At 46.0% G+C, this 71,625-nt stretch overlaps 2 protein-coding genes across 2 annotated transcripts in view; one reads left to right on the top strand and one right to left on the bottom strand.

Moving 5' to 3' along the window:
* Positions 1 to 10,754, top strand: part of LOC142007200 (aldo-keto reductase family 1 member B1-like) — an 18,038-nt gene extending 7,284 nt beyond the window's left edge. Inside the window, exons 2-10 of the mRNA XM_074983760.1 lie at positions 1,437 to 1,604; positions 2,088 to 2,204; positions 3,032 to 3,109; positions 4,396 to 4,518; positions 5,557 to 5,663; positions 6,477 to 6,558; positions 7,397 to 7,480; positions 8,941 to 9,023; positions 10,556 to 10,754. Of these exons, the coding sequence (XP_074839861.1) occupies positions 1,437 to 1,604; positions 2,088 to 2,204; positions 3,032 to 3,109; positions 4,396 to 4,518; positions 5,557 to 5,663; positions 6,477 to 6,558; positions 7,397 to 7,480; positions 8,941 to 9,023; positions 10,556 to 10,595 (882 nt within the window). The 3' untranslated portion in view covers positions 10,596 to 10,754. The remainder of the gene's footprint in view (positions 1 to 1,436; positions 1,605 to 2,087; positions 2,205 to 3,031; positions 3,110 to 4,395; positions 4,519 to 5,556; positions 5,664 to 6,476; positions 6,559 to 7,396; positions 7,481 to 8,940; positions 9,024 to 10,555) is intronic.
* A 23,275-nt stretch (positions 10,755 to 34,029) lies between these two features.
* Positions 34,030 to 58,389, bottom strand: LOC142019008 (aldo-keto reductase family 1 member B1-like). Its single transcript, XM_075005330.1, has 10 exons — positions 58,233 to 58,389; positions 53,469 to 53,636; positions 50,620 to 50,736; positions 49,279 to 49,356; positions 48,467 to 48,589; positions 41,629 to 41,735; positions 41,185 to 41,266; positions 40,694 to 40,777; positions 37,079 to 37,161; positions 34,030 to 34,580 (listed from the first exon to the last, which is right to left on the bottom strand). Exons 1-10 carry the CDS (start codon positions 58,296 to 58,298, stop codon positions 34,538 to 34,540), a joined length of 951 nt encoding a protein of 316 aa, XP_074861431.1. The 5' UTR covers positions 58,299 to 58,389; the 3' UTR covers positions 34,030 to 34,537.
* Positions 58,390 to 71,625: the final 13,236 nt, after the last annotated feature.

The following is a 71,625-nucleotide window of genomic DNA, read 5'->3' as shown; positions in this document are numbered from 1 at the left end:
CTCCAGTCCCCAGTCCTGTGGTGCCACAGCTCTAGCCCTTGACTCTGTGCCTCTGTGGGGCAGGCAGCAGGCTCCAGCTCTGGTCCCATGCTGCTGGCTGCTGCTCCAACTTCCGCCCCAAGTCCATGGATGATGGCTCAGGCAGAGCTGCTGGACTCTGGCCCCACAGATGCCAGTCCAGCTCCAGCCCCGGGACTCTCTCGTGCTGGAACATCCGTAGTTCTGCCTAGCCACGGACATTGCTAGGTGAGAGAATCCAGATTTGAGAGATGCGACATGTGATATCTTAATTCCAGGTGTGTTGTTTCCAAGTTGCTGAACATTGGTATTTGTGGTCAGTTTAGCAGAGCTCTTCACATGTTATCCTGCCATTTTCTCTCTCTCTGAATGTCCGTAGTGGTGGCGAAGGATATGTTAAGCTGTTAAGAAGTTTTCCAATAGGGATACGGAGAACACTCTTCTAAAGAGACTTTCATAGCCAGTAACTTTCATCCAGTGAGGACTGGAAAGTTCTTGTATCATAGTTTACTTCCTCCATGCTCTCAATCCGTTGTCTCTGTGAATATATACTCGTGAAGAATCCATGTATAGATCTTGGAATCTATTACTGTATTTTCAAAGCAAATGTTTTGAAACATTCCAAGAGCTATACATCGATTATTCACAAGCACATGTTCAAACATACCTTACTTTGATTCCCATTCCTTGAGATCTCCCCCTTACTTGCCCATCCTTTCAAATGGTACAGTCTTGTATCTGTCTTCTCTTATCTGTCTATGGCTGTCTATATGGCGTGATGCTGCTGGAAGGGCCATGCAAATGAGGGCACTTGACAATGCAAAATGATGCTCATTTGCACACTCATGTGCCTCATTTGCATAGTTGCATGAGATTGCTGACCCAGCAGAGGCTTCAGTTGTCACAAAACAAGCTGTGTAGATGGAGTTCTGTTGGTGAACACCCGGTTCATCAACAGCCCTTTATCCTTGAAAAAAAAAAAGAGGGATAAAGGGCTGTCAACAAGGGGGGTTTTGATCAACAGAACCCTGTCTACATGGCTTGTTTTGTGATGACAAAACCCTCTGCCAGGACAATGGTGTCACATTACTATGCAAATGAGTGGCTATTTGCATTGTCGAATGCCCTCATTTGCATGACCCTGTGGCAGCAGTGCACCATATAGACATATCCTATGGTGTTTTTTGGGTGCCTTTTATGATAGTCTGTGAGTGCCAGCTGTAGGTGGCTGAAGACACATGAGCATCCCTGCTTGTCTTGTTCCATAAACCACAGTAAAAATGGGAATCAAACTGGGATCATTCAAATACTCCTGGAATAAGACCACCCAATTTTGGGGGAAGATGAACCACTATCACCTGGAAAACAGGAAATATTTTTCAGATATTTAATTTTCTGGTTCTCCATCTTCATTTCAGTCCCCCACTGGGAAAGTCAGAGACGCAGTGAAGTTTGCCATAGATGTTGGATACCGCCACTTCGACTGTGCCTATGTGTACGAAAATGAGAATGAAATAGGGGATGCCATCCAAGAGAAAATTGAGGAGGGAGCTGTGACACGGGAGGACCTCTTTGTTGTCAGTAAGGTACGGCCATGGCTGTGGGTCTAAGTACAGGGTCAGACTGATGGCTGGCAGGAAGAGAGGCCAAGATCACACAATGCAAAGGGCAGGCTCCAAAGAATAGATCTAGTCAGGCAATTAACCCCTTAAGACTGTATCCAGTATTACTTTTGTTTTTTGGAGGGAAGGAGTTCTTAAAATCTATAACGGATTAGAATGAACTTTTCTGTCTACTCATCTTCTGCCAGCAATGGAGGAAAAAACTCAGCTTCCGTTTTCAGTGACTGTGAGGAAGAGCATGTCCACAGTACTATAGTTAAGTGTAGTGCCACTGACAAAATTCAACGGCAAGAAAATACTCGTCAGCTTCCCCTTCCCTGTAGAAAAATGGCGTAATATTCCCAGACCCACCCCTAGCAGGTGTCACATGTCTCTGTCCTGTTGGGGATATTTCACACTGGCGTTTGCCTGTGAGGTCAACTGTCATACTTAGCTTTCTCCCTGCAGTTGTGGTGTACATGTCATGAGAAATCTCTGGTGAAGGGAGCATGCCAGAATACACTAGCTGCACTGAAACTGGATTATTTGGATCTCTACCTAATGCACTGGCCAATGGGCTTCAAGGTACTGTGACCGCAACTCCTCTATAAGCCTCTCTCTCCGAGTTCTAATTTGGCAATCACCTCCTCTTAGTCGTTATGCCATAGTTACCTTATTACTAGGCAAGGAAGATAAGGCTTCCTTCAGAGCATATTGGTGCCATTCCCAGTATCCTCTGGAAAGTGGACATATATGATACATGCGACAGGTCCAATTACTTCATTTATCATTGGGTTTTGTGAATGAGAAGAGCAAGTTAACAACAGTGAAATAATTCAGGCCATACATGTCCACATGAGGAAACTGACTTGACTGGGAGGGCAGTAACTAACTTGCAAGGTCATCTACGTTGCAGCTATGTAGTCTTTTTGTCCTTATTTTCTCTCCTTTTGCTTCTACAGCATTTCCAGTCTATCTGGATTAGAGAGTAATTGATCCAGATCAAATCCAGGTCTCCTGGCTCACAATATCTAGGCCTTTGGCTGTCTCCAATGCTCCTGCGTGATGGTATCTATGTGCTGAATTCAAATCTATCTCCATTTTTACTGGAAAGATAGCCAAGTCCTCAGCTCCCTGCTGAAGGATTGTTCTGTCAGTCTCCATAGAGCTTTGACAAGGTGACAGATGTCTGTCCTTCCTCTGCTGGGAGTCATGAGTTGTACTAATTAGCTTGGTGCCAGTCTGCTCATAAACTACTTTGATAAGGGTTACTCTTTTTCCCTTCTTTTTGCCCTCAAATGTTGAAGTCAGGATACCCTGTTTAAATCCACCCTTGCTTGTAGTGTTTTTTCTTAAAAAATAGATAATTCAGGACAGAGGATATCTTTAAACTAGCTGTCTTATGACAACAGGTGGGAGAAGAACTGTTTCCCACAGATGAAAATGGCAGGATCATTCCAAGTAACACGGATTTTCTGGACACATGGGAGGTAGGTTTGGTGATAAATTGAGATTCCTTTTGTTTGCTTATTTGACAGTTTGAGATTGTGGCCGTGTCTACACTAGCCCAAAACTTCAAAATGGCCATGCAAATGGCCATTTCAAAGTTTACTAATGAAGCGCTGAAATACGTATTCAGTGCTTCATTAGCATGTGGGCGGCCGCGGCACTTCGAAATTGACGCGGCTTGCCACCGCACAGCTCATCCAGACAGGGCTCCTTTTCGAAAGGACCCCGCCTACTTCAAAGTCCCCTTATTCGTATGAGCAGATGGGAATAAGGGGACTTCGAAGTAGGCGGGGTCCTTTCGAAAAGGAGCCCCATCTGGACGAGCCATGCAGCGGCGAGCCAAGTCAATTTCGAAGTGCCGCGGCCACCCGCATGCTAATTAAGTGCTGAATATGTATTTCAGTGCTTCATTAGTAAACTTCGAAATGACCATTTGCATGGCCATTTCGAAGTTTTGGGCTGGTGTAGACATAGTCTATGAGTAGGAAATTGTATGCTTTTAATGGTGGCCACTGCTCCCAGGGGCTCTCTCAAATCACCAAATCAGGACTGTTAATTGTTTTATATGCTTAAATCCTTGCCCTCCTATTTTGTTGAGTTGAAATGTTTTCATGTCTGCTAGAGACAGAAACATTATTGGATGTGAGTAACAACAGGAACTGTGTGTGTGTTCCACATTGCTAGACCAAGCCTCCAGCAGATATTGCAGCCACCAGATTTACAATAAAACACTTAAGAATCTTATCCTCTTCTCCATTATGTCAGAGGAGGAATGCTGACATACAGAAGTAAAAAGAAAACTGCAGGCCAATATGAATGATAACAAATGCCAAGCACACAACAAAAATTGTTCTTCAAAGAGAACCAGATGTATCTCTCTCCTAAGAGGAGGATGTAGTCGGCTATATTTTGTGCATCCCCTTTGTCAGCTAGACTCTGATATATGTGGCAGGTTCAATTACCTCATTTTTCATTGGGTTTTGTGAATGAAAAGGACAAGTTAACAACAATGAAATAATTCAGGCCATATATGTCCACACGAGGAAACTGACTTACATAACTCTTCTTGAATAACCCTGAAACAAAAGCGACATTTCAGAATTATTACTCTACTTGGAGAATAGAATAATTATTCTGAAATAAAATTACATTTATTTTGGACTAGTGTGTCCACTGGGGGAGTTATTCCAGAATAGCTATGCCACTCAATTTCCCCATATAGGTAAGCCTTACTCATATGGAATGTCTAATTCTCTTGTATCCTTAGGCTATGGAAGAAATAGTGGATGCAGGATTGGCAAAATCAGTTGGAATCTCTAACTTTAATTGTGAACAGATAGAGAGGCTCTTGAACAAACCTGATTTAAAATACAGACCAATGAATAACCAGGTAAGCTGTGTACAGACTCATTAGTTTTGGCAGAACACCTGTCTGAAGGAGCCTGCAGCTAGAAGATGTGTTGTATGTGTATATTTGAGAAGGGTGTATTCAGCTAATGGACAAACTGGAGCATTTAATTTTTCTATACTGCATATAACTAGTGTAAGTCAAAACTTGGAATTTCTATCCAGTGGGAAATCCAGACATTTAACATTTATTTTTGTTCTAAGATGAAATTTCAACATTGCTCACACGATGAAATTTCTGAAAAAAATACTTTCAGATAACTTGAGACGTTGTTACTATTTTGATCTTTACGTATTTTAGCTTTGTTTGTATTTTATACTAGAGATTGGTAATAATTTTAAAATTGATATCATAATTGGTTATTCACTTGGCAATTGGTTTCATAAATGGATCTTTGTCTTCTGTTATTTTAAGTGTTATTCTAACTGGTAACTCATGCAGTATTTAATATATACAAATTAAAAAATAAACATATTCATATAAATTAGAACTCCAAAGTAAAATAAAGGTTGAAGCAAGAATTGGTTCTGAAACAAAATATTGAAATGTTTTATGCTGATAAAAAGAAATGGAAGTTGAATATTTAAGTTGTATCAGAAATAACAAACATGATAAACGAGCACTTGTGAAAAGCTACCTGGGATGTCTTAAATCACAAAGGCACTCTGTGGCATGTAACTGAGGGAAAACACAATTAGCACAAAGTGGTGCTGAAATAAAATATGAGATGGAGGTTATGTACAATAAGAAATTTTAGATGAGAAGAAACTGAAAGTACAAATCAGTCAATTTCTTTCAATTCAGTTCTTTAGTGACTCCTTGCAGGATTATCTCAATAATTTTAAGTATATTAACTAGTCCCAAACAAAGCTGTCTTCTGGAGTGTAGTGGGATGTAGCATGTTCACATGAGAGAAGCGCATGCTTATATAGCTCTTCCAATAAATCACCATAATATGTGTACTCTGAAGAACAGTAGTACAGTCTGCCTCGGGGTACTCTAAAGTATTCATGCTTCTAGATTGAGAGCCACCCATACCTACCTCAGGAAGAGCTGGTTAACTATTGCCTGTCTCATGGGATCTCAGTCACTGCATACTGTCCCCTTGGAGCTCCCAACTGGCCTTGGTAAGAATGTTTTCTATATGTTGTTGTCTTAGGAGTGATTTCAGTAACTGATAATCATGTAATACAGTAGGTGGATTAAAGAAAAAATGAAAAATAAATTGCTATAGATTACAAAACCTTAAAATTCCTCATAAATCTGCACAAATGCATAGAAACCATCAGTCACTTATTGAATTAGTGGATTAATGTATTTGACTCAGTCATATTAGCATTATGTAAAGTAATAGAAAAATGAGCAATCTATTTGTGAACTGGTGAGGAAAATTCTTAGTTGAATTCTGATCAATTTTTTTAAACATTCTTTAGTAATTTAAAGAAAGATTACAAAACCGTAATAAAAAACAATGTCATGTCATGAAAACATCAGCTTCATGCATCCATTGTAACAACATATTGTGAGCTTGAGCTGGATTGTCTCCAGGGCTAATCTTCAAAATCCTTTTTGGTCTGGAAAAAGACTACGTCAGAGACTACCACACTCCGTCCATTCCTTCCCAGGAAACAGTGCTCATGAAGGATGAAACTCTTGAGAACCAGAGGGAAAGTATGATGCTAAATTCTCGACTGTGGGACATTATATTGGAATGAACTACATTTAACTTCAATACAAAACTCAGCTATTCACCGATGCCCACTCATGACAGAATAATGTGAAGAATGATGTTTAGGGGGGAAAGGAGCAGCATAGTGTGGTGCATACAATACATGGTTTTGTCCCTAAATTACCCGTTCTCTTATGAGCCCTATGATGTTTGGTGGCAGAAGAAACACTATCATGTTTTCCAGTAAAGTGGCTGCTTTTTATTTTTGTAGGCCCAAGACTGAGGACATTTCCCTCTTGGATGACCCCAAGATTAAGGAAATTGCAGCCAAGTACAGCAAAACCTCAGCTCAGGTACAAACACGTTGTGCAGGCTGAACCTCTCTGGTCCAGCACCCTTGGGACCTGACTGGTGCTAAATGGGAGAACTTGCTGGCCCATGAGAAATCGGTATTGTCTAGCAGCATTACAATACTACAATACAATACAATACACTACTTACTTGGCTCTTAGAACACATTTAGCGGTAAATGGAGCTAAATAACAGCACAGAACACTGAGCGCCAGGACTGGAGACTGTAAACAAACTTTATGGTACCACAGGAAACTTGGCTACACCCAAGATAAGTGGTTGTCAGGTTAACTAAAATCATGCCAGATTATGAATGTTATCAGATGAGAAAGTGCTGGACTAGAAAGGCTCAACCTGTACAACACTTTTTTTTTTCCTTTCGAAAACCTCCTCCTCTTGTGTTTACTAACATCTTTCAAAAAGGAATTGCGCCCAATTCTGCCCTATTATGTTTCCTTGTAGTGTGATGCTTTTAATATATATATATATATATATATCATATATTTTATACACACACGTACACACATATTAAGATACAGGAAGATATTGGAAGAGACTGCCACTAAACTGGGTGAAATTGAGGGTCTTGGCTGGAAAGGGGTAACTGCAGCTTTCACATGCATCGCCATGAGTCAACCTGAAATTTTCAGTCAGTGGCATCCACTAGCTGTCATCTTGGTCCCATGAATACTAGTGATTAAATGAGCAAGTTCAAAAATTAAGGTGGCTCTGCGACACTGCTTTCTCCTGTTTGGTCAAGGAGATTTATTTACTATGGAATTTGAAGGTAGCTATGGCATTATCTTCTGAAATTGCAACTTTCCTAATTTGCGGCTGTAGGTTTTGATCCGGTTCCAAATCCAAAGGAATATGTGTGTAATTCCCAAGTCTGTCACTCCACATCGTATTAAGGAGAATTTTAAGGTAATGTTGCAAATGAGATACTTATTGGTCCTGGTACAAGTTTATACAGGAAACCTGCAACATCCAATATTACTGTCTTCCCTTATACTCCGAACAGGAAACAATTGAAGTTTCTGAGGTACTATATGGTAACTCATGGTAAACACTGAACGGGTTTTTTTATTTGGAATTGGTGACCACTGAGCTTACTTCATCAGACCAGCAATAAATACATACATGTGAAACCAAATTCTCCCTCTGGGAGGGGTGACTTAATAGCTTCTGATTTAAAATTCTATTTGTGAGTTGCTTAATTACACATCCTACTGACATTCAAAATAAGCTTTCTCACTCATTTTTTCTCTCTCCATCATTATGTCAGTTCAATGCTAGACAGTTCCAAAATACCCAAATCTCTTTGTTTTAATGTATGTGATTTCCCCATATTTAGTCGATTCTGCTAAGCACCAATAACTATATAACAACAAAGAGGAAGCCGTGCTAGTCTATACACTATCAAAACAAAATGCTTTTTGTTTTTATATAACAACAAAGGATTTAGAGACAATTTAAACAGAATTCTTAACAACACTGTTACCTCTGTGAGGTAACAGCCACTCACCTGAAACTACACTATGGGGTGTGGTCAATCTACTTCACCTACACTATTTGCATAGTTGATGCTGACATAATTACTGCTGCATCTGTGTACAGTAAGGGTGGCTGGAGCTGCTCTCTTCTTAACACTGGCAATTCTCATTTTGGAGGAGTACCGGTGTTGATGGGAGCAAGCTCAGAGATTGAGTTATCACATCTACATCAGATGCAATAAGTTGATGGCCAGTGGCTAGACCATGGCAGTGTCAAATCTCAATTTAGAGTAGTCATACCCTAAGTCAGGCACTCAAACCCAATTCTTAAGTACTTACACAATAGTGGGTACCACTAACGAAGGCCCAACACTGCAGTACTTGTATTAAAGTTTTCCACTGAATATATATAAGATGGCCCGAGTAACAGTTTGGAGGATCAAGCCATGCAAGCATATGGTTTTCTTCTTCTAACTTTTTCCTCATTTGTGAACATTTAAAAGTTTAACTGAAGCACCTTTTTCAGCAAAATAAAATGAAAATTGATCTTGTCAGTCAATTGAGTAGTTTGTGACATTCTAAATTATAAGAACCCAGTGGGTAGAGTCATGCTGCAGAGCTGCAGTTGTGAAAATCAGGCCACTTAATTTATACACATGGCTTTAGATACCCCACATTTGAAATGCTGGTCCATCTATTTTATTAATTATTACTTATTCCTTGCTCAACATTTGCTCATGGAGTTGTGTTCCTTCTGTTGCCTAAACAACCCTATGCATTCCCCCGATCCCTGCAATATCCTTGACCAAAAGCTATTTAAATCTACTTCTTGTACATCTAATTGAAACATCTTTGTGTGTTTGTGCCTCTCCCACTCTTTCAACTTTTCAGGTATTTGACTTTGAATTAACTAAAGAGGATATGGAAACCATCCTCTGCTGTGAGCAGAGATGTAGAATCTGTTCCCTAAGCATGTGAGTGTCTCCATTCATCTATCAGAATGCATGGCAAGTCTGAATTTATTGTATAGCATTTACGTTTTTTGATGTGAAAATGTGAAGCTGAACCATGGATCTCTAATAAAATGTCATATTTAAAGCCACTGAAATTCCATGCTAGCATTCACTGGAAAAGTAATCGGGTTACATCCTTTTGTGGAGTTGTCATGTATCATGCTAAATTAGTAACAGAGAGATAGCTGTGTTAGTCTATATTCTACCAAAACAAACAAGCAGTCCAGTAGCACTTTAAAGACTAACAAAATAATTTATTAGGTGGTGAGCTTTACGTGGGACAGACCCACTTCTTCAGACCATAGCCACACCAGAACTGACTAAATATCTGAGGCCACAGAGAACAAAAAATTGTTATCAAGTTTGACAAATCAGAAAAATAGTAATCAAGGTGGACAAATCAGAAGAGCAGAGGGGCAATCGCCTACAGAGAGAAAGTGTGGAACTCTCTTTTATATTTAAATTCGACACAGTAACATGCAGTTTGAACGGGGACGGCAATTACCCGGCCCATCATAAGGACTCTTTTACATACTTTGCTTTATCTGACTCTTCACATCCCCACCTCCTCCCACCCCTCTGCTTTTCTGTTTTGCCCACCTTGATTACTATTTTTCTGATTTGTCAACCTTGATAACAGTTTTTGGTTCTCTGTGCCATAAATATTGAGTCTGTTCTGGTATGGCTATGGTCTGAAGAAGTGGGTCTGTCCCACGGAAGCTCATCATCTAATAAATTATGTTGTTAGTCTTTAAAGTGCTACTGGACTGCCTTTTTGTTATGCTAAGTTAGGTTTTAACATGTTGGTACCAAGCTATTATGAACTAAACATCAATTTAAAATAGACTTGTAACACCCAAAGAGATAGGCATCAGCTTTCTCAGTTTTTTTGCTACTCATCTGACTAAAAGATGCTCAGTGTAAAATTACAGTTTAGACGTTAATGTTCCACTAAATTAGCTTATCCTTGTAAGTTAGCAAGTGTCATGTGTTTCCTAAATAGAGCTTATTAATTTAGTGTCTGTAGAGTGGTTGCCCCCTGATATTTGAGATATTGCCAGCTCTACTATTTATTCTCTTTCCTCAATTTAATGAAGTGATGACTATAGCTCTACTGTACCTCACAAATACACAGCTTAATATTGCAAAGAAGTTTGGGAGCCTCAGATGAGGTATGCTAAATAAATGAAAAGTTTGTTACCTCTGACATGGAGATCAGAATGTAAACTCTGAAAGAGATCTGCATCTACAGGTGAAAACTACCTTTTGAATGACCATTCACTCTTGCCTATTTAAATTGCAGAATACCTAAATCTTAATTACAAAATTGCAGGGTTTTAACATCAGCTATCCTGCCAAAGTTAGGACAGTGAGGAAGGCTGGATGTACACTTTAAATGAACACTATAATTTAACTTTGAGATTGCACCATTGCTGACCTTTGCTGTGTTGGTTGTAAGGACTTGAGAATAACTCTCTGTCTCTCTCTTCTAGGTGCAGAAATCACAAAGACTATCCTTTCACAGAAGATTAAATCTGGATTTGTCTTGATATTCTCCAGGGCATAGAATGATTGTATGCTGCTGGTTCTTTAAGTCTAGTTACATGGGCTGATGAGCATATTCGCATGCATGATACAATTATAGTATCAATCGATCACCAGTATAAATATACTATGTACTGCTGCCTGAAAGGGGAGGAAGTTCTACAGGAAGCTTGAAGAACAAGCCCTGAAGACAGTCTAATGTTATGCCTTTACATATACTATTACTATTGTAGTACTTAGCTGTTTGATATTTTGTTTTTACCATATAAATGCATGTTTTCACGTTTAGTAAAATTTATTCTGCAGCCTGTCAGTAACAAAATAGGTAAACCAGTTTTAAAAATCATTGACCTACAGGCCTTGCCAACAAACCTCTAGCAAATTGAACAGTAATTTTTGTAGAAGTATTAGCAGAATGCTTGTGGTATTTACATTCATTTCTTACTAAAATGGCAGAATCTAGTGGGCAGCATTAAAACTTAATTTAAACCAAGAAGATATGTCAACATCTATATACATAGGCATGAAACAGCTTATTCAGTTTCAAGAAGCTTTCGTGATGTAAGTGGATGTAAGGTTATTTTGCTGCTATAACTCCATGTAATTAATGGTAGGGGACCATTTAGACTTTAAACTGTTTGGGTCAGATCGTGTGTTTATACTGAATCTCCCCCCAGTCTCAAGTATGGCCTCTAGGTTGGTGCTGCACTACTACTACTGAGCCCACAGAAGCAGTAGCTGAAGACCGAAAGAGCAGTATTTTAAGAACATAAGAACATAAGAACACAAGAATGGCCGTACTGGGTCAGACCAAAGGTCCATCCAGCCCAGTATCCCGTCTGCCGACAGCGGCCAATGCCAGGTGCCCCAGAGAAGGAGAACAGAAGACAATGATCAAGTGATTTATCTCCTGCCATCCATCTCCTGCCCTTGTACTGAAGACCAGGGCACCATACTTTACCCCTGGCTAATAGCCATTTATGGACCTAACCTGCAAAAATTTATCAAGCTCTTTTTTAAACCCTAATAGAGTCCTGGCCTTCACAGCCTCCTCCGGCAAGGAGTTCCACAGGTTGACTGTGTGCTGTGTGAAGAAAAATTTCCTTTTATTAGTTTTGAACCTACTACCCATCAATTTCATTTGGTGTCCCCTAGTTCTTGTATTCTGGGAAAAGGTAAATAATTTTTCTATATTCACTTTCTCCACACCATTCATGATTTTATATACCTCTATCATATCGCCCCTCAATTGCCTCTTTTCCAGACTGAAAAGATAATACGCCTTCATGTGGCATAAGTACATGTACGGTTAGGGGATATTGGGCTGCTGAAGCTTTAAAGCAATAGCCACTTTTGAGCTCGTTTATTGCATTTGTGGCTGCACTAGCTCTGTTTGTGCTAATCTCATATTGCAACCCTCCCCCCATCAGTCCACAGACTGCTGGAGGTGAATACATGTGTTGAATAGGGAGCTGTATCAGATGCACCAAGCAAGAGTAGCTAAAAAGAGGTGGGCGGAGAGGGCAGAAGCGTGCTGTGAAAGCTAAACAGGAAATTTCCCCTGTAATATATTCCTGCCTCTATGTGCTGTTACTTAGTACAGCTTATATTTTCATGCAAGTCTACAGTGGCCTCCACAATTGGTGAAATGTTATCATTAATTTGGGTTAGTCAGGATTCCTTGCTACAGAACTCTGTTCTGTGACTCACCCCCTTGCAGTAGAGTCAGATGACATAGCTGAGCGTGTGATTAGAGTACATGATGAGGAGGTGGGTTGCTTGACTAACACATTTTGTGACAGTCACCAAGTAACTTTTAGCGGTACACTTTCTGTATCTATTAAAGGAGAAAAGAGGTATCTGTGTGGACCGACCGAGTTTTGTAAGATACTTGTGGAGGTGGTATTCTGGGAGGCTACATCTACACAAGAAGCCTCTGCCAAGAGAAGTAACTGGCGGAAGGTATGTCCCAGCAAAACTTCTGTTGACAAATTGCATCTACACATAAAAGCAGATCGAAAGAGCAATCCACTCTGTTGACAGACAACAGCCAGACTGCCCAACCCTCTCTTGACAGAATGGCTGACTGGAAGGTCTCCAAACAGGGCTGCTCAATGAACTGGAAGCCCTGTCTGTCAACAAAAGGGCCCCTCAGCATTACATCACTTGACTTTATAGTACTCTGTGTATAGACAGCCTCTACTCCAAAGCCTCCAGTGTTGAGTACTGTGTGGGAGTCACCTACAGTGGAGCATCCAGAGGGACGCTATTTGAAGAAGAGGAGAAAGTTACTCACCATGTGCAATAGCAATGGTTCTTTGAGATGTGTGTCCCTGTGGGTGCTCCACAACCCACCATCCTCCCCTCTACTTTGGAGTTCTCTGCAGGGCTCTGCGGTAGAGGAGGAAGTGAGGGGCTTTCATCTGTGCAGCGCTAGATAGCCTTGAGGAAGACCATGGGGGAGGGAGAGCGCATGTGTGGGCTCAATGGACACAGCTACCAAAAATCTCCGATTAGAGGTGTCCAGTGGCCTGCAATGGATCACCCATAGGGACACACATCTCAAAGAACCATTGTTACTACCCAAGGGCTACGTCTACACTACGGGGAAACTTCGAAATGTCCATGCAAATGGCCAAATCAGAGAATACTAATGAGGCACTGAAATGAATATTCAGCACCTCATTAGCATGCTGCTGGCCATGGCGCTTCAGAAGTGCTGCGTTTCGCTCGCATACAGCTCGTCTATATGGGGGTCCTTTTCAAAAGGACCTTGCAAACGTCGAAACAGGAAGAAGGGTGCTTTCAAAGATGGGGTTTATTTTTGAAAGAGCCCCGTCTACACTGCTTTTTTTCTTTCGAAAGAGTCTCTTCTGAAAACAGATTATGCAAATGAAGCATGAGATATGTAAATCAGTGCTTCATTTGCATTTTTGATTTTTCTCATTTGCATTCCTCTTCTACACTTATTGTAGCTCACTTGTTACTAAGGAAAATTGTCCTTGTCATGTCTAGTGATAAACTTCCAGACCCTAATTAGTACCTTTATGCATCCATTGCCTGACACTGGACTGAATTTTTTCCTTGTAGGAAATCGAAGTTGCTTGAAGCTTCTGGCTCAGACTTTCTTCACCGAAATCCTGGAGTGGCATTTCCTCCCCCGGTAGCATCAGGTATAACTCAGTTTCAGACCCTGCAATGATTTGAGAACCTTCTCAATAGCAATGCTGTCTCCAGATGTATCTCTTTAAGAATGAGGAGGGTGAAATATGAACGTAAAACACTTCACAAACTGAATGAATGCACTCCAGGAACTCAACAGCCTATGTCTGCAGTATTGCCAAAATCTTAGTCATGACTAAGTTACTACTTCTGAGAACAGGTCTTGCCACAGTGAAGTAGACCTCTCCAGCTCTGAAGAAGCTTGCAACAGAACTTTCTCCATAAAGCACTGAGAAATCATACTAAAGACAGCTACAGCTCTAGGTGTCTCATTTATGGATTCCTGACCAATGCATTGACATGGCCTTGTGCGTATAAACACATATGGACCATGTCTACACTAGCACCCCCCTTTTGAAAGGGGGATGCTAATAAGACACATTGGGATATGCTTGCAATGCTTTATTAGCATAATGGCAGCTGCGGCACTTCGAAAGTGCCGCTTCTGATAGCATGTGGCTCGTCTACATGGGGTCCTTTTCGGAAAGACCCCACAGATGTCAAAATCCCCTTATTCCTATTTGGTTATACTATTTCCCCTATCTGCTCTTCCAAAAAGGGATGCAAGTGTAGACACAGCCAGGGAGAATGGGAGAGCCTAGACACCCATAGAGAAGACACTTTGGTTTCATTCTGCTTAGCTCAAATCAGCTTCAAAATAAAATGTGATCCAGAGAAAGTTCCTACCAGATCAATGGGCTGATGAAGCTGCGAGAGTGTCTCTTGGATGTTCTGCCTGGTATTTTTCATGTTGGCTGGTAGACATGGTGGCCAAGTTTGCTTGACAAGGAGCCCAAGTGCACAAAGTAACTTTGATGCTGGAGAGGAGACACTTTATCCTCCTTTATGGATGTTGCATGTTCAGCTGAAATAGATAAGTAGGGTTTGACCAACGAAGCCCCACCTAGCAAAAGAGAGGCAGTCAAACTACAGCTACGTCCAATAGCTCATGGATTCATTATGATCAGGAAGCTGCTAGCTGTAGAACAGTAGCAAACATGATTATTCGGAATTTCCCTTTTCAGGCATGATAACTGCACTGGAAACAGTTAAACTTATCACCTCCCCTGTCCCAAGAGCCCAATACATCTCGGTGTCAGAGTAGTACAGCCTCAGCTTACAAGTGACCTTCTAATCATCTTCACCTGTTGTCCAGTAGCCTTTGAACAGTACTGCATTGTTCAGCTATTTTTGATGATGCAAGAAAAGCAGATGTCCAAGTGAAGGTCCAGGTGGGTGACACAAAGACAGGCTGAGCAGAATATATAGCTTCAACGTTGCATGCCATCAGCTGGGGAGGGCCTTCTTGAAAATAAGAGAATCATGGCATCTAATAAAGGGAACCAGAGTCCCATGATTCTGATGTATTCTGACCCCTTTCCTCATCAGTTATGGGGAAGTATTGATTTAAAAGCTCCTCTGATTTCTTCAGCACTGCTACTACACCACTCATTGCCATTTGGGCCATTCTTGATCCCATGACTATGCTCACACTGTGGGTCGTAACCATCTGGATGGATGCCAGACTTACCTGCACAGCTTCTCTGGTTACGTCTACTAAGCTGCAGAAACTGCTGGCAGCTTCTACCCTGGAGGAAACCTGCTCCTGGTGTCTGAAACAACCTACAGAAATGACATGGGGAGATTCTTCACATATTGTTTATACAATTCTCTCTTTGAGATTGAGAGCTCTGACCCCAACACCATGCCCTCTCCTCAATTCTGCATCACCTTCCCCAGCGAAGAACCATTCTACCACAATCTAGTTGATCATTTGTTCCTGGTGTTTAGCTACCCTACTATTTTAGCCTCACTCTAGTGAGGCAAATCCATCCTTCTGTGCAGCTTCTTTACGTGAGCCAGCCACTTTCCTGAACTAGTCTGTTCGGCCGTGTCTACACTAGCCCCAAACTTCAAAATGGCCACACAAATGGCCATTTCGAAGTTTACTAATGAAGTGCTGAAATGCATATTCAGCGCTTCATTAGCATGCGGGAGGCTGCGGCACTTCGAAATTGATGCGCCTCGCCGCCGCGCGGCTCGTCCCGATGGGGCTCCTTTTCGAAAGGACCCCGCCTACTTCGAAGTCCCCTTATTCCATCTTATGGGATCAAGAATGGCCCAAATGGCAATGAGTGGTGTGGTAGCAGTGCTGAATATGCATTTCAGCGCTTCATTAGTAAACTTTGAAATGGCCATTTGTGCGGCCATTTTGAAGTTTGGGGCTAGTGTAGATGTAGCCTTCATGAGGTTGCTTCCAGCGCCCTGAATGGAACAGTTTCTTAAACCATGCGTGGTATGTGAGTACAACATTCTCTAGGGAAGAGAATAATAAATTTACCTTATCTGCTGTAATTTGAAGGGTTGGCAGCTTCTCTTCCATTGTGTCCAGTCCCTTAATAGCATATTCATTTGCTTTTCAACTGTAGAAAAAGGCAGTTTAGTCAAACTCAGTTTGATCAATTGAAGGGCAAAGTCACTGCTGTATGACAAATGCATGCTAATCTTCTCCATTCAGAAGCAAGTCTAACTTCACTGAATGAGGAACACACTAGTATGCATTTCCCCTTTCCTTTTGTGTTATAACAGCCTCATTCCATGACCTGCACTTTTGCTGTATGGTATATCTATATTCAGCAATGAAAACTTCAGGTCTGAATTTTAAAAATGAGACAATCTTAGACATCTCAGTTTGTGCATCCACCTGGACCATGGTGGATTTAATAAGTCTTAGGAGGCCAGAGTATTGACTTTGTACAAATATATCAAGGTAGAATACAAAGTGAACCTAAATGAATTAAGAGGTTGTTAGCTGATAGGTTTCCAAATGTAATTAAAGTATTTCTGCTGGTATGTCTGCTGTCAGGAATAAGGGGATTTCAAAGCTGCTGGGGTCCTTTCGAAAAGGAGCCCCATCTGGACGAGCCACGCAGCAGTGAGCCACGGCAATTTTGAAGTGCTGCAGGAGCTGGCATTCTAATGAGGTGCTGAATATGTATTTCAGCGCTTCATTAGTAAACTTTTGGAATAGTGTAGACATAGCCTTTGAGAGTAGACCTTCTATCATTGTAACTGAAGAGCTACTAGTTATGTGGAAGGTTTACTCATAGCTACAGATCAGTTCCTAGAGTAGCTTTAAGCTATGTTGTAAGAAAGTTTCCTAAGCGCTGAAGGAAACCAATCGTTATCTCCTTCAGAGTGGGGAGAAGTCCCCATGAATATTCAGCTCTGGTGTCATTAGACTCCAGCATATGACAGATTGTTAGATAATGTCAGTGGTTTGACCCATGTAGCCATTCTGGTCCAGTACACTGTTCTCCAAATGAAACCAGTGCCAGACATTTCAGGAGGGAAATCAAGTGACATATCGCTTGTTGTTCAGCCCCAGTTTCTGGCAGTCACGCTAGCAACAGCCAAAGACACAACCTCATGCTCTGGTTATGTTAGCTCATAGTTCATTGGGGGAAGAGATCCATTACTGACTTACCTATGGTCCTCACAACATCCCATGGCAATGAGTGCCTTGGGTTTACCATATGCCGTGTAAAGCCATTCCTTCTGTTTTAACCCTGCTGCTTGACAGTTTCATTGAGTCAGCCCTGGTTCGTGTGCAGTTTTTACGCCTTCACACTACTTCCCTGCTCACTGTCTCTTTAGTCAGGGCCGTCCTGAGGGGGGTGGGGCCCAGACCCGGGGAAACATCCCCTACCCCAGTATCCCAAAATGCAGGGCCCAGAGCAACCCTCCTCTGCATCACAGGCCCCACCCTGACCCTTGGCCTCCCCCCAAACCAGCTTGGCCAGAAATAACCTGGGGCAGGGGGCAGGCAGTAGATGGCGGCAGCAGCACCACCATAGGAAGTCATGTCCGCCACACTTGTCATGTGGGACTCCACTGCAGCTTCCCAGCCTGCTGAGCCCCACTTCTGCATGGCTGGATGGCAGCCTCCCAGCCCCCGGTGAAGAAGCAGGCTCAGTGTGGGAGCAGTGCCACGTGATGATTACAGGGGAAGTGGGGAGGCAATCCCCTGCCTCTGATGCTGCTGCTGCCTGCCCCCGCTGTCCACGCGTTACCCCAGGTAATCCTCCCCTGCCCCTCTATAAGAGAGCTGGGCGGCTGCTGAGGGGCCCCCAAAAGCAGAGGGCCCGGGGAAGCTGCCCCACCTCATCCTACAGGCAGGACGGTTCTGTCCTTAGTCATCTTTTTTTAAAGTGAACAGCCTCAGTCCTTTTCATCTCTCCTTGTTTGGAACTGTTCCCTGCTCCTAATCATTTTGGTCGTCTTTGTGTGTATCGCGGATTCCCAGCCTATGGGTTGGGACCCAAACATGGGTCGCCATTAGATTTGGTAAGGGTCACCAGCAGCTCAGACCTGCAAGTGATCTTAAAGAAGGCATTCATAGCTCCTTAATGCTGCCACATCCAGCAGCTGTCTCTGTCAATAGAGAAGAAATTATTCACGACAAAGACCTTTGATATTCACAGTCATCCCAGAAAAGCCACGTAACAGACTCTTGCAGTAAGTAATTTGTGCCTCCCCGCCTCCCTTCCCCCTTCTGTTCTGTGTACCTGATTTGTCAGTTTTCATTTTCTGTTTGCATCTCCCCCCAGCCCCAGAGTGTGACTCCCCAGCCCCTCCAGTCTCTGAGTGTGACCCTCCCAGCCTGAGTGTGACCCCCAGGCCCCCCAACCCAAGTGACTCCCCCAGCCCTTGAGAGTGACCCCAGCCCCCCAATCTGAGTGTGACTCCCTCAGCCCCTGAATAGGACTCCCCTCAGCCCGTGTGTCACCCTCCAGCCCCAAGTCTGACCGGCGCAGCCCGAGTGTGACTCCCTGCAACCCCTGAGTGTGACCCCAGCCCGTGTGACACCCCCAGCCCCTGAATAGGACTGCCCCCAGCCCTTGAGTGACTCCACTCAGCCCGAGTGTGACCATCCAGCCCCAAGTATGACCCATGCAGCCTGAGTGTGACTCCCCACAACCCCCGAGTATGACTTAGCCAGCCCCTCCAACCTGAGTGTGACTCCCCTAGCCTGTGTGACCTCAAAGCCCTTGAGTGTCATCCCCCAGCTCCACAGCCACTGATTCCCCCAGCCCCTTGCAAGCCCCTGAGTGTGACCCCTAAGCTCCTCCAGCCTTTGAATGTGACCCCCACCCAGGTTCTTGGTGTGACCCTCCAGCCCTGAGTGTGACTCCCCCAGCCCTTGCAAGTGACTTCCCCCAGGCCCTCCAGACTTTGAGTGTTGGGTTTAAGCTGGGGGACTGGTGGGGAGCAATTTGGGGCTGAGGGTCTTTCCCCCACCACAACTCAGATCAACTACAGTAATAAAATAATAATTTACGAACTAAAAGTAGCACTATTTCATTATGTATTTTCCCTATTTCTATGAAATAACTATTATGAATATATAAACATGAGTGGGGTGCAATTTTATATTTTTGCCTCAGGGGCAGAATTAGTTAGTTACAGCACTGCTCCCCAGCCCCAGAATTTTCAGTCTGTTTTAGAAAGAGAAGCTGCTGAGCTCTCTTTCATATTCAAATTTGAAACATTAACATGTGGTTTGAACCGGGATGCAAATTTTCTGGGAGATTATAGTGGCTCTTTGGCGTACTTGGCTTAATTGAATTTTTGACTCCCCTCCCCATCCCTCTGCTCTCTGATTTGCTCACTTTGATAATTTTTTTCTGATTTGTCAACTTTGATTACTGTTTTTGGTTCTCCGTGCCTTAAATATTGAGTCTGTTCTGGTCTGGCTATAGGCTGAAGAAGTTGGTCTGTCCCACAAAAGCTCACCTAATAAATTATTTTGTTACTTTAAAGTGCTACTTGACTGCTTTTTTGTTTTGATAGTTCTAGTATTATTTGATATTGGACACCCAGGACCACCTGTGGTATTCAAAGTGTGGGTGTGTCATGATATTTTTCTGCTTATCTATCCATTTTTCACAAATTGCTAACATTGTTAACTTGTAGATAAATCTTTGAAAACCTCTTCTCAAGGACTTTAAGATGTTGCTTTAGTGAAAATGGCTAGTTTACATCCATCACTTTAGGATTATGTTTTCCAGCGTGCATTAACTTGCATTTATCAACATGAAAATTATGGGCTGTTTTGCCTACTTGCACACTGAGATCCACTCTCAGTTAGCTTTGGATTAACTATTCACAACTTGGTTTACCCATTTATCCAATGATTTCTGCCTATGCTAAACAGCACTTATTCCAGCACAGATTCTTGGGGAATCCCTCTCTTTAATGAAAATGGACTGTTTAGTTCTCCTTTTGTTTCCTTGTTCTTAGGCAGTTACCGATCTATGAGAGGACCTTCCTTTTTATCCCATGACTGTTTACTGCCTTTATTCAGACCTAGGTCTGGAACAATTCATTAGGATTTGTCACTTAAAAAAGACACAGCTGTGGGAACCTCCCTTAGATCATGTGCAATGAAGATGATGCAAAGAATTTGTTTAGCTTCCCTTCAACAGACTTATCTAAGGTCCTCCACTAGCATCTCGGTTGTCTAGTGGACCCACTGATTGTTTTTGATTTAGTAGAACATCTAGTGATGCGGAGGTGTGTCAATATTACCGCCTTCTTAATACATATCTGCACCTGATGCTCCTGGGGCTGGGCCGTTAGGGAAGGATGGTTTATTTGAGTCTCAGAAGACATAGCTGAGCCAAATACCCCTGAAAGACAAGATAGGTGAGGCAGTTACAGATCAAAAGTACAAGCTGTAACATTAGCTATATGGGTTTAGCAGCATCAGTCATAGCTTAAAAATTACAAATATCCAGTTTTACTCATTTTTACCAGCCATTTCTCACACACATAGGATCTTGACTACACCAGGCTAAAAAGAAAGCTAGTTAAATGTATGGAGGATAGATTCTTCAATGGCTATTAGCTAGGGTGGAGTTCCAAGCCTCTGTTTGTTAGAAGGTGGGAATGGGTGATAGGAGATGGATCACTTGAGGAATTCGTTCCCTCTGGGGCACCTGGTATTGGTCTTTGTCAGAATACAGAAAATTCTGCCTACCCATTCTTAGGCTCTCAATAGTCCTATTTGGGAGGAGTTCTAGCTTACAAATTGCCCTTACATCTCAGCGAGGAAAGAAAAAATAGAAAGGTTACTCACCGTAGTAACAGTGGTTCTTCGAGGTGTGTCCCCGTGGGTGCTCCACATTAGGTGTCGGGCTCGCCCGGTGCCGCAGATCGGATCTTCCAAGCAGTTTCTGCCGGACCACGCATGCGCCGGTGCGCACCGCTCCCTTGCGCGCTCCTGGCCACGTGCGCGATCCGGTCCCTGCCAGTTCCTTGACCAACCGCCTCGGATGCTCCTGCAAAACACTAAACAGAGATCTGAAGCGGGGAGGATGGGTGGGTAGTGGAGCACCCACGGGGACACATCTCGAAGAACAACCGTTACTACGGTGAGTAACTTCTCTTTCTTCTTCGAGTGTCCCCATGGGTGCTCCACGTTAGGTGACTACCCAGCAGTAACCCAAGATAGGAGGTGGGTAATCGGATTATGTGCAGCTTGTCCCCGAGAGGACCGCTGTCGAGAGCTGGGTATCCTCTTGGAATACCCTGTGAAGGGCGTAATGTTTGGCGAAGGTGTCATAGGATGACCAGGTTGCCGCTCTGCAAATGTCTTTTAGTGCAACACCCTTGAAAAAGGCTGTTGATGCCGCCACCGCCCTAGTGGAGTGAGCCCTGGGCGTGGCCAGTAAAGGAGTCTTTTTGAGTTCGTAGCACATTTTTATGCAGGATACGATGTGCTTCGAGATTCTCTGCGAAGAGAGACCTTCTCCTTTCGATTTGGGAGCGAGAGGGACTAGGAGTCTATCCATTTTCCGGAAGGACTTGGTCCTGTCTATATAGAAGGCTAGCGCCCTCCTCACGTCCAGGAGGTGTAGGCGCGCCTCTTTGTTAGAGTTATGAGGCTTTGGATAGAACGAGGGTAAAACAATAGGTTCGTTAATATGAAACTCAGAAGAAACTTTAGGAACGAAGGCTGGATGCAGCCGTATGGTTACCGCCTCCTTGGAAAAAACAGTGCAGGGTGGCGTTGCCATAATTGCCGCGAGCTCGCTCACCCTGCGAGCTGACGTGATTGCTAGAAGAAAGGTCGTCTTTATCGTAAGGAGGCGGAGGGAAACTGTGGCCAAAGGCTCGAACGGTGCTCCCGTTAGCGCGTTAAGCACCAGGTCCAAGTTCCACGAAGGTGGAAGCGGTTTCCGAGGGGGGTATAGGTTCACCAACCCTTTGAGGAACCTGGTAACCATGGGATGGGCGAACACCGTGTGCCCTTCCTCTTCGTGTCTGAACGCCGAAATGGTGGCAAGGTGGACCTTTAATGAGGATAGTGAGAGTCCTCCTCTCTTGAGGTCCAGTAGATAGTCTAATATTACAGGTATAGGCACCGAAAGGGGGGCTAGCTGTTTGGTAGAACACCATGCCATGAAGCGAGTCCATTTCTGCTTGTAGGTCTTCCTGGTGGAAGCCCTCCTACTACTTTCTAGGACTTGTTGCACTTCCTCCGTACATGTGCTCTCTAGGGAGCTGAGCCATGGATTAACCACGCTTGTAGTCGCAGGCCTTGGGGGTGCTGATGCACTATGGACCTCTGGGCTTGCATGAGCAGATCCGGCGCCACCAGAAGGGGCATCGGTGGACGGTCCGACATGCGCAAGAGTAGGGGGAAGCATTGCTGTCGATCCCACGTTGGGACTATCAGGATCATTCGGGCTCCGTCCCTCCTGGCTTTCTGCAAGACTTTGTGGATCAGCACTGTGGGAGGAAAAGCGTAAAGCTGGGGGCCCCTCCAGGAGATCGCGAATGCGACCCCCAGGGACCCCCGTCCCAGTCCTGCCCTGGAGCAGAATCGTGGGCACTTCTTGTTGTGTTGAGTAGCAAACAGGTCTATCTGGGGAAAACCCCATGCATGAAAAATCGGTCGTAGCAGTTCGGGACGGATCTGCCACTCGTGCGTGAGTGCGAAACGCCTGCTCAGCTGGTCTGCCTTCACATTGTGAGCAGCTGGTAAGTACGAGGCTTTCAAGGTTATATTGTTGGCGATGCACCAGTTCCACAACCGGACTGCTTCCGCACATAAGGCACGGGACTGAGCTCCTCCTTGCCGATTTATATAAAACATGGTGGAGGTATTGTCTGTACTGATCCCAACTACCTTGCCTTGTATATGGTCTCGAAAGTGTCTGCAGGCGTTGAACACTGCTCTGAGCTCCAGTATATTTATGTGCAGTGACTGCTCCGTGGAGGACCACAGCCCTTGCGTCACCTCTTCGCCCATGTGTGCTCCCCACCCTGTGAGGGAGGCATCTGTAGTAAGAAAAACTGATATTTGTGGTTGGTGGAAGGGTACCCCTGTTTGCAAGTTCTTGGGGTTTACCCACCATTGCAGGGATTTGCGCACCTCTGTTATGGGCGACACCACCCTGTGAAAGGTGTGTGCTGCCAGTTTGTATACGCTCGCCAGCCAGTGCTGCATGCTGCGCATGTGTAACCTGGTGTTCTGTACTACGAACGTCGCTGCTGCCATGTGGCCCAGCAGCTGTAAGCACGTCAGAACCGGCACCGTAGGGCTGAAGGTGATGACTTGCACGAGGGAGCCGATGGCCCGAAAGCGTGTCTCTGGTAGATGCACTCTCGCTGTAATAGAATTTATGCGTGCCCCTATGAACTCTATGTCCTGTGTGGGGTCTATCTTTGATTTTGCCAGATTGATAACCAGGCCAAGCGAAGAGAACGTGCCTGCTGTGACGCGTATCATGCGTAGTACCTCCTCCTTCGAGGCCCCTTTGAGTAGGCAGTCGTCCAGATATGGGAATATAAACACCTCCTGTCTGTGCAGGTAGGCTGACACCACTGCCAAGGTCTTGGTGAAGACTCTGGGGGCCGAGGAGAGGCCGAACGGTAGGACCTTGTATTGAAAATGTTCTTTGCCTACCATGAACCAGAGGAATCGTCAGTGAGCCGGATGGATAGTTATGTGAAAATACGCGTCTTGTAAGTCGAGGGCTGCGAACCAATCTCCATCGTCTAGTGCCATAAGGATGGAGGCGATTGTGATCATCCGAAAGCGTTGCTTGCGCAGGTACCGGTTGAGGCCTCAAAGATCTAAGATGGGCCTCCAGCCTCCTGTCTTTTTCTCCGTGAGGAAGTACCTCGAGTAGAACCCTCTCCCCTGCAGTTGCTCCGGCACTCTTTCCACTGCCCCTATGAGCATGAGATGGTCTACCTCCTGCTTGAGCCTCGCTACGTGGGAGACCTCCTGGAGGTGGGGCCTGGGTGGAGGTCGTGGCGGTGGGAGCGACTGGAAGGGGATGGCGTACCCCGTGGCTATGATCTCCAGCACCCATTTGTCTGTGGTGATCCTTTGCCACTGGTCGTAGAATGGTCGGAGGCGATGGTGGAATAACAGCTTTGGATGACATTGCGCGATGGTAGTGATGGCGCAGCCCTGGATCTGTGTCTCAAACTTGTGGCCTTTGGCCCTGCCCCGAGGACGCACGGCTCTGTTGGGAACGCCGCCTGGGAGTTCTGTACTGCTGGTGCTGTTGATGTCGCCCTTGCACGTAACCCCTGTGGTACTGGGGACGCTGTTGCTGGTACTGGTACCGTCTTTGTTGAGGGTAGTACTTCTTCTTTCTGTATGGAGGGGTGTAAATCCCCAGGGTCCTAAGTGTGGCTCTTGAGTCTTTACTGGAATGAAGGACCGAGTCAGTTGATTCAGCAAACAGCTTCTGCGAGTCGAAGGAAAGATCGACTATCTTTGCCTGCAGATCCCTCGGTATACCCAAAGTCTGGAGCCAGGACTCCCTTCACATCACCACTGCCGTAGCTGTGGAGCGTGCTGCTGTGTCCGCAACATCCAGGGCGATCTGAACTCCCGTCCTCGAGGCCACGTAGCCTTCTTGCACGATGGTCTTGAGCACCAGTTTATTGTCCTCTGGAAGCGAGTCCATGAGGGAGGTTAACCTAGTGTAGTTGTCGAAATTATGGTTCGCTAGATACGCTGCGTAATTTGCCATTCGCAACAGTAGGGTGGAGGAGGAGTAGACCTTTCTGCCGAACAGCTCTAACTTCTTGGCATCTTTGTCCGTTCCCCCTGTCTTGAATTGAGATGTCTTTGATCTTTGTTGCGACGACTCCACCACCAAGGAATTTGGTTGTGGGTGGCTGAACAGGAACTCCATGCCCTTCGCTGGCATGAAGTATTTCTTATCCGCTCTCTTGTGGACAGGCGAAATAGTCGCGGGGGTCTGCCATATCATAGTGGCGGACTCCAAGATTGCTTCATCAAGCGGTATTGCTATTTTGGAGGAAGCTGGAGGTCTCAGATTTTTGAGGAGCTTATGGTGTTTCTCTTGCACCTCTGCTGTCTGGATGCCTTGCGTGAAGGCCACCCTCTTAAACAGCTCTTGAAACTGTTTGAGATCGTCTGGAGGATGGACGTCCCCCCGGGCCGTAGCCTTGTCCGGGGAGGAGAGCGAGGAACCACTAGGATATGCCTCTCTGGACCCTTCCGGTTCCTGTTGGTGATGGTATATCCGCTTGCTGGAAGCTTGTAAGGGAAAATCTCGGGGTTCCATAACCAGTTCCCCTTGAGATACTTGAGTCTCTGTCCCCGTTCGCGATTGCCCTCGGGGATACGGGACCATCTGTGGCGATCTTTCCCTGGTAGACTGCCGGTGGTGTCTATGCCCCGCGTGATAGGGGCGACCATGGCAGCACGGGCACTGTTCTTGGGAAGGTGACCTGGACCACTCCCTTGGTGCATACCCCCTGCGTCTGGGGGAGCGAGATCGTCGAGAGACCTGGGACACTGGAGAGAGCGATTTGTGATAGTACTCCAGCGGCTCAAACCCCAGGAAAGGTGAAGGTGGTCCCAGCCAGGGCGAGGCTGGTTGTAAAAATGGAGACGGGGGCTCCGGGTAGGCTAGGGGGGACCCCTGCCTTCTAGTTGGAGTCTGCAGCATAAGCGGAGGGCTGAGAGAAAGCAACTCTGCAGCCCTGTCTGGAGAGGGGCTGCGGTGCCTTGTTTTGTGTGCAGCCTTCCCCCTCCCTTGTGGGGGTGGCTCCGCCCCCTGACGTGCAGGGGATCTCGGTCCCGTCCGCGCTGCGCTCGGCATGCTCGTGGGCGGTGCCGCACGGGCGGTGTCCTCCGGTGCCTGCAGGCTGCGTGCCTGCGCGCTCTGCACTGCCGGTTCCCCGGGGGTCGGTGCCGCTGCCTGTGGTGCCGCTGGTACCGGCGCTTGTTTAGCCGCTGCCCTGCCTGCGGTGCGGGGCGGCTGTTTGATTATCGGAGGCTGAGCCGCTTCCACGTGGCTCTCCGTGCCGCCGCCGATCAGCTGTTGCTGTGGCTGGGGGCTGTGCCCTCCTCCCGTCCCGCTCGCTGTTGCTGCCGGCAGGGATCGGGCTGGGGAGACTTTCCTCCGTTTTTGCGCTGATGGGGTGAGGGAGGCAGCTTTCCTTTTATGGGCCCTGGAGGGTCCCTCCTGCTGTGGCCGCTCCGGCACGTCTGGCTGGAGGGCCTTGTCGAAGAGCAGCATTTTAAGCCGCATCTCCCTGTCCTTCCTTGCTCTGGCTGTTAATTTTGCACAGAAGGAGCATTTCTGCGTGATATGGGACTCCCCAAGGCACCTTATGCAGTGACTGTGCCCATCAGATGCTGGCATTGCCTCTCGGCAAGACTCACATTTCTTGAATCCTGAAGAGGACATTGTTGGTGAGTCTTTTAGTTGTTAATGGGGTACTTAGCACCTTCTCTGTGCTGTTTTCCCCCTCTCTGATAGCCTGCCGCGGCAGGAGGGCTAATGGCCCTAGGCTCCTGGCCTCCGGTGCTCCGCTTGTTACTAGGACTGGACTGAATGCCGTCCCGCTTGTTGTTTCTTGTTTTTGTTTTTTGTTTTTTTTTGAAAATAACAACTGGCTAACTGAACAATAGACTAAGAACTTGAAAGCTTTAAAGAAAAACAATTAAAACCACTGAATACACTAACTTGGCCGTAGCCTAGTCGGATTCCGTCTGCAGCTGACGGCGGTTAAGAGGAACTGGCGGGGACCGGATCGCGCACGTGGCCAGGAGCGCGCCAGGGAGCGGTGCGCACCGGCGCATGCGCAGTCCGGCAGAAACTGCTTGGAAGATCCAATCTGCAGCGCCGGGCGAGCCCGACACCTAACGTGGAGCACCCACGGGGACACTCGAAGAAGAAGCCAAAGTTACCAACCTCAAAGCACAATAAAGAAGTCTCAACATGATGCCTCCTCTCTCTCATCTATATAAAGAAAGAAAAATCCAAACCTCATCATTCATAAGCTTTAAAAAGTGGAAGTTTACACAAATTACTGTAATAGATGCATAAAGAAAACTCAGTGCTTTATTTACCATCATTTCATCTACAATAATTGTTTAGCTATCCTTATTACCTGCATTTGATATTCCATTAAGTGCTTATGCCACTCAACTACCGACCTTGTGTGTATCTGTGGTGAGATCATTCGGGTGGCATGCGGTCAGGAATTGAAGACTGACAGCTCAGCAAACCCATAAGAGAGAAATACTCAACTGTGACCGAGGATAGAATATAACATATAGAATAAAATGCTGGATTCTTGGCAAAGCAGCTATACACAAAGGATTGCAATTGACCCCTTTGGTTAGTTTCTTGCTAGTTTCCTACCATCAACATGAACTCTCCTGTGAGAAGTTTTGTGCAGTGCTACAGTGGTACACAAGCATTTAATAGCCATTGCTTTCAATCAAAGTCAGCAGTCTAAGTAACTTTGAGGAGTTGGGTCTTTCTGCTCTGTGCAAGTGGTGTTTATAAACGTAGAGCAGGCAGTGAGACTGCAAATCTGCATAAACTTGCGTTAGGTAGCATAAAGAAAGTACTGGCTTAGACAGAGTTCAGATGCCAAAGCTACAAGTACATTATTGTGGCTTTTGTAACCTTCTTTGTCGTAGGGTAATATTACAAGTAGTATAGATGAGAATCAGAAAGCTGGGTCCTTTGTAACTTTCCATTCTCACTGACTAATGAGCAACAGGATTTGGCGAATTTTGCCTATAACTCATCCTAACATATAGCTTCCTGTATGCTATGGTACAACTTGTCATTTTTTTGTATGACTGTTATTGCACAGTGGGGTAGGATGGGGCACAGCTGGAGAAACATGGACAGAACAAACTTGGGAGGTTCTTTTGTTTTTTCTTTGTCCACGTACCACCTTCTCTTCATTCTCCATCCATTATAGTTATTTGTATAATTGTAGTGCCTGAAAATCCCAGTCATAGACCAAGATTTTGTTGCACTAAGGCTGTGTCTACACTAGCCCCAAACTTCGAAATGGCCACGCAAATGGCCATTTTGAAGTTTACCAATGAAGCGCTGAAATGCATATTCAGCGCTTCATTAGCATGTGGGCGGCCATGAGCAGATGGGAATAAGGGGACTTCGAAGTAGGCAGGGTCCTTTCGAAAGGGAGCCCCGTCGGGACGAGCCGCGCAGCGGCGAGGCGCGTCAATTTCGAAGTGCCGCGGCCGCCCGCATGCTCATGAAGCGCTGAATATGAATTTCAGCGCTTCATTAGTAAACTTCGAAATGGCCATTTCGAAGCTTGGGGCTAGTGTAAACGTAGCCTAAGTGCTGTACAAACCCACAACAAAAAGGCCATCCCTGCACCAACAGGCTTACAATCTCAGTAAAAGACAAGAGAGAACAGATGGATATGTATTGGTAGGGAAGCCCAATGAAACAATATATTTGTCAGCAGTGCTTTTTTCCTAAAAGAAAAAAAAAAAAAGGTGGTGGAACTCAGGCCCCAAATCACCCCCCTGCCCTGAGACCCAACCCCCTGCTTAACCTCTCCCATGTGGGGCCCAATCTGCCCCACCTGGCGGCTTATCTGCCCTGCACAGGGCCTGAGCTGCTCCCCAGCGGCTTAACTGCCCCCGGTGGGGCCTGAGCCACACCCTGGTGGCTTAATTGTGCCCCCATGAAGAGCCCAAGCTGCACATCCCCACGTGGGGTCCAAGATTCACCCCATCCTGGGAGCCAGGCACCCCCTTCCCCTGCTCTTATGCCATCTGCCCCGCCTCCCCCCAGAACCAGGCACCCACAGACCTCTCTCTGACCCCATCCCTTACCCCCAGCACTGACTCACCTTAAGCAGGCAGGAGTTTAACTACCAGCTGTTAAACCAGTTATGATGAGTCTTTGCTTCAATACAGCAGACGGCTGGGAGCCGGAAGCGAGCAGAGCTTGCAGCAGCAGCAGGACCACATAACGGCTCCTTAAAGAGCCACATGCACAGCTCAGAGCACTTTAAAAATGGCAGCACCAGTGCCGGCGCCAGCAAAAAAGGTGGCAGAATGCTGTTCTGCACGTTACGCCTGAAAAAACAGCCCTGTTTGTCAGCATGATAAGCTGTGGTCTCAGCACAGCCATTGCCGAGATTTTTTAGAGGCCTGCACTTTCTGTAATTCAGACAACTGGGGTAAATCACCCGCCTAAAGGAAGAGGTCCTGATGCAATCTGATCTGCCCTCATTTCCTCCAGAGGAATGGAGACACTTTCCTGAAAATAGTGCTCCCTGTAGAACAATATCCTTATTAACTCGGTGATTGTGTATCAGTAACCAACTTTCTTTGCCTAAGCTTGTTTCCTCCTTCTCCTGAGGGCTAGGGTTACCATATTTGACCTTTCAAAAAAGAGGGTGCTCCTGACAGGGAGTGTATCTTTATCAATATCTACCAACTCACATTGTATCTATGGCAGCACTGACTCCTTCACCACCCACTTACCCTGGTATCGCATCTCTGGAGTATAGCTTTTCCTGAATCCTTTTTTATTGCTTTGTCACAACCGTGGTGATGGAGCCCACCTATTTGCTTTTCTGGTCCTGTGACTAGAGCCTACCTCACCTCCCAACCAGCACCGATACCCTGGAATCACACAGTCGAGCAAATCAGAGCAGCGGTGTTCGGTTGGTGTGCTGCACCATACTGGTGTGCCGTGAGAACTGTCCCAGTGTGTCCTGAAATGTCAATTTGCTCTCGCTGTGGCTCTGTAAAGAGCCACTGCAGGGGAGCAATTCACAACCCCAGTACCAGCTGGACCTTAAGCAGCAAGGCTGCCTGAGCCCCAGCTGCCATGGAATTTGTCAATTTCCTATGGTGGTGGTCTTTTACAGAGCCACCACAAGGGGAAATGCCAACCCCCTCAGGAGCCTGCTCACGCCCAAAGGAAGCCGAAATTCCGCTTCTCAGCCCAAACAGGCTGGCGGGGAGCCCAAGTCCCCTCCCTCCTGTGTCAAAGTGGCAAGGGAAGGTGGCAGCCTAGGCGTGGTGGATGCCCTGGAGCCCACTTTCCCACCCACACGTGTCCTGCAGGCCCTGCCAAGGGGGCAACCGCCACTCCCCACCCCCTGTCCCCCACAGCGCCTCTGGAGCCACCCCAGCAGTGGGGACTGGTGGGACAGGCTGGTCCTGGGCCAGTGGGATGACAAAAGATGGCTTGCCAGCTTTAGAATGACGAGGCACACATTCATGGAGCTGTGTCAGTGGCCCTCACCCTCCCTGCAGCACAGGGACACCCGCATACGGCCCACGCTCCCAGTTGAGAGCATGTGGGGATTACCCTGTGGAAGCTCGCCAGCCTGGACAGCCATCGGTCAGTAGGGCTCCAATTCGGGGTAGGCAAGGCCACTGTGGGAGCTGTCTTCCTGGAGGTAAGTCAGACAAGGGCCCCACACCCTCCCCAGGAAGGGGGGGGGCAGGCCCACCCCCCATGTGCAGGTCCACATGTCGGTGCCTCCCTACAGGTGGTGCAGGTGTGGAAGTATAACATTGTATAAGTATAACGTTGTATAAGGGGACATGCTGGATACATTGTATATGAGAGGGCATGCCAGAACATGTTACAAAGTATCTGAGGGAGCACACGTAGGGACAGTTAGCTTTGAATGGAGAAGCAATTAAGATGGAGCCAGCGCGTCTAAGAAGCAGGCAGCAGAATGGAAGGTGTGAAGGGCAATTAGTTAAGTTAACTGGAAGCTGTTAAAGGAGATTGTTAAGGGTGGCAGGTAACTGAAGATACGTGACTGGTCTCAGGGATCTCGAAGGGTGGTGACTAAACTCTTTTTCTTCTTTTGTCTGTAACTTGTTCTCCAAAAAACTGTATAAATTAAGAGACACAAGCCCCACTCGGGGGGCTCACTTCTAAATGTATTAGCAGAGCGGCTTTGCTAATAAAACAGAGTGGTCTGATAAATTGTGAGTCTGAGTCAAACTTTGACACAGGCCATCAACCGCTGCCTCCTGGGGAGGGCCATCTGCCTTGGCAACTTGGACGATACCATGGCAGGATTTGCAGCCCTCGGATTCCCAAACTGCTTGGTGCACTCGATGGCATGCACATTGCTATCTGCGCCCCAGACCATAGTGCAGGATGCTATATAAACCGCAAGGGGTACCACCCAGTGGTGCTCCAAGCGCTCGTAGATGCCTGGGGCTGGTTTACTGACATCTGTGTTGGCTGGTCCGGCCGAGCCCATGACATGCAGCTATTCTGCAACTCCTGGCTGGGGTGGTGCATGGAGGAGGGCACCTACATCCCTGCCCCAGAGCTCCCTGTAGGGGACACAATGCCACCCTGTATAGTGGGTGATGGGGCATACCCATTAAAGCTGGGGCTGATGCACCCCTACACTGGGCACACCACCACCAGCAAGGATGTTTTTAATGCCCGCTTGAACCAGGCCTGCAACACTTGAGCGGGCCTTCGGATGCCTCAAGGGGTGTTTCCGATGCCTCAATGCACAGCTGGACATGAGCATGTGCAATGTCCCCCGGGTGGTCGCAGCCTGTTGTGCACTCTACAATGTGGTGGAGGGCAAGCAGGAGCGCTACATGCCCAGGTGGGCTGAGGCCAGGGGCCCTGGCTATGAGCAGCCGCCCACGACCCCATGCCACCAGGCACAGTGTGAAGGGGTTAGGGTCTGGGAAGCCCTCCGGGAGGCCTTTGAGCAGGAGCCACACTGACTTCCACCTGGCACATGGCTCACACCCACCCTGCAGCACAGCGCCTCCCCACAGAACACTGGGGTGCACAAAAAGGTTTATTAACTGGGGACTAACTGTAAATAAACGGCTGTTAAACAATGGTGTAGGGTCTTCCTATTGGGGCTAAATATGGGGGAACATGGGGAGAACTATATACAATGGGGCAGGGGCATGCAGGCCTAGTCCCCCACAGGGTGAAGGGGCAAGATTGCCAGGGGGTACAGGAGCCCTATCGGGGCTGCGAGGGGGCTGCTGGAAGGATGGGGAGATAGGGTCGTTCAAGGACTAAAGAACAGGGTGCGCTGGGTGAGGGAGGGGATCCCCCTCCTGGCTGGCACTGGCAACCAACCAGTTGGCCAGGGCAAGCCAGGAGGATGGGCTTAGGGCGGGTGGGATGAGGGCAAGGTGTTCGGGGAGGGGGGCCAGTTTGGGGGGCCAGCCCTCGGAGAGCTGCGATAGCCTCGGCCCTGTCCTCCCGCTCCATGAGCGGCCACTCCTGGAGCATGACGTTCTGCTCCCAGGTGGCTGTGGTGTAGGCCTCTGGCGCCTCCTGGTGGTTGTAGCGCCACCAGCATCAGGCCATCAGGGTCTGGGCAGGCAGCACCCAGGGCAAGGGGGAGGGGGGCTCTCTGGCTCTGTCCAAGAGTGGCACAATCCAGCCCTCAGAGGGTGATGCTATGGAGACAAGGGGAGAGTGGCCACCCATCAGTGCTGTCACCCGGGAGCGAGGTCTCTACCCACGCCAATCTCCAGGACATCTGCCGAGGTGGTGCCTCCCCTGCCAACCCCACTTGGGGCTCCCATGTGCCTGCCGGGACCTTGTCTGTGGGGCAATTGCTGGCTGTGGCCTGGCCCCACATCCCTCCCCAGTTGGGCAGGCTAGGGTGCTGTCCATGGGTGCAGGTGCTGGATGGCACTGTGCTTGGGTCTGGGATGGGGCAGAGTACCATGGGATAGGCCCCCTGACCCAGGCCACCAGATTCACCTGTCGCCTAGCCAGACCGCCAGAGAACAGGTCGGGGGACACCGGCCTCAAGGGCACCTGGCTGGAGGTCCCAGAGCTGACTGCTGAGTAATGGGCCCTCCTCATCTGAGTCGCTCCCAGTCCCCACAGGTGTGGTCTGGCTGGAGGGTCCTGGCTGCTCCCACGGGTGTATCTCCTGGTGGGGGTTGGGGTCGCCTGTGTCTGCCTGCGCCCACAGCTCTAGGACATCCTTTAGGCCAAGGAGCTGTTGCAGTGCCTGGTAGAGTAGGCACCTCGGGCTGGCCCTGGCCCTGATCAGCTGTGGGCATCTGTGCACTCGGGGTGTCCCTGTTTCTGCAGCCCCCCAGACAGCTGCTCAAAGGCAGCTGCTTGGCGGGGCCTCCCTGTGCTGTAAAGCAGCACCTCCTCCTCTGTCCAGAGGCCAAGGAGGTCTTTTACCCTGACCTCTGTTCAGGACACGCCCCTCCTTCTCTGGCCCTGGCTCTCCTCTGGCAACCCCTCGGATGGGGAAGAGGGGGCCTCCTGGGGTGCCCTAGAGTGTGAGGGGCTTGCCATCCCGCTGATGGGCTGGGTGGCATGCCCATCTGGCTGCTGGAGTGTGTATAGGGCTAAGCGTGTGCTTCTTGAGCCCTAGGCACACTCTCAGCTTCCTGGATGGGGTTTCCAGAGCCTTGCAGCTTTAAAGGGGCTGGCCAAGGGACCATAGAGCCCTGCCCTGGCTTGGTAGTGCGTTTCCCACACTCCCTGGAGTTGGTGCTGGGGGGGGGGGGGGGGGGGAACACCTGCAATTTCAAAATTGCGGGCCATGGAGCGTTTATGGCTGCCCTATTTCAAAAGGGCTTGCTCTTTCCAATCCTGGATGGGAAGAGCAATTTCAAAATTGGGACCCATTTTCGCCAAAAACAATTTCGAAAGAGGCTGTTGCGTGTGCACACACTCCACAGCCTCTTTTGAAATTAGTGCCACTTTCGAAATTAATTTTGTAATAGAGTGCTGGTGTAGACACACCCCGTGTTTAGATGATTAAATTATTTTCTCTTCTCTGACAACTGCACCCAAAAAGGGCAGCTGTAGAATTACTGTGATGGCAGTCCTGAAATAATCCTCTCATAACACATAGGAACCAGATGATGCTTTATTTCTATTTTAAAAAAAAAAAAAACAACCCACACGAAACAAAAAAAAAAAAAGCTCGGAGTAGCAACTGTTCATACAACTGGCACCTCACCACAGAGTGAAAGCAAAGGGAGTGTTCCAGAAACAGGAACTTAACAGAAGAGGAACTCAGAATTGGCTCTTCCAAATGAGAAGAGAGACTAGTCTTAGTCATACTGCAACCAGCTATGAAACAGCACAAACAGAGTATCCAAACTACCACAACTGCATTTGCTGTTCAATGTCAACTAATCCCAGCCAGCCCCAAAGACACACCCACATAATAAAGTCAAATACTATTCAGTGTTTAGTTCTTCAGACTCCTTATGTCATTTTCTTTGAGCAGTTACACTACATGTCTATTGAAGGCTAGCTGCAGAGTGAAACTGCTATAGGGAGAAATGGACAGTTAGAGATAACAGCAGAAATGATCCCCTCCCAGGAGTCAGTAAGAGAGGCAAGACAGCACCAGCTTTAATACTCAGCTCTGAAAGGATATTCCTTGTGATTTGAGCACCTGAGGAACAGAAAAAAAGAAAAAAAAGTATTATTCTGAAATCTGTGTTGAACACTACTCATATTGACACTGAGGCCTTTCTTGGCCAGAAGAGAAGGGGCTGAATGGTACACAAGCCATCTGTACAAGCTGTACACTCCTAAAGAATTTGGAAACACAGCCAGTTTAGACAGACTTCTCTACTCTCTTAGCGTTTAGTTAAGTCACAGGTGGGGAGAGCTGAATGCTTTTTAGATTAAGGCCATGTCTACTCTTTGGGGAAGATGGATGTTGTCATGGTCCATTTTCTGGGCTACATCTAAGCGAGAGGGCTTTTCCAACACCGGGCTTTCGTCAGAAAAACCCATGGAGCATCTACACGCAAAATGCATGATGTCAACAGATTGTTGACAAAACCCAGCACATCTGCAGGCAGCGCTATGCCTCTGTGTTCAGGTATAACACCTCTGTCAGTTTTCAGTCAAGAAAAAGAGTGTAGATGCTCTGGGAGCCCTCTGTTGACAAACACGGCTTCTGGGTCACTGGGCAGCCCTGTTTGCTGACCTTCCAGTTGGCTGCTCTATTTAGAAGTGGCTGGGCAGTCCAGCTGCTCTGTCAGAGCAAACTGCTCTTTCAATCCACTTGTGTGTGTGTGTGGACATGATCTGTTGACAGATCTTCCACCAGCAACTTCTGCTGAGACAGATCACTGTAGTACAGATGTAGCCCTGGAGTTTCATTTAGTGCTTCTGATAGGGGCACGCTAAATCAAACGTACAGGGTGTCTGCGTGGGCACTGGTACTCCTGCCTCGTTAGCAGTAAGGAAAGTTGACAGGAGTAAATGCTCCCACAGACCTCCTTAGTGAGAATGGAAGCCCGGAAGCCTAAGTTAAGGTATGTCAACTCCAGCTACACAATTTACTGAACTGGAACTGTGTACCTTAATTCGACCTTCTGCTGTAGCATCAACCTGCCCTAACTGTTTACATTTACACTGTACCATTGAAATGGTTTGGTTTTTTTTTTGATTTTTTGTTGATCAGTTTTGATGTCTGGGCTGAATATTGCCAGGTGCAATGACCTCTATACAAGTATTTCATACTTTGTACTAAGCACTTCAACCTTTAACAGTGAACACCTTTAATGAGATCATGTCTATATTTTAAAAACGGTGGGGTAAAAAGGCACACTTCAGACAGATTAAGTGAGTTGTATGTGACTAATACAGACAGACTCAAGTTTGGGAATTTAACTCCTAATAGTGTTCATTTCTTGATATTGCTGTCTCTAATTTCAAATACATAAGTGCAATATTGTTTGCAAAAATTATAAAATACAATTCTAGCACAAAAACATATAAGTCCAAAAACTATCACTCAGTTCTGAAGACTTAAGTTAGTGTCCATCATATATCTGTTTTTTTAGATGGAACATTAGTAATTAGGGTGACCAGACAAAATGTGAAACAGTGGGACAGAGGGTGTGGGGTAAAAGGCACCTATATCAGATGAGGCCCAAAATATCAGGACTGTCTCTATAAAAAATAAAATATCAGTAAAAAAACCAAAACCAACCAATTAGAACACTCCTATTGTTTAGGCTTTAAGCAGCCTTGTTCAGAGCTGTATGGGATAGTAAACATGTTTCAAATCAATTTAGGACAGCATCACGGAACACACGCTCACACGCAGAAGTGATTTCTGGAGCTGAGAAACTGCACTCTGCGATTCTTGCATTGTGTAAACTGAAGCTTCCAACTCTACAGAAGACACCTTTTCCCCTCCAACTAACTAAACAAAATCCCACAATAATCCTGCAACAGATAATCAAAGTTGTCTGATTTCATCATATCCATCAAGAAAATGGGAACAAAAAGGGTAATTTGAAACATCATGATGAGCAAGGACATGTTCATGCACTGCTAATTAGGAATTAAGAACCTATTTGTGTGAAAGAACAGGTGTTAAATCACTTTTACATTTCATTTTATAATGTGGACTGAAAATTTAAACTGACAGCCCAAAAGCTGATCAAGGCATCCTGTGCTATAGGGCTTCCAAGGACCATTTCATTCCTTAATTTCTCATTGGAATTAATTATTTAGTCTGCTAACAGTAAACTCCAGAGAGGTGGGTCTCTCTAGTCCAGACAGTTAAAAAGCTTCATCAATAATAATCACACACCTTAGAGCTAGGATTTAGAACTTGTGTTGAGGCTCTTTTCTTTATAAAAGTGTCAGAATTTAAATCAAACATAGGTATTAAAAATAAGGTCACTTGTTTACTACTGTGAAGACATTAAAAAACTTCCAAAAGTGGTTTCTGGAGAGAACTGTTTGACAGATCTTCGGGAAATTTCAGTTTGCAGAGTTGGGGGAGAAACAAAAAGACACCCAGTTATACATACAAAATTTTATCCAAACCAGTACTCTCAAACTGAAATAATTCCTGCATATATATGTGTAAGTCAATCTACATGGAATACTTAGCATTCAGTCTTTTCAAACACTGTCACCTACATGGTAAAAGGACAGGCTCTCCAGTTCCTATTAAAGGTGAGGATGGTTGCCATTTCCTCTTTAGTCAGTTCAAAGTCAAACACCTGAAAAGAGAAGACTTGCAATTAGGTTTTTCAAGCAGTGTACAACTGGGTCAGACCAAAGTGCCATCTAGCTCAGCCCTGGTCTTCGGACAGAGGCCAATGCCAGATGCCCCAAAGGGAGTGACGAGAACAAGTCATCACGAAAGCGTTCCCTCTCGTCATCTATTTCCAGCCTCTGACAAAGAGGCTATAGATGACATTCCTACCCATCCTGGCTGATGGCCATTGATGTACCTAACCTCCATGAATTTCTCTAGCTCTTTTCTGAGCCCTGTTAAAGTCTTGGTCTTCACAACCTCCTCTGCTAAGGAGTCCACAGGCCTACTATGTGCTGTGTGAAGAAAAACTTGTTAGATTTAAACCTGCCACTCATTAATTGCATTTGGTAACCCCCTTGCTTTTATTTTATTCCCATTACATATCTTTTACTTATTCACTTTTCCCACACCAGTCATGATTTACAGACCTCTATCATACCCCTGCTTAGTCTCCTCTTTTCTAAGATGAGAAGTCCATCTTTAATCCAGTCATATGGCACCTGTTCCAAACCCCTAAATTCCCCCCCTCCACCCCCAGATGTACAAGATGTGGGCATACCATGGATTTTCTGTCCTATTCTCTCCCTTTTTAATGATTCCTAACACTGTTTACTTTTTTGACTGCTGCAGCACACTGAGCTTTTTCAGAGAACTATTCAACATGACTCCACGATCTCTCGAATACTTATACCTAAGTTAGTCCCCATCCTTTTGTACGTATTGCAGCGATTATTTTTTCCTCTAATGTGCATTACTTTACATTTATCAACATTAGGATTCATTTGCCATTTTGTTGCCCAATCATTTAGTTTTGCTAGATCTTTTTGAAGCTCTTCACAGTCTGCTTTGTTCTTAGGCAGGCCGAGGTATGTTCCTGTACCAGACAGCTGGGGAGGGGAGCAGCCATCTGGTAGGCCTGCAGGGGAACAGTAAGGCCAGGCCAGAGGAAGAATTCTCCAGCAGCCTTCCACAGGGGAATGGGAGCAAAGTGCTGTGGCTGGGGCCAGCTGTGGTGGTGAGCCATGGCTAGAGAGCTGTGGCACTGTGGCCAGAGAGCCTGCTTAAGCAGCCATGGATGGGGGAAATTAACCTCCCCGGTACGGCAAAATCCCTCGCTTGGGGCCACTGAGGTACAACCTGAGCAGTTCAGTATCTGCTAATTTTGCCACCTATGCTTATTCCTTTCTCCAGATCCTTTATGAATAAGCTGAATAGAATTGTCCAAGCATTGACCCTTGGAGGACACCACTAGTTAAGCTCCCTCCATTCTGAAAACTTACCATTTATTCCTATTCTTTGTTTCCTGTCTTATCATCCCATGAGAGGATGGTCTGTGTTATCCCATGACAACTTACTTCACTCAAGAGCCTTCAGCGAGGGACCTTGTGAAAGACTTTCTGGAAATCTAAGTACACTTTATCCACTGGATCCCCCTTGTTCACATGCTTGCTGACCACATCAAAGAATTTTAGTAGATTAGTGCGGCAATTTTCCTTTGCCAAAACCATGTTGACTCCCCCCTGACCCCCAACAAATTATGCTCCTCTACTTGTGTGACAATTCTATTCTTTACTCTGGTTATTATTTACTATAGTTTCAACTGATTTGTCTAGTACTGATGTTAGACTTACAGGATTACCACTAGACCCTTTTTAAAATATTGGCATCACATTGGCTATCTTCCAGTCAGAGTGCAGAAGCTGATTTAAAAAGGATGGGTTACAAACCACACAGTTAATAGTTCTACAGTTTCACATTTGAGTTCTTTCAGAACTCTTGGGTGAATGCCATCTGGTCCTGGTGACTTGTTACTGTTAAGTTTATCAATTTGTTCTAGCAACACCTCAGTCTGGGACAATTCCTCAATATAGTCAAAGCACTTGTGAATCTTTGATCACCCAACTGCAAGAAAAGCTTCACAAAAAACCACTTAACTTGACCTGACCAAAAAGAGTCAGTACTGGTTAAAAGCAAGGATTGCTTTGCACAACGAAAGTACTTCCCTTTGGTCACCTGCAGCCTATTGGTAGACAAAGATATAAGCCAAAGACACGATCCTAACAGTTTTCCTGAAAACTTGTGTCTGTATTAAACACAGCTTGGTTAACTACATGTTCATCCTGCACATTTCTTCATTGTCAGAGAACTCCTCTGACTGCGAGTACAGGTTGAACTGCTCTAGTCCAGCAACATCCAGGGTCCAGCAAGGATTTCAGTTAGCTGGATGATCACTTGTGTGTAGCCCATTTTCCCCCACGGTCCTACAAAGTTTGTTTTCGGCCACCAGTCCTGGCTCTCAGTGTTCTGTGCTGTTGGTTAATGTGATTTTACCCCAAATGTCTAAGAGTTCCCTAAACAGTGGGAGTATTGGTAATCCTGCTAGACAACATTGATCTCCTGTAGTTTGGCAAAATCTCTCATTTGGCACTAGTCAGGTCCCTAGGGTGCCAGACAAGAGAGGTTCAAACTGTAATATATGTTTTACTGGCCTGTTTGCCATATGATTGCTCGTAATTCATTGGCTCACTACAGATTATATGCTAAATTAAAAAACTGTTCAAATTTAAACAAGTTGTGAATACAGTGCTGGAAAACATCAGTGTTCCAGTAAATCCAACAGGTGCAGTCTCACAACTTGTTTAAAATTTGAATAGTTTAATTCAGCATATACTGAAGCTATTTTTTATTCTCTGGTTATTCTGTAGTGAGCCAATGAATTAAGAGCAATCATATGGCAAACTGTGCAATAAGAGAGAGTGCGTGCGTATATACATAGAGGTAATATTGGGGCAATATGGGGGACTGGATCTGAGCAGAGGAAAACTATTTTCTTGACAATCCTCTGAACACTGTGTGGCAATGCGATTCTACTCAGGTGTTAGGTAAGCTTTAATTGCCAGTTGTTCAGCACACAAGAGAAAGGAAAACATTAACGAAGACCCTGAACAGTCTGTGTCTGTGTGAAGTCATTTCTGCTCACTTTTGCCCTTCATCCAGGCTGTGTCTACATGGGCACATATCTTCGAAATAGCCACACTGAACATTCAGTGCCTCATTAGGACACTTCCAGCCACAGTGTTTCAAAAGCACACGGCTTAGCGCGGCTACACAGGGTCCTCTTTGAAAGGACCCCACACCTTTTGAAATCCCCTTATTCTGATCAGTGTAGCTGCGTGCTTTTGAAAGCGGTGCTTTCGAAGTGTCCTAATGCTAATGAGGCAGTGAATACTCAATTCAGCACCTCATTAGTGATCTTCGAAAGAGCCATGCTAATGGCCATTTCGAAGATTTGTGCCCATGTAGACACACACCCAGAGAATGAGTTTAACCTTCAGTATACTATTTGTAAAGGTTCTAATGAACCTTCTCCCTCCTCGTTTGAGCGTAACTTGGGAAGAGAGTGAGAAAGTTGTGCTACCTTCCACAGAGGGAGTTTGGACTCCCATCTAGTTACTACAATTCAAAGCCAGCATGAACATTATTTTCAATCTTACCTTAAAGTTCTCTTCAATACGAAGTGGCGTAACAGACTTGGGAATCACAATCACATTTCTTTGGATATGAAACCGGATCAGAACCTGCATAACCACACCAGCAGTTACTTGTAAGTCATTCATCATCAGTAAGAGAAAGAACCTTCTTGTGCTACTACAGCTAAAGATTCAATGTACCCTAAGATAGAGTTCATCAGAACCACTCCATTTCTAAAGCGCTTCTTTTCATCACTGCAGTACTTCAGGCCAAGCTGATGCTTAAAAAGGTCCTTCCCAGACTTGAACAGTGGTGGTCAGGTGAAAGCTAGCCATTTTCCTTTGTTATCAAGATAACCTTGTGATTATTGATTCCTTACCTTTACAAGGAGACTTTAAAAACTGAGTCAGATTGCAAAGGGCACAAAGTCTACGAAAGATAAAAATGCTGGAACAAGATGGCACATGATAAAACAGCAGATAATCACACAGACTTGACTTTCATGGGCAGATACCTGAGCTGGGCTTTTTTTGTGCTTGGCTGCAATCTCCTTAATCTTGGGGTCATCCAAGAGAGAAGGGTCTTCTGGTTTAGCCCTGAGAAAACAAGAAGCAGAAAGTTACTAGTGGCAAATTTTCAAAAGCTGAATCTACAGTAAAAAAAAAAAAAAAAAAAATAATCTATTATCCAGCACCTCTAAGGAGCTGTGGGTGCCAGATAATCAAGTGTGCCACCAGCCCTGCTCCACTGGTCCCACTGCCACCGGCCAGTCAGCTGGCTCCACAGCATGCCCGTTAACACAATGTGCTCATTATCTGGGTGTCTGATAACTGAGCTTTCACTGTATGTACTAACAAACATGTTCTGCTATGACAGTGTTACTTGGTTCAGCTTGCCTCAGTGTTTCAAGTTTAACATACACATAGGCTTTATGAGGGAAGTTAGGCTGCATTCTTACCATGGTCTGTCAGGAGAGCCAAGGGGACTGTATGCGGTCACAGAGATTCCTTTGGATTGGCAATACTGAATCAGCTTTTCCTGGGCGAGGTATGGGTGGCACTCAATCTGCAAGCACAAGGACAGAAGTCTGCTCAGACTGCACTAACGCTGTGTTCCTGGGATCACTTCCTATTCCACCCCCAGGAAATACCTATGGTAAGTTGGCTAGCTGAGACTAACACTGAACCCCGGGAATAGTGTTAACAGCAAAAACATTAAAAATCCCAAACAACTATAAGTTGCTTGGGATTTTTAATGTTTTTGCTGTTATCTGTTGCATCTCCATTATTACAGCATCCTGTAAGGAAGCAGTATGGGGGAATATTAGACCCCTTTATCTTTTACTCAACTTTGTTCTGCAAAGACTTACAAAATAATTAGCTGTAGAATTATGGCTCTGAAGGAGTACACTAAAGTTCACGTCCAAAAGAATAGCATAAAAATCAGAGATATCTAGCTGAAGTGAAATTCAGATGAATGCAGAAGTACGATAGCACCGTGATGATCCCAGTATCATGGGTTGGGCCGTACTGAATTTACGGTCCCTTTTGGTCAGTTAAGATTATAGGATTCAAAATGTTTTACATTTCATATATTTACATCTCACATTTCAGTGTTATTGAAAGGGTCCTGACCAGGCAGGAGGGTCAGAAGGTTACTGTAGGAGGGGGTTATGGTACTGCTACCCTTACTTCTATGTTGCTGCCTTCAGAGTGGGGCACTTGGACAGGAATCCCAGCTGGAAGGCAGAGACCCCGCTCCCAGAAGCGCTGTAGAAATAAGGGTGACATGGAAATGGTATTGCCTCTAGGACTGTCACTTAACACCTGTGAATGCCTGTGATTAACATGTTTAAAAAAAGACCCAATGTATGTTAATAGCAGGCGTTCAATTGATGGCCTTAATAAATAACCCTAATTTGGGACTCACCCATTCCATAGGGTAGACAGGAGACTCTGCAAGCCAGCAGGCGGGAAGGAGACAGCTGCAGCTAGGGACAGTCCCTGACAACTGCTGGGTTCACTAAGGCAGGAGAAGCAGGGGCCAGGACAATCCAGGGACAGTGGTCCCACCCTGCCTGTAACAGCCACCAGTGCCCAGTCCAGCATGATGCTGGGATAAAGAACAGTAAACCCCTGGCCTTGCCTATGGCCTACCCAGTGCAGCTTCCAGCTTGATTCAACACCAGCTAGAACCATGAGGCTCCAGTTAGTGTTCCCCCTTCCTGTGGCAGCTTAGACGCAGGCAGAAAGGAGAGGGGTGGAAAGGTGGCTGGCATTTATCTCTGGGTTAAGGACTTTGTGGCAAATCCAGGGATGTTCCCTTAGTCTTTACCAGTGGCCCCTCCAATACTGAGATGCAAACATTTCCTTCCACTTTTCTCCTCCTGAATTTGTACTGTATGTGCTGTACCACTCATCTGCATGTTTTGGTTACAACAGGGGACTGGCAAAGGGGCTGTCTGTTTCCAGGGGCACTTAGCTTTGCCTCTGCTTCTCCATCTGAAAAATGGTGATCCCTGCCCCCAGAGCAGGATCCTTCATGATGAGTCTTTGTTCATTAGTATGTGTGAAGTGCCCGCTACCCTCTGGAAGTGCTGAATAACTTTTAACCTTTTTTCATAGTGCCACTTTCAAGATACCATGTTTAAAATGTCATTTCTCACTGCTGCAAAGACTTAAAGCTAAACTCCTGCTTTGTGTGTGTGTGGGGGGGGCGCATTTGCTTCACTAGGACTGTTGCATGAAGTGATCTGTGCTTTGCCAAACCAGCCAGGGCCCTAATTACAGGCAATAACTTATTATTCAGAACTAAAAACTACAAACGCTTTTGTTTTACATGCTTATCTTTTAACTCATATCAAGGTCATTGCAATAATGGTAAAGCAGTATACCATGCTGCCTATGGACGGCAATTAACATTGATATTAAAAAGAAAGATGACATCTCTAGAAGCTGAATGTACATATCTGAGGCTGGTGACATTTGTCCCTAAAGAGCAAGTAAATCCTCTCCCTTTGTATTTACAAGCCAGATGTGTATATGGATTTAGGCAACTCTCATTCTCTAACACTCCTCCCCAACCACCTCAGTAAAGTAGAAAAGGATCACTTCAAAGCAGTGTTTTCCAAATGGTGTTTTGCAGAAATAGATGAAAATAAGGGTTCTGCAAGAAAATTTCTCTGCAGCTCCCTTCCCTGCCACTGCTGAAACTGTAGATCTAATTTATTTCAGCAGCGGCAGGGGAGGGAGCTGCAGAGAGCCCCTCATTTGCCTTGCTACCCAAGCAACCACACCCCTCCAGTAGGCATGGCTGCTGGTGGGGGTGAGCCAAGAATGCCTCCATGTCAGCCTTCCTTGCTTCCACTGGGTGCGCATGGCCACCTGGAGTAGGCTGTCCTGGCAGTGTCACTGAGGGTTAGCGCTAGGGGCTGAGGCAAGTTAAGCCTGGTGATGGCATGGCTGGGGCGGGGGGAAGAAGAAGAGGCAGGCAGGCGTTGAGGCTGAGAGAGGTTAAGCCTGAGGATGAGCGTAAAGCCTGGAGATGGTGGGAGGGTTTGCAGGCCAAGAAGGGTAGCCCAGGAACAGGGTTCTGCAAAATTATTTCAAGTTTAAAAGGGCATGTGGCCAAATAAAATGGGGAGACACTGCTTTAAAGAACAAGGAATGCCAGACCACCTTAAAGACTAACAAATTCATTAGGTCATGGGGACACTTCTAGGAATGGGTCTTTAAATACAATACTTTTCATTTCTATGGAATATCTTGGCTCCACGGATCTTAAAATACGTGAGTCCTTTAAATGAACATAGGCAATTCTCACGATAATATAGGTCAACACTCCATATATTGGTAGCTGTGTTAGTCTGTATCCTCAAAAAACAGCCAGAAGTCCTATGGCACCTTATAAACTAACATTTATTGGGACATAAGCTTTCGTAGGCAAAGACCCACTTCATCAGATGCATGGGTCTTTGCCCATGAAAGGTTAAACTCCAAAAGTCTGTTTATATATAAGGTGCCACAGGACTTCTTGTTTTTTTAAATCCATAGACTGAAGTGGAAGAAGTTTCTGGGATTAGAGACAGGAGTTGTATTTCACATAGGTGATAATATGCATTAATTGACAGCCCTACAATTAAATGTTTTAAAAAAATTTCTGAGCATTAATTGCAGATGTTAACATACATTGAGAGCCCTAGTGTTTTTTTTTTTGTTTTTTTTTTTTTTTTAGTAGAAAATAGGGGCAAAACATACCTTTGTGCTGCTCTAGAGACCATCTGCAGTGGTTGGCGAGCAGTTGTTCACTGGCATGCATGGTGCCTGGGCCGGTGGAGCCCCGGCCAGGAGGGTGAGGCATATCCTCTGGGCTGAAGGGGGCAGAATGCTAGGATATGTAGGGTCATGTTTTCTGCACACATGCGCACTGGGGTTAATTACTGGAAATGCGAGTGCATTTTTGGTACTGGCAGCAGCAGGAGGGTGACCTGACCTCCTGCTCCTGGGGGGTCTGTCTTGTTCCCCACCGGCCCTAGTCTCACCCCCGCCATCACGAAGGACATGCTGGGCTTCCTGCATCAGAAGTAGAGCTCAGAGCTGGGCCAGGCCCCATAGCACTGTGTTGAGGAGTTCTACACTAAGAAGTGAGCAGGCTCAGGGAGAGGACCTGTGGGGGGAGCTCCCTGCGGTGGGGCAGGGTTCTATTCCTTCCACTGGGAGCAGGAGTTGGCTGCTTACCAGCACCGAGCACAGCAAGGGCTGCACTCATATTATATTAATGGAGGAGGCGTGGGGTCTGAGGAGGAGATTAGGTGCAGAAGAGAGCTCGGAGTAGAGCACAGGAACAAGGGGCGTCTGAGAGGGAGCCTGTATGAAGGAAGAGGTAGTGAGCTGGGGTAGGGGTTCAGGAAGGGATACAGGTATGGGTGTGGGACAGAACTCTGACCTGAAGAGGGTGGTGACCTGCAGCAGAGTCTGAAAGTGGGGGGTATGGGTGCAGGAGAGGATTCTGACCTGGCAGACAGGTGCAGGAGCAAGTAGAGGGTCTGGGAGTGGGTTGTGACCTGGGGCAGGGGTACAGCAGGGGGAGCAGAGGGCAGGGTTTGGGTGCTAGAAGAGGGGTTTGGAAGGGAGGCACTTAGCCCTACCATGAGTGCAGGGGACTGGACTTTATGATCTCTTGAGTCCATTCCCCATCCTAGTATTCTGTGATTCTAGGTGGCTCCCAGCTAGGAGCCCAGTAGGGCCTTTAGGCAAGTTCCTTGCCCTGCATGCCCCTCAGAGTATATGGCCTCCACAGCTGGCTGCTCTATGCACCTTTCTGGAGGGACCCTGTGTGCAATGCCTATGCTGCAAGTATAGCTCAGATAGCTCCCACTGGATTGTTCCTAGCCACTAGGAGGTGCAAGATTGTGTTGGGGGCTCAGAGGTGTGCAGGGGGCATAGAAGACAGGAAGTCTGACTGAGGCTCCCACAGGCCTGAGGGGGTGGATTCAGCCAGTGCATCCTATTTGGTTCACATCTGCTTTTGACTATTTAGTTGTAGTCACACTGCAGAAACAAAGACTGGGTTTGGATATTCTGCCTCACAGCTATGCTAACTGGCTCAGGGTGAAAAGCTTAATGATGCTCAAAGTAGTTTGAGCAACTGCTCCCATGATATAAAGCAAATGAGAAAGAGAAGACACCTTTGGCTAAAAACTAAAATTAGCACCCCTTCCCCCCAAAAAAAATTGCACAAGGAAAGGTTCATTTGTGCAGAAAGAAGAATGTTTGAAGATATCTGCAAATAACTGAGTGGGAATTTCATCCTCTACATTTTATGTATCTTTGGGCTATGCCTTCACTTACAGTGATTCCTGGGACTAGAGATAGCCCTTAGAAGAGTTTGAGCTCATGTTAACAACTTTTCTAGTTTGTCTTGTAATTTGTAGACACAAGATGTTGAGTAGACCAAGGAGTATCAACAATTGCTATACTTATTAATCAAATGGAAATATGAAATAGGGGTAGCATTTGAAATTTTGCTCCCCACGTGTAGTGGTATGAGGAATAGATTAACTCACACAACCTAGCTCCCTTTCAGTTATACACCATATTCTCCCCCACCACCTCACTACATTGTAAGTTTTACACTGCAGAAATTCTAACTTAACATTCTCTCCCCCCACCAAAAAGCTATTCCAAAATGTTTGTGTTCAACTTAATATACTGAAAAATATTAGAATTCTGCTCTGTTAGGGTGTCTTTTACACCAGGAACTAATTTCACAGTTAACTTCAAACTAAGGAAAAAACGTGTTTAGATTCTCTGTTGGCTACCTGAAGCAGGGAGCCCAACTTCGAAGTCCTTACCCCATTGCCAGGAATGGAGTAGTGCCCTACTTTGAAGCAGGGGTGCGTGTGTGTGCGCGTGTAGAAACCGCTTCAAAGTAAGCAACTTAAGTTATTTTTGTAGCATAGCCACAGCCTTAGTTGGACAGGAGCACTAAGTGATGAGCAGAAGGATCCGAGGATGTCAATTCCTAGATTTCCAATTTTTACAAAAAAAATCTAAACAATCAAGCTGCTTTTAACTTAAAAAAAGCCATTATTTGACCAGCCAATCCACTGGATTTTTGATTGCTTAAAATAAAACTAATCTAACTTAATTGGCGAGACATGCTTTCTGTATCCATAGGTAAGAGGTACATACTGATGTTGAGAGATACAGATTTAACTTCTCTAATCCAGTACTCTCAGGACTGAGATGAGTCAAATCAGAGAATCTGCTGAACTGTAGGAGGCCAATAGCATCTAGCAGCATTGCCAACACTACCATTGCTTACTGGGCTCACAGAAGACATTTGGAGCAAGTTACATCTAAACAGCACAGAACACTGAAAGCCAGGACTGGTGGCTTCATACAAAATTTATGGGACCACAGTAGACTTGGCCACACCCATCATGAAAGGGAAAGGGAATCCAGCTAACTAAAATCACGCCAGACCATGGCCATTGCTGGACGAGAGAGAGAGGTTCAGCTTGTACCTACTATTGCTAATAAGATGCAAGAATGTGGTTTTCACCACCTTCTGGTGATTTGCTCCTTTGATAAGAGACTCTTTATTGAAGCATAAGGAAGGGTTACTTTAATGCCCAAGTAAAATGGAGGATAAAATTTAAACCCCAATCTACTGGGTTTTCATCTGACAGTTTAAACACAAAACACCCTGCCATTACTTAAGCCCTTGCATTATACTGTAGTTATTAACAAGATTCTATTATGAACAGTGGAATTCTCTCAGTTACGGCTAGCAAAATCCTCTGAAGCCAATAGTAATGGAAAGTGCTCAGCCCCTTGGCAGATGACACACTCTTAAGGGGTGTCTATGCTAGCCCACATTTTGGGAGTAAGGGAACGTTGAAGCATGGCAGGTACTTCAAAGCACCTGGGGCTAGTGTTCCCAGGGTGACCATTATGCTAATGAGGTGCTACATATGCATCACAGCACCTCATTAGCCTCCTCCCATTGGGCTGATTACCATGCCCCCTTCCAAAAAGGGGGCTACTGTTTACAAGCCCTTTGTTTTCTTAAGGGTAACCTACATTGCAGCAGAGCGGGACTACAGAAGTGTGAGCTATACCACTTAGTGATTTCCATCCTTAAACCATTCAAGGGCCCCTTTAGAAGTCTAAAATGGCTGTAAATGTATTCCATGCCTATCCTATTTGCCCACTCCCTTCCACACAAGGCTTGACATTATCAGATCCTCTTGACCCCACAGTCATTGGCCTGAAGCTATTTAAGCAGCTTACCTGGTTGTTGGCAGGCTTGTACTTTAACCCAGGCTTGTTCAAGAGTCTCTCAATCTGTTCATGGTTGAAGTTGGAGATTCCAATGGCTTTCACCAGACCTGCCTCCACCAGTTCTTCCATAGCCTAAGCAGACAAGAGAATCTGAGTCTATGTAATCAGATACACAAAACAAGGTCTGGATAAGGCATTCTTGCTAACAGTTTTTCTTGGTAGAAACGTGTGATAAGTCCACCTGGGAAAACAGATTTAGAGAGAACAGCGCTTTTCACCCTTGTCTGAGAGTTCTTTGCTGGCTTTGAGAGCTTTTATGCATTGTTATTAATCATAAGCGTAAGAGTTAAAACTTGTTTCGGATAGTCCATTACTCTGACAGTGTTGGGTTAACCTCAAGACTGAGTATTACATAAAACTTACAATTCCCTTTTAAGTTCAGCAAATAAACAGAGCTGAGAATTTTCAATGTGTTAGAATTTCAGTAACTTTACTTTGACTGTTCTCACACCTTTTATGTTCTCCAGTATTCTAGGAAAGGTTTTCCTTGCCTCAGCTTTAGGCTTGAATCTGAATGAAATGAAATTTTACATTCAAATATCCTGTGAGCAAAGTCATCCAAGGTAGCCACCCAGGAAACAAAAAAACCACTTAGACATGAAAATTTTGGAATATGTACATAGAACTGTAAGTTATCTTCAAAGCAAAAACTAAGGGATTTACAAATAATTTAGAATAAATCAAATTCTCTGCAAAGAATTTATAACACACACATCTAGGTCACAGAAACAAGATTAATCCCAACCTGTATTAAGACTCACCTCCCAAGTGTGCAGAATGTCCGTGTTACTGGGCAAGCTCATGCCTTTCTCATCCACAGGAAACAGGTTCTCTCCAGCCTGTCAATTCAAGGCAGAAACATTTGCTGTTGAATTTTTTGCTGAAGACTAGAATTCCTAGGCAAACTGAGTTCAGATTCTGTACACTCGCTTGAAGTTTTGGGGCCAAAAAAGTGTTGTTTGAAGTATTTACATTCTTCATACTGGCATGGCCTCCTCCTCTCGTGCTACACATGCATCATTCCAGCCACAGAATCCACCAAGTAAACATGGTTAATTCTGCGGATATTCTGCAGTCCAGGGATAGACCCAGCAAAATACCGTGACCCACCACAGGACTATAGCTCTGTCACTCAGCCTCACTTATCTATGGATGTAGCAAAGCACACGCTTTATGTGCATTGGCCCATTTTGTATGTAACAGATGGATTTCTTTATTAACCCTGTTTTATATTTGATTATATCCATTGCATGAGGGATGCCGTGCTATGCAGGCCTTCTAGTGGCTATAGGCTGCAAGGAATGGGAAGAATGGAACAGGTTGTGTGTTCGAGTTACTGCTTATACTCTTGCTATTAAATGACCCCTCCGAGACTCCTTTACAGCTTGCCTACAGAACTGTAACATCTGACCAGCCCCATTCCAGTTGCTCTGTCCAGACCAAAGAAAGTCAGTTGGGACTCACAAAATTACCAAGGACAGTTTTTTTTTATTTAAAAATCAGGCTCTAATAAAGAGGATGAGCCAAGAAAAGGAAGAGACACCACCACAGCTTCAACTACATCCTTAATCAGAATGTCAGCTTGACAAGGGCAGTTGCCACTTCTGAACTGCAAGTGTTATGGAACAGAGCCCTTATGGGCAAATGGTAGATACAAGTTTGTACTGTGCTGGGGGACGGGAAGAGGTTTCCCCAAGAGCAGCTTATTTAACTGCCTACTACTAGCAACAAAACACAACCACGCTTAAGGGTATAGACATCCTTCCAACAAAGAGAAGCCATATGGTCAGCAGGCAGTCAAGTGGCTGAAGGGATAAACCACCCTGTCATGTGGGACACCTGGACTTGATTGCATGTTCCTCTTTCCTTAGATCCACAGGGGCAAGAAACGTGGTTGCAGCAGCACGCTCAGCGTCAGGGATGAAAGTCTTGCTCATGGACTCACCATAAAGTGGAATACACAGCATACAGCTGACATACCCTGGAGAGAGTTCAGTCCCTCTGAAGAGGTAAGATGGTTGGGGCTTTAATGGGACATTTACCTGGGGACAGTGCCTCACCAGAATCTTGTCAGGAAGAAGTAGTGTTAGATGTTACCGTACCTTAAATCCCACTGGCCAGTGCATGAGATATAGATCCAGGTAATTCAGTTTCAATGCATCAAGGGTTTTCTGGCATGCTCCCTTCACCAGACGTTTCTCATGAAATGTGCACCACAGCTACAAAAAAAAGGAAACCAAGCAAAGCAAATGCTCTTACAGAACTCCCTGCTGCACAAAGTCATAAACACATCTATAAGAGGCAGGCCTGGAAACATTCCTACCCCCCAGTTACAGGGCTCAGTCTGTGAGCCGAGACACAGGACAGGTTTCACAATGCTAGTTTTACCAGGTAAATTGCAGCTGAAAATACTAGGTTCTGTCTGATTAAGATGTAAAAACATTTTGCCAATTAAGGCTCCAATAAAGAGCCACTTATTGCGAGAAACACTATTGAGAGAAAACTAAGTGCAAAAGGGTAAGGAAACCTTCTAGCTACCTCTGTCCAGAAGCAGAGAGATGGGAAAAACCTCCTGCATGTGTTTGCCTAGCTAAACAGTTACAAGGTAAGACTATTGCAGCAAGTACTTTCTGATATTGCTACTTGATTTAAGAGCCCAGATAAAGAATAGCTTCAAACATATAGAATACCAAAAAAATTTAGACCCCCACGTTTTTGAATTGTCACATGGGCTGTGTCTATACTTAGCTGAAATTTCAGAAGGGCCACACTAATGGCCAAATTGGAGAATATTCAGCACCTCATTAGCATGCTGCCTTCGAAAGTGGCATGTTTCAATCGTGCACAGCTCGTCTATGCAGGGCCCTTTTTGAAAGGACCTTGCAAACATTGAATAAGGGGATTTTGATGTTTCTGGGGTCCTTTCAAAAAGGGGCCTACATAGATGAGCCGCACACTATCAAAACATGGCACTTCTGCAGTGCTGCAGCTGGCAGCATGCTAATGAGGTGCTGAATAGTTGTTTCAGCACCTCAGTATTCTCCAATTTGGCCATTAGCATGGCCCTTTTGAAATTTTGGCCAAGTGTAGACACAGCCAAGGGCTCAGATTCACAGAAGTACTCAGGCAGCTAATTCACAGCTCTAGACTTCAGCAAGGGCACCTGCCAAATCTAGCAGGTATCTGAAGAGGGTAGAAAGTGCCCTTGGTGTCCATTGCTACATCTACACAATGCTACAAATTCAGTTTTACGAATTCAAATTTAAGTATAGTCTCCTCCCACAAACTCCTGGCAAAGCCGTGTTGGTGTTTGACAGTCGAGTGTGGCAGCACTAACTGTTGCAGCAGTGCATTGTGGGAACATACCCCACAGTTCCCTCAGCTCCACAGCAATCTGGGTTTTTTTTGCTGGTGTAGTATGGGGGGGGGGGAGGGGAATCCCCCACAAGTGGTTGTGGGTATGTGATGCCATCTTCCCACACTGCATTACCCTCATTCCCCTCCTGTAGAAAGGAAATAGCCATTTTTTCAGAAGGGGAGTTCCCCCTGGCAACAGCCAGACCCCACAATCTTTGCTCTGGAGCATAGTAGGTAGAGGGGAGGGGAAGATGACTTCCCACCCCAGTGACAGCCTGCCCCTGAAAAATCTTAAATCTGTGGGCTGCCTGTTACCTTACTTCTGCCTACCTGGAGTGCAGAGAGGCACCCAGCCAGAATGGACAACTGTGGGACTCCTCTGGAGGCCAAATAAAACCAGTTTAAATGGAAACTGTTTCCACACTACCATTAATCTGAACTCTTACATTCAGATTACCTGTTAATCTCAGTCAGGTTGTTGGAGTAAGAATATTGGCAGTAGCACCCTCTAAATTCAAAATAATGGTATTTGACACATGAACAGTCACAATTTAAAAAAACAAAATCGAGTTAAGTGCCTTTAGATTTGAATTTATGCTGTAGTATAGATATAGCCTATGTTTCTGCCTCAGGGCATGCACGCTACTGCCCACACCCACACCGGCAGCTGGCCCCTCTCTCACCTACACCACAGAGCAATGTGCAATGTGGGGGAAAGACAGGCATTTGCCTGCTTAAGTCACACGTGGGACCCAATCTGGCAGTTATGTTCACAGGCCCACTACCTGTTCAGGACCAATTCCAAATTTCATCAAGGAGGTGGTGGTAGCACCACCATGTCAGTTTTTGGTTAGGGACCCACCTGGGTGATCCAGATTCAGTTCTGCCTAACCCCGCTGGCAGTAGGGAAGAAAGGTCCCACCACTCAGGTGGGTCCTTTAACTACTGAGCTATGTGATATTCTGGTGTGGGTCTCCACCCTCTGAAGAAGCTATTTCACACTGGAAGAGCGATGGGTGATCCAGGACCTGTGTAAGTAATTACCTGGGAAAAAGGTCAATGCTATGCATCTCTCCCTTTCATTGATAAAGGGAGCTTACCTGCTGAGCCTTCTGTGCAAATCTATTTGCACAGGAACAGATTTATTTGGGGTTTTAATCCCTTTTGGGGGGGTTGGTTTCCCAGCTGCTGTGCCCTAGAACTGTATCTTCCCAGAGCTGTGGTTAAACAGGGTCTGCACTGCTCTGCAGGGAGGTGGTAACCCCAGTTTTGTGCCTTGTGTGGGGGAGACCAGAGAATCTGGCCAACTAGGACAGGGTGGTGAGGAGCCCAAGAAAGCAAGATGGCAAGTGTCAGTGGGATGATCAGCACACTGGGGAACAATCTCAAACAATCTTCTGTGACTGCACCCTATCACACTTCTCTGTGCATGCCCTTTGTTCTCATCTCACGAGAGCCAGGAGACACAAATCAAGGGTGACATGTATAATGCCTTGATTTATCCCAGAGTGAAATGTTTTTCCTCCTCCTTCCTCCAACACCCTGGGGGCCCTGAATCTGCCTCATGACCATGGTCTTCCTGATGGAGCCATACCTTACTGACAATAAAGAGGTCTTCTCGTTTCACAATGCCTTCTTTGATTTTCTGCTGGATCCCATCCCCTACTTCTCTCTCATTCTCGTACACGTAGGCACAGTCAAAGTGGCGGTATCCAATGTCAATAGCAGCTTCCACTGCCTCCTTTACTTTCCCTGGTGGAGACTATAAATAAGAGATACAGACTTGTAAAATATCGCATGTCCCAGCTGAGTAGAGGCTCAGAAGACCCTAGTAAAGGTCTGTTTATTCCTTACCGGCTGTTCACCTCTTTTGGGTCTGGACACCTTGTCATCACAGGATGAAGGTGTGTCTCTGTGGCGGCCTGATAAGTGTTATCTGACTCACTGACCACACCCAACAATGCCTCTAAATTCAGAAGGCACTCCACTCAATACTGTACAGCAGGGGAGTCACTGAAGTACCGCGGCCCTACTGTCTTGAATCTCTGTATTGGCATGTCATGGTGATTGAGATTAGTCTTCAAGGGAAGCATTAAGGATTTCCCCCCACCCAATCATGGGAAGCTCTTCCTTCCGGACAGCTGATTATTGCTAATCAAGTATCTTCAAAAAAAAAAAAAAAAAAAAAAAAAAAACCACACAACAAGAAGTCCTGTGCCAGCTTACAGACTAACAAGTTTTGGAGCATAAGCTTTTGAGACAAAGTGGGTCTTTGCCATGAAAGCCTATGCTCCAAAGATTTCTGTTTGTCTATTACTAATCAGGAACCTGGTGCAGTACAAGAGCAACCACTCTGTGCCTCAGGGCACATGGCTAGACAACAAAATGTCAGACAGACTGGTCTACACCTAACCAATATTAGATTTCAGAGTCTGCAGTGTGTAATTAGACAAGGGAATTAGAAGGGGAACATTTTGCTTAATAAGAGATGCAACCCCCCCTGCCCCAAGGCAGATATTGTATAAATCCAGCTGATGCTCAAAAGTTCCTTCAAATATTGAGTTTGATTAAAACACTAACATGCTGCTCTCAAAAGATCAAAATAAGTAGGCACTGGCTTTGTGGCAATGCTATGGTAGCATCTCCTGCACCTTCTCACACTTGGGACCTGGATGAAACGAGAGCTCTAAGCATGAGCAGTATGTGATCTTCCACTAGTAAGAAGGTGATGGAGACATAAGAAAAAATTTATTTTAACACAGTGGTCAATAGCACATATTGACTGTCTCTACACTAGCACCCCCATTTCAAAAGGGGGATGCTAATGAGACAATTAGCAATAAATATCCAGCACCTCATTAGCATAATGGTGGACACAGCACTTTGAAAGTATCACTTTTGATCGCATGTGGCTTGTCTACACGGGGTCCTTTTTGAAAGGACCCTGAAGACATCAAAATCCCCTTATTCCTATAACCAAATAAGAATAAGGAGATTGACATCTGCAGGATCCTTTCAAAAAGGACACCGCATAGACTAGCCACGCAGGATTGAAAGCAGCACTTTTGAAGTGCAGCAGCTGCTGTTATCCTAATGAGGTGCTGCATATTCATTGCAGCACCTGATTAGGATATCCTGATGTGTCTCATTAGCATCCTCCTTTCCAAAGTAAGGTGGCTAGTGTAGACGTAGCTATTGTTTTGCAAGTCACCAATTGCGTTCTACTGTAGCAGACTGTTTAAAATAGCATTTTACAGGATTGTATGTCCCATTGCTCAGCTTTGTGGAACCATGTAATAAAACACTGAGCTCTAGTGTAAGAAAAACACTATTCACCTTTAGTAACAGAGAGGGGAGCTGTGCTGGTCTATACACTATCAAAACAAAAAGCAGTCAAGTAGCACTTTAAAAAGACTAGCAAAATAATTTATTAGGTGAGCTTTTGTGGGACAGAGCCACCTTCTTCAGACCATAGCCAGACCAGAACAGACTCAATATTTAAGGCACAGAGAACCAAAAACAGTAAGCAAGGACGACAAATCAGGGGAAAAAAAAAAAAAAAAAAAAAAAAAATATTATAAGGTGAGCAAAGAGTGGGGGGAAGCCAAGTATGCAGACGAACCCCTATAGTGACTCAGAAAATTCCCATCCCAGTTCAAACCATGTGTTAATGTGCCGAATCTGAATATTAAAGCTGCCTGCTTCCCTTTGAATAGCAGAGCAAGAGGTTTCCCCCGCCCCCCGCCCCGCAACACACATACTTTTAAGTCTTTAACAGAATGCCCCGACAGGGTCACATGAATACCCAGAGACCAACTACTCCAAGATCGGCCCAAAAAAGCCAAGAACAGACCACCACTGGTCATCACCTACAGCCCCCAACTCAAAATCACTGCAACGCATTATTAAATACCTACAACCTATCCTTAATCAGGATGCCACACTCCAGAAGGCCCTAGGTGGCAGGCCTGTTCTCTCCTACAGACAACCTCCCGACCTTGTGAGGATCCTCACAAACAGCCACAGTCTATACCCCAGGAACAGCAGTCCTGGAACCTTTCCCTGCAACAAAGCCAGCTGCCAGTTTTGTCCACATCTCTCCTCTGGAAATACCATCACTGGACTTAACCAAGTTACCGACAGAATCACAGGCACTTTTTCATGCTCCTCTAACATCATATATGCCATCATGTGTCAACAGTGCCCAGATGCTTTGTATATTGGACAGACTTCTAACTCCCTTAGACAAAGGGTCAATGGGCACAAAACAGACATCAAAACACTCCAGATCCACCAACCAGTCAGTCAACATTTTAATGGAATGGGCCATTCTGTTAAAGACTTAAAAGTCTGCCTGTTACTAAAAAACTATGCACTGCTATTCAAAGGGAAGCAGCTAGCTTTTACATTCAAATTTGGCACATTAACATGTGGTTTGAACTGGGATGGGAATTTTCTGAGTCCCTATAGGGGGTTCATCCGCATACTTGGCTTAATCTAATTCTTGACCTTCCCCTCCACTCTCTGATTTGCTCACCTTGATCATTTTTTTCTGATTTGTCCTCCTTGCTTACTGTTTTTGGTTCTCTGTGCCTTAAATATTGAGTCTGTTCTGGTCTGGCTATGGTCTGAAGAAGTGGGCCTGTCCCACGAAAGCTCAACTAGTAAACTATTTTGCTAGTCCTTAAAGTGCTACTTGACTGCTTTTTGTTTTGATACTATTCACCTATAAAATCTGTTTGGAACAGAGAATGGCTTAACAGACAAAAAGCATGGGTAAATCTATTGATCTCTTAGCTGAATTTGTAACAGTGGATCTTGTTATCTTTGATAATTCCAATACTACCTTTTTCTGTAGTGCTTTCTGTATAGCAGAGCTTGGAGAGAGTGCACTTAATGAACACTAATCCTTCCTCTCAATACCCCTGTAGAATTGATCAGTTATACCCTGTTTTACAGGCAAAAAACCCCAAACAAACCAAGGCACACTTTCCTGTCACACATAAATCAAATTAGAATTAGGAAGAGAACCCAGAAATCTGAACTCCTGGCTGTATTAACTACAATCATAATTCTTTCAGTTTCCTTCCAAGCCTGCTCTGGAAATACTGTAATATGGATTGCTATTTATGAAACAATTCACGGGCAGTGCCATGTGCCAAATGCACAGTCCTTGCTCTGACTTTTCTAGCAACTACCCTTGTACATTATTTCACCTTAAAGGGATCCTGACAAATCTCATGAGGCCCAAAAGGATATTGAAAAAAATTCTAAAGCCAATAGAAAACGTTTTAAATGTTGATTTAAAAAAACAGCTGTTTTTAAACAGGCAACAAGAAGTCCTCCAGGAGCCTCTGAAACCCAAACATTTTAGAAGAGACTAAAAGGGAAACCGGCTTCAGCAGTTTTCAACTGATTTCCATCCCCCAGCAAATTTAACTATGAAAAACTGATAAAAGGAACCAAGCTTTCTTAAAAGCAAAGAGAAAGCAGTGCTAGTCTATAATACTATCAAAACAAAAAGCAGTCCAGTAGCACTTTAAAGACTAACAAAATAATGTATTAAGTGGTGAGCTTTCATGGGACAGACTCACTTCTTCAGACTATAGCCTTACCAGAACAGACTCAATGTTCAAGGCACAGAGAGCCAAAAATAGTAATCAAGTAGTAATGTTTGATTCTCTGTGCCTTAAATATTGAGTCTGTTCTGGTAAGGCTATGGTCTGAAGGAGTGGATCTGTCCCACGAAAGCTCATCACCTCAAGAATTAGTTAGTCTTTAAAGTGCTACTGGACTGCCTTTTTGTTTTTTTCAAAGCACTTGTCCAAAGAGGCAAGTTAGCTGTAAGAGGAGTAAAGAAAGGAGGCCCCAATACATCCTTCTAAGTGGCAGGGCCTCTTTAAACAGGGCAGCCAGTTCCCCCAGACAAATTTCGGAGCGCCAAGAAGCCTTTATACGCCTTCCTCCTCCACCCCGACGAAATGCATTAGTTTAACCCCCCACCCCCGCATAGCTAGCCACGGGCGCAGCAAGCGCTGCGTAAGGAAGAGTGACACGCAGCAACACAATAGCTGCCTTACATAACGCCCGAGAGCAGCGATTCAGTGTCCGACTTCCTACAGCCCCCCCCCCTACCCCCGGCATCTCAGGCCCTGCGCACCCATCCCGCGGCAGAGGAACTACGCCGTGCTCAGGGACAGCTGGCGCCGCCCGCCCCTGGGAAGCCGCGAGGGGAGGCGGGCAGGTTCGGGCGCACGCTGTGCGAAGGGAGGAGCACCACGCGCGATCAGATCGGCAGCTCCGGGCGCAGGTGGCCTGTCTACCCGTGCGCCAGAGCCGCCTTCTGCAACGGCCCTACCTTCCACGTGCCCAGCCCCAGGATGGGGATCTTTGCCTTAGTGTTCAGCTCCACGAAGGTCGCCATGGCTGCAGTCCTTCTCCTTGGATCCACCGCCTTTAATAGAGCCTGGCCCCGCCCCAGCAGCCTCTCTCCGCGTCGCGGCTGCGGGCGGGGAAGGCGGAAACGTTGGGACGGGCAGCTCGAGAGACAGCTGCAGCAGCTGCTTCCCCTCCCCTGCCGCCCAAAGAGCAGCCGAGCCTAATCCGTGCACGCTAGCCTTAGGGAGTGGTGGGCATGGGTCTCCGTGCAGCATTAGCTGCAAATGCTGCCCAGACCTTGCCTATATTGCTTGCATCTTCCTACAGTTGCCTGGCCCAGCTTTCCCGCGGGGATTCTCTGCAGCGTGGTGCAGAGTGGATTGCAGCAGTTTACTCTGACCTGCAGAGCAAGCAGTGTGGGCTGCTTTCTGCTGAGGACAGAGCTTTCATGGAAAGCCACATAGGCTGTGAGAACAACAAGAAGTCTTGTGGCACCTTACAGACTAATAGATATTTTGAAGTATAAGCTTTCGTGAGCAAAGACCTGCTTCATCAGATGCATGAATGTGTGTGTGTGGGGCGGGGTTCAGAGGGGTATTTAAAGAATGTTAAAGACTGCTGTTTTTGCTTTCACATTGCTCTTGTAATTAGTAAACAATAGAGATGGCTAAGGAAAGTGTGAACCTGAAGTGGGAGGTTGAGAAAGGAGATGTCCATGAAAAGAATCTGTAGTTTAAAGGCAGGTTGACAATATGATTTTCTAAAATACATGCACATGGTTCTGCAAGAGTCTTAAAGAAAAAAAGATGAGATTTTGAAATAGCACTAATATTCGTCTCATGCTGTTCCCACTGAAGTGAGTACTGACTCAGGAACAAGGTTGGGTTTACTCTGAGTGCTTACTGAGATCCTAGTCAAAGGTCTGCTTTTTTGCTGTTGTGATGCTGTTAATTTTAACAGAGTTACAGCGGTATTAAACTGGAGTGATGCAATGGTGAATCCAGGCCAGAACTGTTAAGGCCTTTCACTTCTGTCCTCACGTTGTGTAAGTACACATAAGGAATGTGGCAGCAGGAACACAATGCTGCTGAAGGCTGGGAGGAACGTCTCTCCCAGAGATCATTTGCATAAGAACACAAAGGTCTGCATGTGATATACCTTTCAGGCAAAGCCTAATGAGTAGGAAGTAAACCATGAGATTTTGTCTATTGTAAACATGTTGTAAAATCACAATTTATGCTGACACTCAGTGTGGGAGTTGTGGGATCTCACCAATGCTCTGGTTTGTTGTGGGGGACAGGTCAGTTGCCATAGATGTGTAAGACATTGATTACACAATCAAAACAAAAAGCAGTCAAGTAACTCTTTAAAGACTAGCAAAATAGTTTTATTAGGTGAGCTTTCGTGGGACAGACCCACTTCTTCAGACCATAGCCAGACCAGAACAGACTCAATATTTAAGACACAGAGAACCAAAAACAGTAAGCAAGGAGGACAAATCAGAAAAAGATAATCAAGGTGAGCAAATCAGAGAGTGGAGGGGTAGGGGGGAAGGTCAAGAATTAGATTGAGCCAAGTATGCAGACGAGCCCCTATAGTGACTCAGAAAGTTCCCATCACGATTTAAACCATGTGTTAATGTGCCGAATTTGAATATAAAAGCCAGCTCGGCTGCTTCCCTTTCCAGAACGGTGTGATAATTCTTCTTCAGTAACACACATACCTTTAAGTCATTGACAGAATGCCCCATTCCATTAAAATGTTGACTAATTGGTTTGTGGATCTGGAATGTTTTGATGTCTGTTTTGTGCGCATTGACCCTTGTCTAAGGGAGTTAGAAGTCTGTCCAATATACAAAGCATCTGGGCATTGTTGGCACATGATGGCATATATGATGTTAGTAGAGGAGCATGAGAAAGTGCCCGTGATTCTGTGAGTAACCTGGTTAGGTCCAGTGATGGTATTTCCAGAGAAGATATGTGGACAAAGCTGGCAGCGGGTTTTGTTGCAGGGAAAGGTTCCAGGACTGGTGTTCCTGGGGTATAGACTGTGGCTGTTAGTGAGGATCCTCATGAGGTTGGGAGGTTGTCTGTAGGAGAGAACAGGCATGTCACCCAGGGCCTTCTGGCATGTAGCATCCTGATTAAGGATAGGTTGTAGGTCTTTAATAATTCGTTCAGTAGGTTTTCGGTACAGTGTGGTACTGATCAGGCCATCCTTGATACTGCTATGGGCACCCGCATAGCCCCACAATATGCTAATATATTTATGGCTGACGTGGAACAACGATTCCTCAGCTCTCGTCTCCTATTACCACTCCTCTACTTAAGATACATTGATGGCATCTTTATGATTAAGACCCATGGTACAGAGGCTCTAGAAGAATTCCACAGAGACTTTAACAATCTACACCCCACCATCAACTTATGCCTCAATTAGAACATGCAAGAGATACATTTCCTGGACACTACAGTACTAATCAAGGATGGCCTGATCAGTACCACACTGTACCAAAAACCTACTGATCGCTATACTTATCTTCACCCTTCTAGTTTCCATCCTGCACACGTGACTAGATCCATTGTTTACAGTCAAGCTCTTAGGTACAATCACATTTGCTCTGATCCAACTGACAGAGACCAAAAACTACAAGAACTTTACCAAATATTCATAAACCTGAATTACCCACCAGGAGAAGTAAAAAAACAAATCGACAGGACCAGACGAATACCCAGAGACCAGCTACTCCAAGATCTGCCCAAAAAAGCTGAGAACAGAACACCACTGGTCATCACCTACAGCCCCCAACTCAGACCACTGCAATGTATTATTAAAGACCTACAACCTATCATTAATCAGGATGCTACACTCCAGAAGGCCCTGGGTGACATGCCTGTTCTCTCCTACAGACAACCTCCCAACCTCATGAGGATCCTTACTAACAGCCACAGTCTATACCCCAGGAACAGCAGTCCTGGAACCTTTCCCTGCAACAAAGCCCGCTGCCAGCTTTGTCCACATATCTTCTCTGGAAATACCATCACTGGACCTAACCAGGTTACTCACAGAATCACAGGCACTTTCTCATGCTCCTCTACTAACATCACATATGCCATCATGTGCCAACAATGCCCAGATGCTTTGTATATTGGACAGACTTCTAACTCCCTTAGACAAAGGGTTAATGGGCACAAAACAGACATCAAAACACTCCAGATCCACAAACCAGTTAGTCAACATTTTAATGGAATGGGGCATTCTGTCAATGACTTAAAGGTATGTGTGTTACTGAAGAAGAATTATCGCACCGTTCTGGAAAGGGAAGCAGCCGAGCTGGTTTTTATATTCAAATTCGGCACATTAACACATGGTTTAAATCGTGATGGGAACTTTCTGAGTCACTATAGGGGCTCGTCTGCATACTTGGCTCAATCTAATTCTTGACCTTCCCCCCCACCCCTCCACTCTCTGATTTGCTCACCTTGATTATCTTTTTCTGATTTGTCCTCCTTGCTTACTGTTTTTGGTTCTCCGTGCCTTAAATATTGAGTCTGTTCTGGTCTGGCTATGGTCTGAAGAAGTGGGTCTGTCCCACGAAAGCTCACCTAATAAACTATTTTGCTAGTCTTTAAAGTGCTACTTGACTGCTTTTTGTTTTGATAGAGATGTTAAGAGTTGAAATCACAGGGTTCTGCCTCAGGGCAATCACCCAGCAGCAGATGGCATGACTGGCAGGTAGCTGGTAGGAGGAGTAGCCAGTGGGTGGCTGTCAGTGGGATGCTGCAGGCAAGTGGACAGCTGGTACTGCCCTGGTGATGTATCTGTGGGCTCTGGGTCCGGGACTGCATCACGAGAGGCACACCCTGTAACTGTGTCTGGGGGAAGGGAAAACAGCCCCAGCAAGAGACTTGGTTCTATAGCATCTGGGGATGGTATCTTGTTAAAGGGGTTTGTCTCTCTTTGCTTAGATACACTGCATCTGGCACCGTAAACTTGGGGTAGGTTATTGTCATTAAATAAGCTGTTTCTATCTTAGACTCTGTGCTTGCGGGGTGCGGGGAGAACTGCCTTACAGGCACCCAGGAACTGGGGTGAGATTGTCCCAGGCCACTAGGTGGGGGCTCGAGCCGGTTGGTTGTATCCTTGACAGGAACCCCCTAGGAGCTGAACTCGGCCCTTTTGGCAGGCACCTGGTGTTAATAGAAGGGTTACATACAGTACAAGTATTTTCTCATTCACTGAATGCGAAGATAGTGCAAGTGTACACCTGGCACATAATCTGTATGACAGTTGAATCTGGCCCCTCCCTTTCTATTTAACCAGAAGCTAAAAGGCACAGGCCAGTTGTGCAAACAAATGTAATAACTTTTCTGCTACTTTCAGATTCATGCGGCTCACTTGGTGCTTGAAATGAACCACTCAAAAATCAAGCATGTTATCAGTAATATCAGGTTTCATTGGCAACGTTTTAATAAGCCTTCAGAACCTTCTCTGAGTATATTTCATTTCTTATCAAAATGCTGACATGCTGTGTGTCATATTTTTCATGTTTGTACAGCACTTTGGCCATGTAAAGCAGATTGCTATGGATTATTTATATGTGGCTCAAGGTGGAAATGTTTTGAGCAGCTGCAATTCACAATCAGCATGATTTGCAAGTCAGCCCATATTTCATCACCTTTTCCTCCCAGGGTCCCATAAGTGCTTCACAAGTTAGGGTCGCACATGTGCAACTTTGAATTTACTGGGAGCTGTGTCGATGACTTCAGATTCTTGAAATATTATTCTGTAGTGTCAGAGATCAGCACAGGGCACAGATTGTCTTCCAAGTTCTTTTTCTTTTCAGACATGCTGTACTGTAGTGCTGTCATAGTGTTTCTTGGTGGGGGAACTGCTATAGGTCACAGGAAACCATTTCTCTCCCTAAATCTCTCTAAATAAAGTACATTCTTGAGGAAGAATTGTTCCCCGGGATCTGGGCTTTGGCATTTGGGCTGTGATGCCTGAAAGGCAAGAGTTTTTGTGACCACTTTTGTTAAAAGACTGATATCTGTGGATCATGGAGTGGATACCGGAACAGGACTATCCCCACCACCATCGGGCCACCAGTTGGACGTGTATGTGTGGGTGGGGGGCAGGAAGTCCCCTGCCCTGCTGGCAGGGAAAGGATGCAAGGAGCTCTATCTCCCTAAATCTCCCTGCAGGAGTGGCCAAGCGCCAGCTTCCCCCTGTCTGGTGAGCATTGGTCTGCAGAGCCCCAGCCCGAGGTCCCTGCTGCCCTTTACCCCAGTTCCTACTTTCCTGTTGCTTACCTCTTCTGTGCAGCGCTCTTCCCCTTTGATTTCTTATGTGGCTGCAATAAAATCCAGCTTTCGGACTGAGGAGTTGAGCCTGGCAGATGCACACTGGATGTGGAGCCACATTTTTTATCTGCTCAGGACTTTACCAATAGAGAGAGAACAATAAAAAAAATTGCATTTTAGACCACACCCAGGCTGCGTCCCCTGCCCTGGGAAGATGGTCTGCAAAGCACAGGCATCTGCTTTGTAGAGTGGTGACAACCTATGTGAAGAAATACTCCAGAATAATTAGGGCAGGAAGGAGGCAGACTATAGGGCCCCAAACTGGAATTTGCCTGAGTTGCTAGGATTAATTTCCCCTTACTTCAGCAAAATGTGCCAGGAAAGCCCAATGATGGCACATGGTGTTAGCCCGAAACAGTTAGATGTATGGTCTTACTGGTCAGGAGATGGGCTTTCTGCAGTATTCTACCCCCTCGGCATCTATCATCGGTGTTCAGTGGAGATAAGATGAAGGCAGGTTAGATGGAAATAATCGGATCTTTACTGAATACAGTAGACCCTCGAGTTATTCCACACACCCTCGCATAACCCAAATTTCGTGTAAGTGGGGGTCTGGCTTTTTCCCCAGTGGAACACATGTTCTGCAGCCGGGGAAGCAGCAGAGAGGTAAATCCTGAGGTGGGGGGCAGTTGGGGAGGGTTAAACCTGGTGGTGGGTTGGGGCTGTGGGAGGCGGGTGTGAGGGGCTAAGCCCAGTGTGGGTTAGGGCTGCAGGAAGGGTGAGGAGTTGAGCCAGAGCCCTGCTCGGGTGGTGCGCTGGGCTGCGGGGGGTTTGAACCGGCGTGGTGGAGGGGTGGAACCAGAGCTGTGGATGGGGGATGGAACCAGAGCTGTGCATGGGGGGTTTAAACCAGAGCAGGTTGGGGGGGTTGAGCCGGAGCTGCATGTGAGGGGCAGTGAGCCGGAGCTAGAGCCAGCCATGGGGGAGGGGGGTGAGCTGGAGCTGCACATGGGTTGTGAGCCGGTGGGGGGTGGGGGGAGTTGAACCACGGCTGGGGAGGTTGAGCCGGAGTCACGCCTGAGGGGTGGTGAGCTAGAGCCAGAGGCAGGGGTGGGGGGTAAGCAGGAGTGATGCACAGGTGGTGAGCAGAGTGTGGGGGCGGGTCTCAGCCAGGGCTGTGCGGAGCCAGGGGGTCTGAGCCAGGCCATGGGGGAATGAGTTAAGCACAACTGGAAACCACACATTTCCAGGGTTTACTGTAGGAATCGGGTCAGCCGCATAAGGTGGGTTCGTGTACTCTGAGACCTTAGTGTAACACAAATAAATAAACTAGGACTCCCAATAAAATAACAATAATGGCTTGGATGTTAGCACAGATGTTATTGCAGGGGGTGAACCCCAAAGCCCAGACCCTTACAGTAGGACCCAAAATAGAAGTAAAAACTATACCATGTCTTGGAGACACTGGGATGGCACAGGGAGGACACAGGAACACCAGGAACTGGATTCCAGGAACCTTTGGAACTGGTAAGTGGACTTCCCTCAGTCTTCTGTCTTCTATTCTTGACACACCATGCTGTGTGTGGTATGCAGACACTCCCTATCTGGTTTGTGCTTGGAGGTAAGTTAAAGAGTCCCATGTAGGTGTTAATCCTCAGGCTCTAGCTCTCAGTAAGGCTGGTTCTTTGTAGGAGGTCTCTGTCCCACAGGGATGATCTGCTAGCACTGCATCCACAGACATGGAGTACTGTCAAAGAGACAGACACTCGATTCCATATCCATTTGAGTTGCTGGGCAGATTAGCTGTCATGTGGCACCCCATGGTTCTGCCCTTTCATCTGTTTTGGTGCCAAACTGGAAAAAGGGAGCCAAAAGCCTGGAGAAGAAGGGGCACCAAGATGGAGGCCAAGTTGTCCTTTTGCCCATTCAAGATGGTGACCGTAAACACACATTTAACCCGTTTCCCTCCAACAACGGAGCCTGTTCCAGCTCCCAGGATCTGTTCCACAGGCCTTAATTCTGAACCACTGAATTCAGTGTGGGCTTTGTCTTTACTTAAGTGGATGCCAATATCAGAACCAGGGTGAGCATGCAGATTTTTCCATTTAAATTGAGAGACTGGCCTGTCAGGAAGTAAGGTAACTCTTAAAGCAGTGGTTCTCAAAGGCTACGTCTACACAAGAGGGTTTTTCTGGAAAAAGTGGGCTTTTGTCGGAAAAACTCCACAGAGTCGACACGCAAAATACGCTTTGTTGACAGCTTGTTGACAAAATCCGGCACATAAGCCAGCAGCATTGTACCTTTCCCTGTTCAGGTATAACGCCTCTCTTGACAGTGTTCTGTCAACCAAACAGCCTTGTAAATGCTCTGGGGCCCTTTTGTCAACAGAAAGGGCCTCTGGCTCACCAGGCAGCCCTGTTTGCAGAGATTCCAGTCAGCTTTTCTGTCAAGAGAGAGAGAAAGGCACTCTGGTCACTCTATCAACAGAGCGGATTGCTCTTTTGATCTGCTTTTATGTGTAGATGCGTCCTGTTGACAGAAGTTTTGCTGGGAAATCCCTTCAGTCACTTCTGTTGACAGAGGCTTCTTGTGTAGGCATACCAAAGTGTGGTCAGTGGAATGCTAGTTGCCTGCAACCATCTTGCAGGTGGGCCATGACCTCAGGACTTGCCTCCCCTGCAGCAGGGAGTTCCCCACCCCAGGTCTCTATCCTTCTGTCTGCCCATGTTACAGCTGCGTATCTACTTATTATGCTCCAGTAGATTACTACGAATAATTTAGTATTTAGGGTATTTAGAGAAAAGCAAATGCATTTTGTCATCCAGGGTGGCTAGCTGGTGGTCCACGGAAGGTTTGCACTGAGCAGGATGACCTGGAGGCCAAAAGGGTTGAGAACCGCTATCTTAAAGCCATATCCACAGTTAGGACCAACCACATATTTAGGCCTGACAGAAGCCTGCAGTGGATTTAAAGAGTCTATTCTGGTTATATCTGTGTACAAAATTGCAGAGTAACTATGTTTGTGAGACCAAGAAAAAAGGAAGTACCTTAAAAGCTAGAAAAGACCCTTCTGAACTTACACTAAATCTGTACCGTCAGGGGAAGACAGTTAACATGGAAATTTGTGACTAATACATACGTTTAAGAAAAGGTAATAAATAAAGTACACCTGTGTGCAACGAAAATGTGACCATGGGTATAATGTTGATGACAAATGAAAAAATACTGCAAGGCAAGTAGACTTGCCAGGGCAGGGCAAGGGGGGCAGGTGAAGGTGGAGTGAGAAAAATAAGGTGGCTTTGGAGGAAAGCTTATCAAAAAGCAGCCTGAGAAAGATGCACTTAGCTCACATGACAATGTAACTGCAAGACTAGTTTAAACCAGAAAATTCAGGTTTCCATATCTGTGTAATCCATAACAGAACAATTGTATGGGGTATATAAGGAAGCCTGTACTTCGTTTTTGTTGAGAACTGGTCGCCCCTTGCCTTTTCTCCCGTGGCCACATAAACTAAAGCACTTCTGTTAGCCAAACAATGATCCTGTCTGAATTTCTACATCTTTTTCGGGGCTTGTCCAGAATGTGTTCCTACACAGACCGCCCTGAGTAGGACCCTCATCTCAGCTCTTTGACTTCGTCGCTCTAGGAAGGCAATCCTTGACTCGGTTCTTTGGCTCTGTGGCTTTGATGCTCCAGACCCTGATCTACCATCTGCCTGTTTGGCTCTGACGGTAAATCCCTGGCCAGGGTGAGTACCTGTCTGTTTTGATGTCAATAGGTCCTAGGCATGACAATGGATGGCAGGACCTCTAAGGTCCCACCATGGGATCCCGCCTGGTTTATGTATCTGAAATATGGGTCCAGGTCAACTCACTATTTAACTAAATGGAATCGGTATGCTAATGATAATCCCAAACTGCAGTGGCCCTTAGACAGGTTGTGGGAACACAATATTCTTAAACATCTCTGAAAAAGTTTGAAAAGTAAACACCCAGTTCAATGGAAGCCTGGTACCTATGGGAAGACGAGTTTGAGAAGCACCATACGCACTCTCTCGTGGCCTCCTATAAGGAAAATGAAGAATAGTTTAAGAAGCAAATTGATCATCTTCAAAATAGAGTTAAAGATCTCCAGTGCCAGGGACCAACCTTGTCTGCCCCTTGTCCACCATATCCAGCTAAACTTTACCCAGCCCTGACTCCGCCACTAAATGATCCACCCCGAGATGATTTGTTAGATCAGTGGGTCCCGTTTCCACCACTGCCTGCTGGTCCCTCGGCCTCAGGCGCCACTGATGCCGCACATACTAGGGCAGCAGAACAGTCACCGCCACCACTTCCTGACCCCGAGTCCCCTCTTACTGCTCTCACCTAGGATTCCCCTGAAGGGGGTCGATTTGAAAGTGACATCCCTTTAAACTCTCAGAAGGAATGGAGCATACATTCTGCCACTCTAGATCAGCAGGGCACCCCACTCAGAATGACCCTCTGGAATCAAAAAAATGCCACCACCAAGCTAGACTGCCAAAAGCAAAAGATCCCTGTGAGAAAAACTCACCAGAGTGAGAGAGATGCCAAGCTGCAGTGTCCCCTCTGAGAATACCCTGTACTGGGGGGGGTGGGGGGCAGTCTGTGGTGGTCCATGTCCCTTTTTCACCTTCAGAAATTATCTCCTGGTCAATCACCTTCCCCAAACTCTGTGGAGACCCTACCAGGTTTGCACAAAGACTCCAAACCCTCTTTGAACTCACGACAACATTCAGATGCTCCTTAGTGGTCTTCTTCCTGAAGACCAGAAAGACACCCTCCTGAAAGCGGCCAACTGGCCTCTTCAAGACCCCAGTAAAGATAATCTGCCACCACTCTATAAACGGGTCCTCAACGCCATCCCTATGGTCTCCCCACAAAAGACAAACTGGTACAAAATCTCCACCTGTAGGCAGAAGCCAGAAGAGCACCCTGCCGATTATTCTTCTCGCCCGATCCAAGCCTTTAAGGCACATTCTGGCAGTCCGGACCCAGAAGCTAGCCTCCCTGCCGTGATTACTCAGACTTTTGTTTTAGGACTGTCACCTAAAATATCCAAGCCCCTGCAAAACACCGTGATCGGTTGGGAAACTAAAGTCCACACCGAAATTTTGGCAGCTGCCGCTCACTTTTATACTAAAGCCCAACAGCAAAAATGGAAGGCTCAAGAACAAACTGATGGCTTTGCAAATTAAAAGCTTCAGGTCAGCATCAGATCACGGCACCCTATGGGACCATTTCCCTTCACTCAACCACCCAGTCCCTCTGAAATTCCTAATGACGTCTGCCACTACTGCAAGCAGAAAGGCCATTGGAAAAATGAGTGTCCAAATAGACCCTGGGGGTCCCCACTCTCAGCTAATGCTCCTACATTTCAGCCAGGTGTCCACCAAGCTCCACCGCCTGGACTGGTCCCTCTCCAGTCCCATGAGAATGAAAATCTGTATTAGGACAGCCAAGAAGACCCAGAGACTCTAGCTCCTTTACTTTCTATGTTCTCTGATGTTTCAATACCTGTTACTATAAAAAAACCAGACTGTTCCCTTTCTCATTGACACCAGTGCTTCTTTGTCTATGTTGAGCTCTGATTTCGTATCTAAGGTTCCTGTTTCTGACAAAGTAATTACCGCTGTGGGTATTGGAGATCAACCCATTGACCACACTGTAATGCAGCCACTCTCATTTACCTTGGGCCCCTTCACTGAGCAACATGCCTTTCTATTTAGTCCCTGTGGTTCTGTAAATCTGTTGGGGCAAGACCGCCTTTGTACATTGCAGGCAACAGTTCATTGTTCTTCAGCTGGGGTTTTCCTCACATTACCCAGACCCAAATTCCTGCCTTGATGATGACACTAATGGAATGAGAACCCAAGTCCAATTCTTCCTCATTGCAACAGGAACTATTGGCTCACCTTCCTGAGTCTTTCTGGTCCCATTCCACAACCGATGTGGGACTACTGAAGGGTGCCATCCCAGTTTCTATCAAAGTTAAATCGGGAGTGTCTCCCCCATCGATCCCGCAATACCCATTGTCAGCTGCTGCTCTAAAGGCATTGCTCCTGTAATACAAGGTCTCCTAAAACAATGTGTCCTCTTGTTGTAATACGCCAGTACTTACAGTCTGCAAGAAGGAAAAGGATACACCTGAGGAGTTACCTGTTTATTGATTTGCCCAAGATTTCTGTGCTATTTACAATTTTGTGGTCTCTTTGACAGCTGTGGTGCCCAACCCTGCTACTGTACTTTCTCAGATACCTGCTTCTGCCTTTTATTTTTCTGTGGTGGATCTCTGTAATGCCTTTGTCTCTATACCAGTTCACCCTGACTCTCAATACTTGTTTGCTTTTACCTACCAGGGTCAGCAATACACTGTCACCCTCCTGCCTCAAGGTTTCTGTGACTCACCCACCATATATAGGCAGCTTCTCAAGTCTGACCTCAGTACGGTTCAGTTGCCTCATGATTCCGTGTTGGTTCAGTATGAAGATGACTTGCTCCTTTGCTCTGATACCCTCCCTCATTCTCAAGCTGACTCTGCTGCTATTTTAAAATAACTTGCAGTGCGGGGTCATAAAGCCTCCTGCTCTAAGCTGCAATTCTGTCAGACTTCTGTTACTTATCTGGGATGCACTATTTCTCACAGTACCCGTCACCTGTCTCCTGATCGTCTCTCTGCTGTCCTTTCTCTGCCTCTCCCACAGACCAAACGCCAGCTCCGTGGAGTCCTAGGTGCTGCCAACTACTGCCGACAGTGGATTCCTAATTACTCTGAACTTTCCAAACCTCTCACCCTTCTGACCTGTGATTCTTCCCCTGACCTGCTGCCCTGGGAAAATGTCCATGAATCTGCCTTCTGTCAGGTTAAGCAAGCCCTGTCCTCTTCTCCTGCTCTTGGTCTGCCTGACTATTCTTAGCCTTTCACTCTTTTCTGCCATGAACACCAAGGTACTGCTTCAGGTGTCCTGACCCAGCCTTTCGGGCCTTTCCCACACCATCCCATTGCTTACTATAGTGCCTTCCTCGACCCGGTCACCTCTGGGTTCCCTCCTTGTCTCCGCACTGTTGCCGCTGATTCTCTGCTGGTTTCTAAGACCGATAACCTTGTCCTCAGGTGCCCCTTACTGTTGCTGTCCCACATGCTGTTCTTGTCCTCCTCCAATGCAGCAGAACTCAACAACTATCCCCTGACCGTTTAACCCGCTATGAGTTGGTTCTTTTGGCTGTGGACCACATGGCCCTTGTCCGCTTCGATCCCCTCAATCCTGCCTCTCTTCTTCCTTCACCTTCAGATGGACAACCCAATGACTGTGCTCAGCTCACGGGTTTTGTCTCTCTCCCCTGTCCTGATCTTTCTGATACCCCTTTGATTAACCCTGACCTCATTCTCTATGTCGATGGCTCCTGTTTTCAAGAAAATCATGGTATTCTTCGAGCTGGTTATGCTGTCTGTTCTGATCACACCATTATTAAATCTGCACCTCTTTCGGTCACTAGTGCTCAAGCCCTGAAGCATGCCTTTGGATCTTCAACAGAGGGCATCTTGCTGCACACAAGATCTGATGGGAAACTGTTCAACCTTGCAAGGCTGAAAGCTAAGTCTAAGGTGCAGGAAGTCCTCATCAGAGACATGCTGTTCGCAGACGATGCTGCTGTAGTGTCTCACAGAGAAGACCAGCTTCAAAAACTGCTGGATCAGGTCTCCAAAGCATGCAAGGACTTTGGGCTTACCATCAGCCTAAAGAAGACAAACGTACTCGGTCAGGATGTTGCTGAATCCCCATCAATCAGCATTGACAACTATACGTTAGAGGTCGTCCACGAGTTCGTGTACCTCGGGTCCACCATCACTGACACCCTGTCGTTGGACACTGAGCTAAATAGGAGGATCGGAAAAGCGGCCACAACTCTGTCCAGACTCAGCAAGAGAGTGTGGAATAACAACAAGCTGTACACTCACACCAAAATGCAAGTCTACAGAGCCTGCATCTCAGCACCCTCCTTTATGGCAGTGAGACTTGGACCCTGTATGCCCGCCAGGAAAAGA

The sequence above is a fragment of the Carettochelys insculpta genome, chromosome 1, assembly GCF_033958435.1.
Source record: "Carettochelys insculpta isolate YL-2023 chromosome 1, ASM3395843v1, whole genome shotgun sequence".
NCBI classification, from domain to species: Eukaryota; Metazoa; Chordata; order Testudines; family Carettochelyidae; genus Carettochelys; species Carettochelys insculpta.
This window is presented reverse-complemented; position numbering and strand designations above follow the sequence as displayed.

Coding starts and splice junctions, on each gene's coding strand:
- LOC142019008 (XM_075005330.1), bottom strand. CDS start 58,298: ATGGCGACCTTCGTGGAGCTGAACACTAAGGCAAAGATCCCCATCCTG. Junction 49,357..50,619: donor ACTGGCCAGTGGGATTTAAG/GTACGGTAACAT, acceptor TTGAATTGACAG/GCTGGAGAGAACCTGTTTCC. Junction 34,581..37,078: donor AGAGCCTGTCCTTTTACCAT/GTAGGTGACAGT, acceptor TCTGTTCCTCAG/GTGCTCAAATCACAAGGAAT.